Raw genomic sequence first — 70,552 nt, 5'->3', positions numbered from 1 at the left:
AACATGGTGAAAAAGAGGAAATAAAAGTGACAAGTGAGAAACAGAAAGACAGGGTTCCCGCTGAGCACTGAAGTACAGCAGCTGAGGAAAGCTGCCAAACACATGCAGGACTCTTCCATAAATCGGATTCTTGAATCTCTGTCTTCAATCAGAACTGGCAGTAAAGACATCCAGTTGCCCTGTGGGAACAGAAGGGGAGTGAGAGCTCCTTGAACGCTTGGCTAAGGGCAGGCAGTGGAGAGCAAATGTTAGATTCCTTTGCCTAAGGAGAATATGGGCAAGTCTACCAAGCAGCTTCCAAAAATACTTCACATCTTCAAAGCACTGGACAAAGATGAGCTAACAATTCCCTGCTCCATTTCCCATTATAGACAATGCTGAATTCCCTAAGATAAGCAAATCAGGCCTGAGGCTCAAGAGAGAAAAGGACAAGTTTTCAAGAGTATTGAGATAGCCACACTAATTCACAGTAACAGTTTGGTGACAATCTTGAGGACATAATCCCCATGTAGAAGTCCAAAGTGTTGCATTTTAGTACCTTCCCAACTGCCTAACTGTATTTCACTCACCTGAACTCAATCCAACTGGCTCTTAACAGAAAAACAAAACAACCAAACCAACCAAACAAACACCAAACTTTGCAGAGAGTCAGAAGACACAAAGCAGCAGCTCACTGGACAGAGCAGAGGAAATGGGTGTTTTTGTCATTCCCCAGCAGTCTGATCTTGTTTCCATCTATCTCACAAAGGAGTGCTGCATAGAGAAATACTTGTCCGAGACAAGGAAGTCTCTATCACTTCTGATAAAGGAGGACATCAGCCAGTCAAGAGCTGCCCTGTCTGCTCTGTCAGCCTCACCCTGCTGTGCAGCTATGGATAGGAAACATTCTAGAAACAGAAGCAGCAGGGACTGGTTGCCTTCTCCTCACTGCAGAGGAATAACTTTCAATCTGAATAGACTTTTTTTTCCTTAAATGAGATCATACTGAGCTTCAGTAAATCTAAGTCTCTAATATTTGCTTTGAGGGAAAAGTCGTAGCCTCTTCAGTCATTCTGCCCCTGTACTCAGCACTGGTTAGGTCACACCTTGAGTTTCTGTTCAGTTCTGGGCCCCTGAGTTTAAGAAAGATGTTGAGTTGCTTGAATGTGACCAGAGAAGGGCAACAAAGCTGGGGAGGGGTTTGGAGCACAAGCCCTGTGAGGAGAGGCTGAGGGAGCTGGGGTTGCTTAGCCTGGAGAAGAGGAGGCTCAGGGGAGACCTTATTGCCACCTACAACTACATGAGGGGAGGTTGTAGCCAGGTGGGGGTTGGTCTCTTCTCCCAGGCAACCAGCACCAGAACAAGAAGACACAGCCTCAAGCTGCACCAGGGGACATTTAGGCTGAATATTAGGAAGAAATTCTTCACAGAAAGAGTGATTGGCCATTGGAATGTGCTGCCCAGGGAAGTGGTGGAGTCACCATCACTGGAAGTGTTTAAAAAGAGACTGGATGAGTACCATGGTTTAGATGATTAGATGGTGTTAGGCAATAGGTTGGACCCAATGATCTCAAAGGTCTTTTCCAATCTGGTTAATTCTGTATGAAGGATGGGTATTCACTTGTCACAATCTCCCTTTCTCAGTGATTCTTTCTGTAGAGAAGTGTGACTGAGATTTCCAAGCCAGCCTGACCTTTTTTTTTTGCCTCTTCATTTACCACCATGAAACGTAAACACAACAGAGAAGATGCACTCTTTTTCTGTCTGTTCTTTATGAAATTTGTCTCATGATTCCTAGGAAGTGACTCTCATCTCCAACCTGCCCCTAGGAAGTGATTCTCATCTCCAACCTGCCCCTCTTCCTGAAGGCTTGCTGTTCAGGGTTGATTGATAAGTGAATGCATTTTCAAGATATGCTTTCTTGCCTTTTCCCCCCCATCGTTTCCTTCCTTATTTCTGAAAGTCAGCAGTGAGGGGGACAAATGGTCTGTAAATGGGGCACAAAAGCAGAGATCTATTGAATGATGGGAGCAGACTCAAGGGGCCTCCAGGTAAAAATAGTGTCATTAGCATAATATCATTGTGACTAAACAGCTCCTGCTCCACCACCACCATTTTTGCACCCATCCCAGAGCCAGGGGCAAGACCCTCACCAGCCAAAATACCACCCAGAGGAGCTCACCCCAGTAAGGAGGCCCAGTCAGCACCCATGGATGATACAGGAGAGAATATCAACATTGTTCCTAACTAACCGGGGGGCCACCAGGCCCCCCGGCCTTTGTTGTCACCACCACCATCACCCAGTGTGCACCAGGGGCACTCACCAGAGATGAGAGGAGGATCCTCCAGCCCAGATGGGCTCAGCTTAGGGCTTCTGCCCTTCCTGGCAGGGCTTAAATAGGGGAGTGGGTGGGGAGGACCAAGTGGCCACACCTGGGGTGGGAGAAGACTCCAACAGAGCTCAGGTGCTCTGGGGTTTGAGGGGAAAAAGGTGGGAAAATTGGGCAGGTGAGGGACATTTGGGGTGTCAGGTAATGACAGGACTGGGGGGAATGGAAAAAAATAGAGATGGGTAGATTCAGATTGGATGATAGGAAGGAATTCTTCCCCATGAAGGTGGTGAGACACTGGAACAGGTTGCCCAGGGAGGTGGTAGAAGCTTCAGCTCTGGGAGTTTTTTTAAGGCCAGGCTGGATGTAGTTGTGAGCAACCTGATCTAGTGTGAGGGGTTCCTGCCCGTGGCAGGGACTTGGAACTGGATGATCCTTGAAGTCCCCTCCAAGCCCAACAATTCTATGATTCTAAAACAATTTTGCAGTTTAGGCTGGGTGTTAGGAAGAAATTCTTCACAGAAAGAGAGATTGGCCATTGGAATGGGCTGCCCAGGGAGGTGGTGGAGTCACCATCACTAGAAGTGTTTAAAGAGACTGGATGAGTACCATGGTTTAGATGATTAGATGGTGTTAGGCAATAGGTTGGACCCAATGATCTCAAAGGTTTTTTGGTGGTGGTGGTGGAGTCACCATCCCTGGAAGTGTTTAAAATCAGACTGGATGAGGCACTTAGTGCCATGGTTTAGTTGATTAGATGGTGTTGGGTGATAGGTTGGACTTGATTATCTTGAAGGTCTTTTCCAACCTGGTTAATTCTGTGATTCATTTATAGAGGCTTTTAATTGCTTTCATACCCAAGACATTTTTCTAGAGGACCAGCATATTAACTCATGGAATTTCAGAGAACTTTGAAGCCTATTCAAAACATGAGTTTTGCTCAGGCTACAACTATGTCAAATTAGGGCATCATTTTGTATTTAAAACAACAGTATCACCATGCCCACAGAACACTACAGTGCAATGGCAGTTCCATTTCTGAGAAGACATCTCATCCTGATGAAGCTCATTCCTCCTCTCGTTTGGGAAAATTGCATTTAAGTCAAGCACAAATCATCATATTGACTACAAATGGCTAGCAAGTAGGGTTCATGTGTCTCTTCAGCAGTCTAACCAACCCAACATACATTGTTCTGGGCCCCTCAGTTCAGTTCTCGGCCCCTCAGTTTAAGAAGGACATTGAAACACTTGAGCGTGTCCAGAGAAGGGCAACGAGGCTGGGGAGAGGCCTTGAACACAGCCCTGTGAGGAGAGGCTGAGGGAGCTGGGATTGTTTAGCCTGGAGAAGAGGAGGCTCAGGGGTGACCTCATTGCCCTCTACAACTACCTGAAGGGTGGTTGTAGCCAGGAAGGGGTTGGCCTCTTCTCCCAGGCAACCAGCACCAGAACAAGGGGACACAGTCTCAAGCTGCGCCAGGGGAGGTTTAGACTCGAGGTGAGGAGGAAGTTCTTCACCGAGCGAGTCATTCGACATTGGAACGGGTTGCCCAGGGAGGTGGTTGAGTCATCGACCCTGGAGGCGTTCAAGAGGAGATTGGACATGGCACTTGGTGCCATGGTCTAGTCATGGGGTCTGTGTTGATAGGTTGGACTCGGTGATCCTCGAGGTCCTTTCCAACCTAAGTGATACTGTGATACTGTGGTACTGTAAACACAAACTCTTTTGAATACCAATGTCCAGCTCTTCTGGTCACTGAAAGCCAACTTTTAAAGACATTTTACACCTGTCTGTGGGTACTTGTATACAGGTAGCTACAGGAGGGTGGCTTTTTGAGGCACCTGAGTGCTTTTACAAATCTAACAACAAGCCTGAGCATCTTCAGCACCCTTGTCCAATGTACATAACTCATTTAGATTACTTAAAGAAAACCCAGTTACCAAGGCACTACTAGTACCAGAATATGAAAATATTTTGAGAATAATTGTTTTCTACAACATAAGTGAATCCAGTTGTGTTAGAATGGTTTTGGGGAACACTGTTTTAACAGCTGTCCATTACAAAACAAATTAGTAAGGCAACTGACGGTTCCAGTAGAGCCAAGTGCTTAATATACTTGTGATAAACAAGCATAGTACTTGTGGTTGCCAGCTGCTCTGCACTCAGGAAACACAGAGAGCAGTAGGCTTTCACAGAGTAACTAACACATAAACAAACATACTTACATGTAGTTCAGATCCTCTTGGAAGGGAACAGAGCAGTAAAATCCTTGTTGAAACATGAGGGAGGTGCACCGCCTGTTTCAGTTTAGGCAAGCTGCTGCTTTTCTGGCAGGGGCACAGGTGGTAACAGCATGGTGATTCCAGTTACAGTGATAACAGCCCAACAAATGCTAAAGCAATGCAGTGCAGCTGGGTAGTGAAGCTGAAGTCCTGTCAAAGTCATGCCACTTGACTTTATAGGTACCTTTATTGTTGCCAGACCTGTAAGGAGGTTTCAAACCAACTGTAGTGTTTGATTGCACCTATCTGTACAGCCAAAATCACAAAGCCAAAGAGTGCAACTTTATATCGAGACATCCTTGGAAATCACCTGCAAGCAGCAAAAGCCATACACTTCTCACTTTCCACATTTTTTAATTGGCTTACTCTTAATGGAACCAGTTTCAGATTTATTTTTTTTCTCTTGAATTTTAACCTATTTTCTTCACATTCTAAGGAGGGTACAGCTAAGCAACTTCTACCTTGCAATTTCCAAACACTCAACACATAATTATTCTGAACACAGACAACTTCTCACTGTTTATGCTTTGCCTGCTGTCTCTGATCCTTGCCAATTCCGTTTTAATACAGGCAGATTCTTGCTAGAGGTAGAAGCCAAGACATTTGTTCTGTAGGGAGGACTGGTGGGAAATGATTTCCTAAGTCAGTAGGTGAGTTGGCAGGAGGGCATCACACAATCAAAAGATGGCAAAAGGTGGTTGCCAGTAAGTTCAGAATAGTGCTAAAGCTATTTACTGTGCTGACCATCCTTTCAGGTTAAGTGTAAGAGCAATTAAGGGTTTCTTTAGAAAATAGTACCAGGAAGCAATAATAGGTCCCCAGAGCCCACAGAGCTCTGCTGTGGGGTTGGAGCACTTCCCAAGGGACTGTGGCATGAGTGCTAGGGAGCAGGCTGGAGGCTGCCCCAAGAGGATATGTAAGTGTAAGGCAGGAACACATGGTCACAAAACACACGGTGACAACGCACGCCATAAACCTAACTGTATTATTTTCACTGTGTCCACCAGACCGAGGCACAGCCGTCCTCGCTGAGGGTGGCACTGCTCTCCCCACCTCTGTTCGGAATAGATGCCCGAGCGTAAGAAATTACATCCTTCTAGACTGTTAAAGATGCAGATGGCAAAACAGCTAACGCGTTAGGAACGAGGTTTATCACTGTTGATAAAGCCACAACCTGGTTACCTGGGATGTGCAAGTGGGAAGGCACTGCTGGGCGAGGGTGTGCACGGGAGCCGCAGTGGAGCAGCTCAAGCAGCGGGACCAGCCCCTTTGTGACTCGGGCTTCCACTGCCACCCGGTGGACAAACGGCTTTACACCGCGGGGTGGCTCTGAATCCGACCTGCTGCCCGCGGTGCATCAGGGACGTTTGGCGCAGGTGATTGTTTGTAGGAGAAAATCCTAAATTCACAGAGGAATACGGGAATAAAGGAGCCTGTTACTTGATACACTCCCCCTGGGTCTACCCTAAAGTATCAGGAATGTGATTTATGAATAATGGGTACAAATATTCTTAAATGCTTTTTGTCTTCGGATTTCTTGGCACTTACAATGTGTCAGGATTTTCCTGCAATACCAAGGGCTGACCCCTTTTAATGGCAGGTTTTAACGAATCACATCTTCAGAGGGAAGACCTTGTAAGAACAGCAAATAGCACAGATCTTGTAATGAAGGTGCTGAATAGTGATGATGATATTCATGGTGGCTGAAACAAAACTTTCAGAAATGAAAGCTCTTTCATGATTCCACTACAGCCAGTAACAAAACCAAATGCTATATGCAGGACAACTGGAGCACTCTATGCCCATCCATGTTGCAGTCCACATGGGAGAGCACTCATCAGAAATTAATTACACAATATCATTCATCATCACAGTATCAGAGAGGTTTAGGCTGGATGTTAGGAAGAAATTCTTCACAGAAAGAGAGATTGGCCCTTGGGATGTGCTGCCCAGGGAGGTGGTGGAGTCACCATCACTGGAAGTGTTTAAGAGACTGGATGGGGAACTTGGTGCTATGGTTTAGTTGATTAGATGGTGTTGGGTGATAGGTTGGACTCGATGATCTCAAAGGTCTTTTCAAATGTGGTTAATTCTGTATTCTCTATTTTATGTCTTGGGCTTTGATTAGTATTTTCACTCTAAGGTTCTCCTAACCACTTAAAAAATACAAAGGGATGTGACATCAAAGCAACAAGAAAGAAAAGCAGAAGTTTCAGATGCAAACATAAAGCATGTGGCTCATAAATACTGTTTGTATAGCACTTGCATTAGGACTTCAGTCAAAAGCATCCATTAGGGTGCATTCCGAAGCACTTCTAGGCTTTGGAAGATCAAAACTAACTTGGTCCTAGGTATTTAAAAGCCACATTTTATTTGGAAAGAGTAAATTCTTTCCAGCTGGACACAATCAGGGTTCCTGTTTTCCCCATGCCAGTGTAATCATTTGGAACCAGAGCTGGAAAACTTGTGTTTCTGACAAATACTAGAATTACCAGAGGAGTCACTTACTAGCCAATGGGAAAAGAAACAGATATCCTGCTATTGGACTCATTACTGGATGGGGCCTTCCAGGCACACAGTGAAGATCTTGGTGCCCTAGAGCCCTAGCGGGCATCCTTCTTCCAAAGGAGAGATGAAAAAGGCAAAAAAGCTTTTAAGATCAAAACCTCTTTGATCAATATCCTTTTTCTGGTAGCTCTGAAAGTCATGATTATGAGACAAATAATTTATCAGGCTCCATGACTATGTTCTCCATTTCAGGCTGTAAAGCAACTGCTCTGAAGCAAACATGGCATAATCTAATCTCCTTTACCGCAACAAGAGCTGAACTAAGCTTTGACAGTGGTTTTTCTCTTTGTATGCTCAGTCCTTAGACTGTTTGAGTTTGAGAGGGTGCAGACTACAATGAGTGAAACCAAAGGCAACATTTGTATGAATCTTAATGAAGTGCAATTCTCAAGCTTCAGGCAACTTCAAGTCTTCTGCAAGTCAGGCAGAAGATCTGCATTACATGAGAACTTGATGTAAGATTATGATACTCTCACAAATACAAAAGGTTGCATTTTCTAGTACCTGCTTCCCCTGTGACCCAGCTTTTAAAATCACGATTTTGAAAGGTTTTGAGAAATGAAGAGAGTGTAAGGAGAAACAGTGCAAATTGTTTGCTTAACAGCATTTGCTTTTAGAGCACGTCCAGAAGCGTTAAAAATATGCTTCAGATGACAAGAGTGATTCATGACTAGACAGCTGCTGAGAGAGACATCAGTGATGGGAGAGAGAGAGAGGGAGAGAGATTCAGCATGCAAATTACTTGGATAAAAAGAAATACCTTTTCTTCTGTGCTTGAGAATGTAGGAATTATTTTAATGACTTTTGAATTGAAACAAAGTTGTACCTCCTGAAGCTGTCAGAACAGCAGTGCCCCTCAGGCCTGTTTCACAGGCTGCAGTTGTTACTCAGCTGAGGCAATGGCTGCTGTCACTTTCTGGGTAGGAAAAGGCAACATTCTCTTGTGGTGTTTTGGAATGGAATGGAATGGACTGGAATAGACTGGAATGGAACGGACCAGGTTGGAAGAGACCTTTGAGATCAAGTCCAACCTATCATCCAGCATTATCTAATCAACTAAACCATGGCACCAAGCACCCCATCCAGTCTCTTCCTAAACACCTCCAGTGATTGTGACTCCACCACCTCCCCAGGCAGCCCATTCCAATGGCCAATCACCCTTTCTATGAAGAACTTCTTCCTAACATCCAGCCTAAACCTCCCCTGGCCTGCTGAATTTCCTGGTGAGGCCTAACTTCATAAATAATGCAATTCTTACCTAGGGGTCAATCTTTAGACAAAACATTTATAAAGTAAGTTTGGAATTCCCTGCTCAACAAGAAGAAGGGACACTGTCCCCATTCTGGATCCATGGAACAAATTTGGAAAGTGATTAATTGAAATCCAGATCTGAAATTCATGACTTAACTATTTCACATTCAAGTTTGAGCTTTGATATCCTAATAATCTCTGGTCTTCCCCAAAAATATCATGGTAGAATTGCTCACCTCTGGTCTATATCTACAGTCCCACTGCTTTCTCCTGTCCATTTAACATAGAACAGTTAGCACAGCCTTCACCCTGTGGACACAAGACTTCATTGTAAACTTTAATTAGCAATCTGCACTGATTTTCTGCTTTGATGTTGTTGATCTCATAAATATTTAAAGTGGTGTGATACTCCCTAGAAGCCCAAGCTTGAATTTTGGTGATTGTCAAAACTGCTCAGCCTTCATCTTGGCCTTTTCTTGACTCCACATACACATGCCTGCTGGAGGATTTAATGCTTATGGTTGCCCTGCAGAGTTTTTCCCTGAAATACTTGTGTGCATGTGCCTGGCAAGTGAAAATACAGACTGCCTTCATTCTGAAGTGGAAGTAAAACACAGGAAAATCAGCTAGAACTAAATTTGCCAGTTTTCAGCTGCTTCTAAAATAAGCACATCATATATTCATATGCTTGCCTTGAAAAAGCTAAGCTGATTTTAGAAGACCAATATGATTAAATCATGGCAAATCTGTGTCGACCACCCCCTTTTCAGAAGGGGCTGGTTTAGCTCTCTTTGTGTCAACAGAATACAGATTATCTGTTTGAAATACACCAACTGAAAGGACTTCCCATTGAGGTTAGTGTATTCCAGCATTGTAATAAAGGTTATGAAAAGATGTCCGAGCACCAGCTGGCCTTCCTTTGATCCTCTCCATTCTTGTGATGATACATTTTCACACTTAAGATGATTCCCTTCTACCTCAAAGGCTGGGAGCTGCTTTGGTCCTTACAAATATTAACCGCAATCACAATGACCTATCTTTCTGGTTCCAGTCATCTGTTTAATATAGAGTGGAAGGTCAGAACTACACCAAAAGGGCCTGAAAGGCTTTATTCCAGTATAGTGCCCCCTGAAGAGCGGCACAAAAAGCTGGCAGACTTGTAGTTCATGCATGCACGCTCCTCAGCACCGCATTGTGCGCGTCTATTAATGGGCTTTTGTGACCTTCCAGGAAAAATTCCCTCACCAAGAGAACAAAACTGTTGTCAGATCTGAAACACACATGTGAATATCAACTACAGGGCAAAAAAAAAAAAGAAATAAAAAGTATATATATATATTTAAACAGCAGGGGCACTGTCTTTAGGAAAAAAAGAGTATCTGAGTCACTAGCTTGTGTCTTCACTAGGCAGTGCCTTAAAGGCAATTTTTATCTATTTGCTAGGATGGAGATTTAATAACAGAGATGGAAACCAACTGTTTAGAGAAGGCAAATTCGATAATAGATGTCAGTAAGGATTAATGAATAAGGCTATGGACCAGAAAGCACAAGCCTGTACAAAGAAATCTATTTGCAGCGCAGTGGAGCACAGGTCATTAGCATACTGAATTACCACAGAGCTGCACCTAAGGCCCTGCAGTTGTCACCACAACGTTTCCCAAGCCATCCTATCTTCCTCCTTCAAACCTGTCTGTAAAGCTCATGACTGCTTGCTTTCTATTAATCTTCTGTACAAATTGGACCATTCCCATCCATTGTCCTGCTTTATGTATGATTTCTAAACCAAGCTCTTTAGCAGGACAGTTAAATCTCCAAAATCCCAGCACACATCCCAAAACATAGAGAATGGAGATTTTTATAGTCTTACAACTATGTGGGACTCTCTTCACCTATATGCCTCTCACTGAGCCTGAATATGTTAACCTCTGGTCTGGATTATGAGGGGTGGGTAAGTGGCATGAAGTGAGCAGCAAGAATTGAATGCAGCTGTCCATGTATGAATGGAGCTACACACAGTGGGGAAGACAATGAAAGGGGGTGGATGGGGGGAAGGGGATTCCAGAAGCAAATGGCCTATGGGGCCAGTTCCACTTGCTTCACACTGATTTTATCTTAAATTTGCTTTGCTCTTGTATATCCCACTTGGATGGTTTGGGAAGACTTCACGTGTAGCAATTACTTCCCTATAAAATTAGCAACAGGAGCTTAAGCCTCTTTGGACTTGCTGAAGAAGCCACAGAAACAAAACCCAAGTGCTCTGTTTTAAAGCCCAGTCTCTGAATTCAAGAAACTGCAACACATCTGGTAGGCCAGGTTTAAAAAGAGTATGAGAAGATGCAGATAAAGTCTCAGACCACAGAAGCACTTTCTGTGCTGAATGGCAACAAGTGATAAACAAGTGATAAGGCCTTCCCAGTCAAACGTTATTAAAAGAATAGTGATACCAGATCTTGTCACCTGTCAGCTGTGGCAAGACACTGAAATGCTCTCAGCCTACAAAGTAAGACTCCTTATAGGAAAATAAAAGGTAGTTTAAAGAGAATTTCCAGCCTGTGAATGACCTTCATTAAAAAGGTTAGTTCAGGGATATATTCATTTCAGAAATTACTGTATCTCAAGAATGTTTTGGCATAAGGCTGGACAAGACACTGCTAAACTTGTTAATGGACTGGGGAATATTAGGTCAGTAAAACTCCTGTGACTGGAGCAAGCAGTTTGAAATACAGCATCAGATCTATAGTGAAAATGAATGAAGCATTCAGTGCAGAAGAGCCTTTAAGCAAAGTTTCTATCCTCTATCAGTCTATTCAACCCTGTTAATTAGCCAAAGCTTTAAACTAATTAATTGAAATGCAGGACAATCCACTGCTGCATTGACCATTTATGTTATAGTGCAGCTCTGCTTGCAGTGGTATCCTCATTGTAAAGATACCTGGAACAAATGGAACCGAGTTATGGAAAATCTTTCATTAAGACGAAACACATTGAGCAGCGAAGACACAATGTAAACCATCTTCCCTTTATTTGCAGTTTCTGCTCTTGGTCTTCATTGTACAAATAATCTGCTGTGCAAAATAGTTTATAAAATACTAAAACAAAAAAAGGTTTTTACTGTAAAAAAATAAAGTTTCTAGATATACAGTTACTTTGCACTATCACAAATATTGTCCAGTATTTAACCTTTACATGTAATATCACAACACTCAAGTCATGTAAACCAAAGATCCTACTGGTAACAAAGCCACTACTGAAACTTAGGTTCATTATGGATTTGTCAGGTGTTTTCCTCTTTTCATATCTACACCCCTTACCCAACTCTGACGACCTTGGAATTGCATCCCTATAATGCAAGTAGGCATTGGGCCTTCCTGTCTGCCATTATCAGGTCACAAATACCAAGCTAAATGGTAAATTTAGTAAATGGCAAATTTTGTAAATCACTGCAACAAATGAGCTACATGGTTGCCATGGACTGAGTTGAATCTGCTGCTGTTATTCATACCATGCTACAGTCACAGAACAACAAAGGTCCCTGAAACTAGACCTGAACTTTGCTGAGAAGCAGTGTAAAGGCAGCCTACACCAGGCTCTGGGCACGTGTACCTTGATTTCTACCAGTATCCAAGCTATTAGCTTAAACACTACCTCTGATCTCTCTATGCTGCAGTGCAACCACAATCACTTTAGCATGAAATGCCTCCAAGAAGTTTTGACGCAGTCACCTGAGCCCTCATTGTTCCAGTTCGCTTTCATTCTGCAAGGTCTTCATAGCTAAACCCCAGAGGGTCATGCTGGAGAAGAAGGGTCCTTCATTACTCTTGTACACAGCAGAAGATGTTCGACTGCCTAGTGGATCGCCACAGTGACTGTCCAAGCTAACCATGGAGGAGCGAATCATGGGAATGCTATCAGACTGTAAGGGCTCTTCAGCAGAAGACACATCTACATCTGCATAAGCATATGGTGGTGCTGCTGGAGTTTGCTCTGCCTGAGCTTTTGGGAGTTTAGCAGAATCCACATTCAGTTTCTGTTGGTTTGCTGAGTCGTGCTGTTGAATCATTGACCTTAGCTTACAGTAAGACTCTGCAGAACTGTCAAAGTTTGTGGCATTTGCAGCCGGACGAACGGGAAATTTAACGGATGCTGGTAACAACGGAACAGACATTTCTGGGCCAAAAGAGTCAGAACTCTGAGACTTGTCAAGGTCAGAAGTTTCAGTCCCTTGAGTAAGTTCATCTAGTGTGTTTGGCCCTTCCTCACTGGCTTTACAATGCATTTTCTTGTGCCGCCGCAGCACAGCGGAGCGCGTGAAGCACTTGTTACAAGTCTCACAGGTGTAGGGCTTTTCCCCCGTGTGAGTCCTCACGTGTCTGCGCAGGTCACCAGAGCCTGCAAAACATTTCCCTGCAAGACAGAAGCAACAGATGAAGATCTCATTCTTAACACAAGTGCATAAACATGTTTTAATTAGAGAAAACATCAAGTGATGGGGTGTGGTATGTCCCAGTCATGGCACTTTGGTTGTCTAGAAGAGGTTCAAACAAGTTCCATCTGTTTTCACAACCACGTGACTTTCCTCCTTCTTCTTGATCTGACTTTCTAACTTGTGTTTTCCAGTGCTTTAGGTTTTGTCCCCACAGATGAGAATATCCATTAGTATTTGAAAGCTGTGAGCACTCTGTTTGATCAATCCTCAGATGGAAAACCCCCAAATAAAGGAGAAAAAAACCCCCAAATAAAGGAGGAAAAAAACCCCCAAATAAAGGAGGAAAAAAAACCCAAATAAAGGAGGAAAAAAACCCCAAATAAAGGAGGAAAAAAAACCCAAATAAAGGAGGAAAAAAAACAAATAAAGGAGGAAAAAAATAAATAAAGGAAAAACAACAAATAAATTCAAATAATTAATTTAATTTGTCTGGAAAAACAATCTGCTGCTAAGCTGCTAAATAATGCAGTGAGAACTGCCTCATGCAAAGTAACGGTTTGTTCATTACCAAAGAACTATTCTTAAAGTGCTGACAATGCATTTTTTGGTTAACTTCAAGCTAACATAATGCAGCAGTTTATTTTTTGTATTCCAGCCAGAAAAGGTCTCAAAATACTCAAGTTTTCATTGCTGCAAATACTAGAATCCAATAAAATAGTCTACTATTTGCCTGTTTTCAGAACCACAGGCTCAAGTAAGCTCAATTACCATACTGCAATCTGAGGCTGAACCAGGCAAAGTGTAAAAGACCAGGGAGAATAATTTCTGCTGCATGATTCATTCTTTAAGACAGCAGAAATAAGCTGGAACACCTCTGCTATGAGGATAGGCTGAGTGAGATGGGTTTGTTGAGCCCAGAGAAGAAAAAGCCATGGGGGAACCTTATTGCTGCCTTCCAATACCTGAAGGGATCCTACAGAAAGGCTGGAGAAGGACTTTTCATAAGGGTGTCTAGTGGTAGGACAAGGGGCTATGGTTTTAAAGCTGAGGGAGAGTAGGTTTAGACTGATCTTAGGAAGAGGTTCTTCAGTATGAGGGTGGTGAGACTGCAATATGCTGCCCATGGACATTGCGGATGCATCCTCCCTGGGGGTGTTCAAGGCCAGGTTGGATCGAGGCCTTGAGCAGCTAAGTGCAGTTGAGAGGTATCCCTGCCCATGGCAGGGAGGTTGGAATAGATATCTAAAGTCTCTTCCAACTTAAGCCACTGTATTTGTGATTTTTCACACATTTTACCTCAGTTAAAGATATTTTGTGTGTGTGTGGACAGCTAGCAACCAAAATGAGCTGTACTACCTGGAAGCCCAGTAAAACTGCGGTCTCAATTTTCACCATCATACTTTTTATTCTACTGCAGCACCTTCTCCTCAGAAAAGCCATTAAACACTAAGATTGCAAACTACTGGAATAATACATGTGGATGAGGGGAATGATTTCTTAATGCTTGATCAGATCCTCTGCACAATTTTTGCCTGCTCAGCACAAGATAACCTGGCTAACATGAGAAATAATCACAAGACCACTACAAGACAAGATGAAAATAAGCCTGTTTTAATGACAGTGACACAACCATTTATACTTTCATATCCTGCATGTCTGTATTTCCTCCTCCTGATAATATTAGCTTTTCTTGTGCCTCAAGACATTAGAAATAAAACACACTGTAATTGGATGTTATCATATCCTCCAAAGCTGATTCCTCAGAACGTGGATGAAATTATACCAAAATAGCACTTAAGGGCAGAAAAGTAAGCAGTATGCAGGATGCTAAGTAACACAGGAGATAAGAGTAGACAGTGTAATTTCTGAGAACTGTGTTCTACAAGGATGAATCACTGATCCAAGAGCCATTTTCAGACCACAAGGAAGTATGACCTATGTAGCAGATTTTCAAAGTGGGTGTTCTCTGGCATGAAGCATTGATCAAGTTTTGATTTTATTCCAGAGGTTGAAGCAATGTAGCAGAAGGTTGTTATTATCACATTCTATGGTTGAATGCAGCTAAATCCAAACAGTATTCAGTTGGAAAAAGCCACAACAAACCTCCCTTGATACACATGTGATGCCAAACCTTTCCATCAGAAAAGGACTGTACTGAAAACACATCATTTGTTGAAGCAGCTAATATCAGCAGATCTAACAAAGATCTACATATACAATGCTAATATCAGCAGATCTAACCAAGAGCTACATATACAATGTTGATTAATCTTATTTCCTTTATAGAGCCTCCAACTGAAATTCACTTTTGAACTTACTTACAACAATTAAAGGAGTTTAATACTCCAAATGAAAGACTTGTGCAAGACACCTCTCCTATGAGACAGGATGAGGGAGCTGGGGTTCAGCGTGGAGAAGAGAAGGCTCCAGGGAGACCTAACAGCAAGCCTTCCAGTACCTGAAGGAGGCCTACAAGAAGGCTGCAGAGTGACTCTTTACAAAGGCCTGCAGTTATAGGATGAGGAGCAACGATTTTAGAGGAGATTTAGATTGGATGTTAGGAACAAGTCCTGCACCATGAGGGTGGTGGAACACTGCAACAGGTTGCCCAGGGAGGCAGCTGAGGCTCCATCCCTGGAGACATCTAAAGGTCAGGATGACAAGGCTGTGAACAACCTGATCTAGTGGAGACTATCACTGCTGACTCTACAGGGTGGACTAGATGACCTTTGGAGGTCTCTTCCAATGCAAGCCATTCTATCATTTCAATTTAGAATTGTTTTGTTTAGTTGTTATTCTGCTATCATTTATTCTGTTATCATTTAAAAAAGCAGAGACATGACCAAGCTATGCACAGTAAATCTCACCACATGCTGAGCAGCTGTATGGTCTCTCTCCAGTGTGCCTAATTCTGTGCTTCACTAATTTTCGTTGCATGTTGAATGACTTCCCACATTCGTCACAGGTGAATACTTTATCTGCTGTGTGAGTCTTTTTGTGCTCCTTCAAATTACTGAAGTTACTGAATCCTGGAAATATATGACAGACACGGATTACAATGACTCCTCAAGTTCCAATCAAAACAACTTCAGAGGCAGAAACTGGTTCTTACATACCTCTGCCACAGATATCACACAGATGAGGCTTTTCTCCGGAGTGAATAATAATATGACGCTGAACATCACCAGAAGCAGCAAATCTGTAACACAACAGGGAAACTCCATTACTGTCTTGGGAAGACCTTTAATCTCCCAAAGTGAGGGGCATGTGGAAATCAACTACAACGAATGCCTGATGTTCTGAGCAAAGATTAAAACCTAAAATACAGATAAATGGCTGCATAAGAAAAACATTTTGATGCTGGCCATGGCCAGTTAAATTTATGCTAGGAAAAAAAAGAAATCCCATTTCACCATTAATGTTACTGATTTATTCTGCATGCAACTTAAAGTATGACTGCAACTCCTAAGTGAATGTATTTTCTCCCACCTGGTAGCAGAAAGCAGAAATATGTAATGGTTAGATTAAATCTATCAAGTTTCCCTTATGTCATAATTCCCATGAAATGTAACACAAATTACAATGCCAAAAAAATGGAGGAAAAAAATGAAACTGAAAGCTACAAACCCACACTGCTCAAGATACACACACTAGGGTATTCTTAGCTAAAGATACCACTATACAATAAATTAAGATGACATAATATCAGTGTGGTGACATGTTTATCTTACTACTGAAGCTTTGCCACCGGCACAGATTTCTGTGTTTTAATTCCATTAGTACACATTTAAATCCAATGCATTTTAAACAGAATTGAGCAGCACACTGCCTTAGCTCTTGGCCCTTCATTTATCATGAGGATTAAAGAAACATAAGCAAGTTTGACCATGTTACCTTTACTAAGATGAACAATTCTACTCACCTTTTCCCACAGATTTCACAAATGTATGGCTTCTCACCAGAATGTCGACGTAAATGTGTCTGGAGATTACCTGCCTGAAGGGACGGCAATTTGAACATTTAAATTGACCTAGCCTGTTGTATACAGATAAAAAGACAATAGCAGCTATGAGACTGGTTCTTTATTCCTAATTCTGAGGCAGTGAGACCATAAAACATCTTATCTAGTAAAGACAGACTACCATGTACTTCCAAGATCAAATGGCTTATGTATGAAAGAGAAGAGAGAAGAGAAGAGAAGAGAAGAGAAGAGAAGAGAAGAGAAGAGAAGAGAAGAGAAGAGAAGAGAAGAGAAGAGAAGAGAAGAGAAGAGAAGAGAAGAGAAGAGAAGAGAAGAGAAGAGAAGAGAAGAGAAGAGAAGAGAAGAGAAGAGAAGAGAAGAGAAGAGAAGAGAAGAGAAGAGAAGAGAAGAGAAGAGAAGAGAAGAGAAGAGAAGAGAAGAGAAGAGAAGAGAAGAGAAGAGAAGAGAAGAGAAGAGAAAAGAGAAGAGAAAAGAGAAGAGTCAAATGCTAAGGAAAAAGAAATACCTATAGCTGAAAACAGATCCAATTATAAGTGAAAATTACAAAGGAAAATTACACTATCTAGATGTCAGTGAAGAAGAAAACTTGACAGTAACATGGTTCACATTAGTCTCATATTCCCAGTCCTACAAATAAAATATGTAAGGATTTCTGACTTCATCTACCAGGAGGCTAAAAAGAAAAGAATAGGGCAAACATTTTTCAATCATAAGATACTCAGAGCCAAACCTATAAATACTTACTCATATAAAAAGAAAGCAGAACAGACAGTACAGAAATTAACAAATGGGATTACTAATGACTGATTTTTAGTCTTTCCTTTCCCAATCCTTTTAAAAATCATGCCAGTCTAGCTGGCAAACCAAGTAATGACTACACAAAACCATCCCACTTACTCCAACGTTTTGAGGTTTGCAAATGGTTTCAAAGCCATTGGTGCTTCTGAATAGCTAACTCATGGAGAGGCCAGTTCTCAAAGCACAAGATACAGCTAGTCTGGATAGAACAGCTGCAGATGCTCCATAAACAGTGCTTCCTTCCACAGCTGTTTTTTAACCCTTCCGTTCTCCTTGTTGGCTAACTGCCTGTTTTATCTAAGTACATTAAAGGAACACTAAGTGCATTCAACCAGGAAAGAAAACTGGGGATGTAGAGATTGTCTTGCTGTGATTAAGGAGGACATGACATCAAAAATAAGACCTATCAGTCATTTCTTCTGGCTCCTTTAGATAATCAGTCACTGTGATCGGCGCTTAAAACACACCAGAACTGAGGTACTGCAGACACAAACAGATGCAGAGGACAATATTAAACGGATCACCATTTCAACTCTGGAAGCCTCCTTTAACCCCTGTAAAGTTTCAGCCAACACTGAGACTGAATCACTGTTATCTCAGGCCAAACTTACTGCTTCTGAAATCCCTTCAAAGAGGGGCACTAGGCACCTGTTTCTTAGGACAGAGAAGACTAAACTGACTTCTTCATGGAACAATTTGTGCTTTGCAAAGTTCTATGTTGAGGTACATCTGAGTGAAACACACAGAAGACAGAACCTTCCCATCTATACACCTCACAAAACAATACCATATCACAGGCATTTGAAAGGTATTCTGGATAAAGACAGAGGGTGAATCTGAAATACAACAATCACTGTAAAATAGTTCCCATACAGGTATTTTTAGCCAGAATAAGACATTTTACAGAGAGCAGGAAGCAGACCCAATTCTTTGTTACAAGCCTCCTTCTTTATCACTTCCTCCTAACAGGGGCAAAAGCTTGTTATCAGATCTGCTGAGTTAAAATAAGTGTGTAAAAACATCAGTAACTTCTATTCTTCCTAAGCTTTTGTGATGGTACACAACCTTGGCTAAGCCATAATATGCCATCCCAATGAAAAAACCCACAAGAGGACATTTGTTAACATTTCAGAGAAAGGAAAAAGAATGCTCAGAAGAATCCTTTCACTGATGCAGGTTGCATACCACTCCCCACAAATTTGGAGACTACAGAGGTTTGCTAGACTTAGTCCATTCATAACTGGCATGCTTTTAAGGTGTATGAACTGATGCCTATAGATCCCCCCCAAAAAAACTCTGCAAGAGGATGTCAGGAAGTAAAATGTGATATATTCTGGATCACCAGCCAGAGAAGAGCCACAAAGCAACAGGCTGGATGATAGCAGTAAGGGAAGGTGCAGACTTGGAGATACAAAAGGTATCTTTATCTCCAAAAATCAAAGACATTTATGGTTATTTGTTCCAGACAAGGAGTTTCTGTGTCAATTTTCCCTACTTTCCTTTCTGTTTCACATTCCAACACATCAGTTACATTTAGCAGGTGCAGACAAGACTACCAGGCACAACAACTGCTCTGTCTCAAAAGCACAGAACTTGAAGGCTTACGTCAAACAAGAGTCACTATTTCTGTGCAGGCAGACTGAGAAAATCAAGAACAGAGATGGTCTTTTAAGCAAAAAGTAGACAGCAATTACCCTTGCATCTCACTTGCTGGTAGATGGAGCCTTACTTATTTGCACAATTCAAAAGCAAGTATCTCAGATGGAGGCAAGTTTGCTTTCATGACTAGAGAAAGAACTGGAGCACAAGCTGTATAGCTCACATTCTGGATGTGTAGGTATTGTCCATCACTATGTATCTACCTTACCTTCAGCTAAGTGAGATAATGGGGAGAGGAGGGAAGCTGTTTAAGGGTGTTTTAATTAAAAGGCAGAAATTTCCAGTTTTGTTGGGGCTTTTGTTTGCTTGTTTGTTTTTAATTAAAGAGCAGTGCCCCTTGCATGAGGAGTCTGTCATGCCTGTCACACTGGGTGTATGAAGCTTTTTAACTCCCACTTCCCCCACAGTAGTGGTGCAGATTACCACTGCATTTGCCAAAGTACTTTTCATAGCACTGTAGAATCTAATTAGTGACTTATGAAAATTATGCAATTAATGAGATATCAGCTTGTCTTTTCTTTAATAACCAGAAGTTCAGCCACCCAAATAAATGAAAATGCATTTTCTTTGCCTAATAAATACATTCAGTTTTGCTCACAATGGCTTGATAAGGATGATGGGAACAGTATTGCTCACTGGACACAGCGTTATATTCCTATTATTAACAGAGTGGAGGATGCAACTGCATCAGATCCCTGGATTACACAACTGAAGCAAGAAAACCACAAGCACTGGTGGGTGGGTAGGCAAACACCATATAATTCTAATCTTTAACCAGGACCCACAAGAATGACCAAAGTTATTAAATCATTATTTCATCTTAGTGCAAAAATATGCATCTGTCTATTGTCTCCTGTACTTTGGCACACATATTCCAGCCAAGAAAACAGAAAAGAAACAGACCCTGTGGAAACCTGGGACGACTAGGCACCACATTTGTAGAAATACCAATGTACCCAAAACAGGAAGCAAGCACTGGAGGGCTAATTAAGAGGTAAATTAGGCTGTTTGTAAGCAGGGGATTTCACAAAAGGTTCTTTGTAAAGAATCATAGCTGAGTTTTGACACTTGACAGATTGTGCTGTTGTTCACAGAAGGAAACTAAGCCAAATTATATAGATTTTTTTTTTTAACTGCAAAATTTCTGCTTAATAATTTAGGCTGTTTAGGAAGATGAAACTGTATTTTGAATACTACATCACAGAGAATTCTCACTTGCATTTTTTTTTCCAGACACTTAAAAAAAAAAAGCTATTCACAACATATCCCTAAGCATGAGGAGAAAGAACAGTCTGAGCATTAATGTTCTCTGTATATGACTGTGGCTCTGCATATTTGAACACCCCTTTGAAGGCAAAATACATCAACACATCTACTGAGAGCAAAATCAAAGGTACAAAATGTATCAAAGAAATCTAAAGCATTTAACATGTTCTTTTCAAACAAGGCATTTTAAAGTTTCACCCCTAAAGTGAAGTCTGTCTTTGAACAACAAATATATATATATATATATATACTCTTAAAACCAAGTTTTCAGAATCTACACAGAGATGCATTTCAACTGTAAGTACCAGAATATAAAATATTCCCACCTGTGAGAAGTGTTTCCCACAAATGTTACATTCAAAAGGTTTCTCACCTAAAAGGAGAAGAAACAGAACTTCTAGTAGTTGCAACAGAATACAAATGGTTTTAAGTTGGTACACTTCCTTTTAAAGCATGTAATGGAAACATAAAAGTAGCCCCCAAATGACACTTACCCAGCTATTTAAGGGGAAATTCAAGAGGGAAATACAGAATTTACTGTTAAGCTGGAAAGGCAGACTTGCTCAGAAACAGACTTTACCTTTCAAAACAAGTAGAAGAGTTTTGATACAAGTGTGAGCATTCTGTAACTTCTTTTAACATACTCTTTTGTTTCTTCTTAAACAGGAAGAATAGATGACAAGGCCCAACAAGAACAGATCTATGGGAAATGCACCGGCTCTTCCACTTGCACACCCAAAGGCCCACTCTTAAAAATAATAAGGAATACAGAGAAGCCAATCTGGGAGGATTCTGTTCTCTGTTCAATGTGCACCATACATATCTACCTGATCAGCACACAGCCCTTCACTTCCAGCCAATACCTGCCATCCTGTATGAGTACTGATAATTAACCAAAGTGTTTTGCCCCCAAATTCTGAATGTACACATATAAAGCTAGCATTCTTGAATCTCCAAAAACATATGAGCAGCTCTACTAAAAAGTGCAGCCCCCATAAGCCTTTCAAAATAACTCCCAATCTAGAATGTGACTGCACTATACTTCAATTCCCCAGCTGCCAACTTGAGACAGTTATTTTTTTGTAATTACTTCTCCTCAACAGTATTTCATAAGGTGATTTTTTTCCCCTAGTTCTTGGTTTCCTAGTTACTACAACATTGATTAAAAAAATCCCTCTGTACATCTTCCATCATTTTTAGAACAATAATGCTCAAATTTCACTTAATGCAGTGTTCGTCAGGCTTGTATTGTTCATGAGTCTGACATTAAAGAACATACAACCTGGCCCACAGGTACAGGGAAACAAATGAATACAAATCCTTGTGATTTTGAATGCAGGTACTTTCAGAAGGAAAAAGGGATCTTACATTGTGTTTCATCTTGGTGCTGATTCAAAAGCCTGTCTAAAGAATTCTACAGATTTGGGTTTGTTTTGTTGTTGTTTTGTTAAGTTTTTGGGGTAGCCTTCTCCTCCAGCAAGGATTCTCTACATTAATATTCTTCTTCCATCCCTGGAAGCGTTACAAGCAACATCCACAATGTCCAGATGTTGAGGTTCCATTTTCCTTCCCTGCTGCCAACTGCAGGTGATGTTCTTTCAGCGTATTTCAGGATTCAAGGCTAAATGCAACCCTCAAAGATTTTAAAGCATAGAGTATACATAGACAGCTTTGTGGCTTCACAGACAGCAATCTTGCAGTTAGTTTGACAACCTGAAGCTTTATCTGCTGCTTCTACTTAATGAAGAATGGAAATCTCACAGTAATGTCAAGAAAACTTTTATTCAGTGAAAGAAACCAATAACTAGAGCACTAAGGTTTGATTTCATTATGGCTTTGTATTTGCAAAACACTAAAACTTCTGGTACTGACAACATAAATATAAATGAACCCGACAGGGAGACAGATCTGTGGCAGCTGACAACTGTAAAAGCATCAAGGTAAGCTGAAATGGAGGGTGAAAACCACTAGCAGCAATTTCTACCTACACAAAAAAGAAAAGCTAGTGTTGACAGAACAGTTATTTTGGGGTGAATTCCTGTTCAGGTAAGTTGAGAGGGAGGGAGGGAATTGGGAGGCTGAAATTCCTCAAAGCCATTGCTGTAGGCTGCATGCAGCCTCGCTGTGACTGTACTGATATACAAAGAATTGAAGAGGTTTTTGCCCCCATGGTAAAGAAAAAGCAAGAGAGTTTTGTCTGAAAAGAAACACCAAAGTGATTTTCTGGAGAACAATTCTGCACTTGCATAAAATTCCAGACCAGCAGGCATATTGAGCAGACTATTCTAAGAACAAATTCTAGCAGAGCTACTAAAATTACTCAGTGTTGTAGCATCCCTCAGGTGAAGCGAAGCTAGCTGTTTCCTGTAGCTCATCAAGAGCACAGCTAGTAAGCTGAAGATGATTCTTTTCTACCAATCACTGGTGAGGCCTTAGGAAGAGAAGGCAAACAGGAATCCTTACTTCTGTCTACACACAATGGGAAGACAGACACTATCAGGTCATCCGTGGAGGTATACGGTGATAGGGTAAGAGGCGACAGACAATTTATATAATGAAAAATTCCAATTAGGTATAGAAAATGAACTTTTTAATCCATGAGGCTGGTCAAACATTGGAACTGGTTGCTTGAAGGAGTTGTGGGATCTCTGTCCTTGAAGACAACCATAACCTGACTATCCAAGTTCATGAGCAAAACCACCCAATCTAATTGGATCTAATTTGGCCTGCCTTAAGCAGAGGGTTGGACTAGATGACCCACAGAGGTCCATTCTTACCTAGTTTTTTTTCTATGATAATAGAATAATTATCATATGACTTTTGTCATTGAAGTCCAAACCCAAAACCCTTATTTGAGAATAGTGATCTTCTCAAAGACCATGGCTGGATCAATAGCAATAGAGAAAATTTGGAAAACAGCAGTAACTAAGTTACAATTAAGACAATGCTTAAACAAACATCCAGGGACTTCACTTTTAAACTCTTGGACTGCCTTGTGTTTTCTGTCTTCTGCTACATCCTTCTTGTTCAACACTATGCAAGAAGAGATGAAGATGAAGTGTATATTAGTAGGATCAAAGCAGTGGTGTGCCTGCTCCAGAAGCAAAAGGCATGAAGGCAGAAAGCAGCAGTGACCTTGAAGACATCATCCACTAAATCATGAAACGCTGGTAGCTTGGTCAGGCAATGCTCAGAACAAAAAAGCTGATCAACAACGTATTACACAACAGTGTAGCTCTGCTCCTGTTGTATTCCATCCTGCCAAGAGTTCTTCTTCCACAGGGTTAAGGATTTTGAGATGTTTGCTGAATATGTATAAACCAACACACAGATGTTCCTGAGCAGGTAAGACCTGCCTAAGGCAAATATTCTTACTTCTTTTCCCCCTACCCCCCCAGACAGGTCAATGTAATAAAAACCAAATTGTAACATTTGGTCAAGTCAAAACTCCAAAGGTCAGTGCAATAAAGCTACTTAGGGATTCTTTCATCTCCTAGCACTACAAGTGAAACAGCTGGACATCCCAGGACAATGTCTTGGGCTGAACACTGTATGCCTGTCCTTCACAGAGAGAACTCATTAAAGCAGCTATGTCAACCTGTAAACCACATTAAACATGTTCAGGGACAGAGACTTTCACTTGTGGGGTTTTTGTTTGTTTGTTGCTTTTCTTTTTTTTGACAACCAGCCTGCCACAGCACTTGTGTTGAAGGAGCTGTCATTTCTGGGTTAAAAATGATCTTGCTAGTGTGAAAATTCCCTTTCAGTAACTTGTTTCCTTCATCTCTTCAGTAAAGCCAGACTTGGAGGACTTTCAGTGAGCACTGTAGTGCTTACATGCCTGCTGACCCTTTTGCTCAGTTCTAGAAAATTAATCTTTTTGAATAAAATTCATTAGCAAGCTCTTTGCTTTGCTTTCTGAAGTGGCAGACGAATGGAAATGGCTTTTAGCATACACATTACTTAACTACCAGTATACCTGATATTAATGGTACAGATATGTAGCAGCTACAGATCCTACCCACTTGTACACTGCAATTTTCCACTAGTTGGTGATTTAAAAATAAATTAACATGACCCAAAGAGGCTTATCTAGTCACACTCTGTCTCAGTTTTCCCATCCTTCTTTGAGGTGATTATTAATTGTTAAACTCATGCTCCTGAACTGTCAGTTTAGCACCTCTATAGAACAAGGTTCATGCCACATTAAGTATCATCCAAGACTGGACTTTTTTGAGAGCTGTTGGTAGAAGATAGTATAAGAAAAGCAGGATGGAATTCTTGAGTCCAATATGTATTTGTTCCAGTAGAGAAGGACAGCAGCCACAACAAAACCAAGTCTAGGACAGCTTTTCTTACACAATGCATCAGGTTAGCTCATCAAAAGCAGTGTTATGGAATGTGAAACAACATCTACCAGAGTTTAAGTGGAGTAGAAACATGTTTTAAGTACACAGACCTCAAATGAAAACAAACATGAATTGCAACACACAAATAACCCTGCAAAGCTACTGGAACCCTTTTCCTCTTTTTCCATTTCCAACACTTGTAAGCATTTGCTGGCCATGCTGCAGCTAAAGAAAAAAACTCATCTGTAAAACACCTGTATAGAGGCTATAGCCTCTTGCTTCTACAAAGCACAGTACCCAGCCCACTTCCCTGACTTTTAAGTCACAATACCTTAGGAAAAGCAAACTAAACTTTGAAGCTCATGTGTTAAATGAGTAGAATCAGAAATCTATGATAATTAGGCCTAGCACTCAGGGCAACACACTCTTGAAAAAAACAAGTAGTTAATGGGCACCTAAACTTACAAAATCCAGACTTCTTCCAATGACTGAGATGCCTAAGGGAGGGTGTGGTGGGTTGATTTCTCATAGTTAGGGTCTCTCTCTTGCACAGATTCTCTAGCACAAACTCACATACTACTGACTTCATTCTCTCTTCGGCTGGGACTTCTTAGAAACTCAAACTCTTTTCTTAAAAGCTCTTTGAAAAAAGTTGCCTAAAGTTGTAGAAGTAATAAAACATACTGGTTAAACGGAACAAAGTAGTTGACTCAAAGTTAGGCTAGGTCTTGTTTATCACTATCAAAATACTTAGAAACAAATCTATGGTTTAAAAATAGTATCAGCTGTGAGTTTTTAAAACAAATGGAATCAAAATTCACTCTGCAGACTACTTGCCTGTAAGGGCATTACTCTCTAGGTAAATGCAAAGAAAAATTGTTTAGACTAGGAAGAAAGTATAGAGCATATTTCTACAGGTCAAAGAGAAAGAACCACCAAGCCCTCATCACTTGTATCTTGGAATAAATAGATGATAAGAGAAGTGAGGTCATCTAGAACACTTACAGTATTGTCTTTTACTCATTTGCACTTTTCACTGTTACCAGAGTGGCTTCTGGGCCATCTGATAAGCTGACCAGAAATGCCTCTTCTAAGTGCAAGACAAAAATAGAATTTTCATTGAAGTGTCACACAAGGTTCAGTGAAAAAGAACCCTGAACAAATATGAAAGAGAAATCTTTACTAGAACTCTCAGCTAGACTCAATGCAGTCTTTATTCTTGTACAATTATTCCTTTTTACAAAAAAACAAGGCTGTCTTTTGAAAGCAGACCCTCAACCAGCATCTCTGAACCAAGAGGTACTACAAGATGTCCTCTTTAGCCTTTCAGCCTGCAGAACAAGTTACTGAGAACTGTACCTGTATGAGACCTTTTATGGAGCTCCAAATTGCTTGGATGTTTGAAAGCCTTCCCACATAATTCACAAGTATACTGCCTCTGCAACTGGAGAGTCTGTGATTGCCCTTCTTGTTCCAAAGGGCCTTGTGACCTTTCCATTTCAACAGTTTGTTCAAAATTCTCAGAATTCACTAGATCTTCAGCTTCTTTTTCCTCATTACCTGTAACATTGGTCATGTCCATGGTACTTTCATTTGCAGATTCAATTACTCCTGTTACTCTACTGTCATCTTTTTTAGGCTCAGGTGGCTGTTCTGCAGATTTCTGAGATCTCAGAAAGTTTAACTTTTTGAGGTGTATTGCCTTTTTCAGCCGCATCTGTTTGCTGGGCTGCAGAGGAGTGCCCTCTGCATCTTGCTCTGGTGCACCTTCATTCACAGACTGAACCAGAAAGTTTGATGGCAAATGATCAGAGGTTTCCAGAATACACTCAGAGTGATTGACAGTACAAGAGTTACTCTCTACTGCATTTATTTCTGTAGCTGTGCTGTAAGGAAAGGGTTGTTCTGCTCCCCTCTCATGATTAGAGCAAGCATTCTGCTTAAAGAAGTGTTTACTGTAGAAGTTGCGTAGTTTGTAATAGTAATTTGGTTGTTTATATGGAAGTTCTGTGCAGTTGCCATCTAAGGAGTCTTGTGGTTGTTTCTGCATGTCACCTGAGGGTGCATGAAGATTAACAGAGTGGGATGCATGAGAATGGCGGTCGTCCAAGGCTTTATTAGCCTGCGTGTCAGAGGAGCACTCATGCAACAGGCTCGTTCCATAGCTGTCACTGGCACAGCTGGTATCTGCAGTCAGAGTATTCTGCAGTGAAAACACGCTGTTACAAGGCATGCTGGATGGCTGCTCTATAGCTGTGGAAGATTTTAAAAAGGTGTGGCAGATGTTCAGCACATTTTGCACTTGGAGACACTGCGCAATATCCAACATAGCTTGCACATTGTCCTGGCTAAGATCCAGGTGAGAGGTGTACATGAAGTCCAAGATCTGGCCTATGCCACCTACATTTTTAATGTCCAAATGAAAGACATCATTCTTCTGGCCTGAAGAATTCTGGAAGAGGGTCCTGGTAAAATGAAACAAATGTTCAAACACAATTAATTCACAAGCACTTTTATAATAAATAAATAAAAAGGACACAAACATATTAATCAGACTGGTATGAAACAACAACTTATGCTGGACAAGTTTATCTAGGTTACTGTGTTTGTGCAGATGAGCAACTCAAAACTTCTCAATTATGTGTCATACATTAGCCTTACAGTACTACACTTAAAAGTGTATATACCAAAGCAAATCATCCTTTACACTGTCTGTTTTTCATAGTATCATAGTATCATTCAGGGTTGGAAGGGACCACAAGGATCATCTAGTTCCAACCCCCCTGCCATGGGCAGGGACACCCCACACTAGATCAGGCTGGCCAGAGCCTCATCCAGCCTGCTCTTAAACACCCCAAGGGACGGGGCCTTGACCACCTTCCTGGACAACCCCTTCCAGGGTTTCACCACTCTAATGGTGAAGAACCTCCTCCTCACATCTAGCCTGAATCTCTCCACCTCCAGCTTCATCCCATTCCCCCTAGTCCTATCACTACCTGAGATCCTGAGAAGTCCTTCCCCAGCCTTCCTGTAGGCCCCCTTCAGATACTGGAAGGCCACAATTAGGTCACCTCGGAGCCTTCTCTTCTCCAGACTGAACAGCCCCAACTCCTTCAGTCTGTCCTCATAGGAGAGGTGCTCCAGCCCTCTGATCATCCTTGTGGCCCTTCTCTGGACACGCTCCAGCACCTCCACATCCCTCTTGTAATAGGGGCTCCAGAACTGGACACAGTACTCCAGGTGGGGTCTCACCAGGGCTGAGTAGAGGGGGAGGATCACCTCCCTCGACCTGCTAGCCACACTTCTCCTGATGCAGCCCAGGATCTGATTGGCTTTGCGGGCTGCAAGTGCACACTGAGAGCTCATGCTGAGCTTTTTGTCCACCAGCACCCCCAAGTCTCTCTCCGCAGGGCTACTTTCCAGCCAGTCACTGCCCAGCCTGTATTTATGCCTGGGATTGCCTCGACCCAGATGCAGGACCCTGCACTTGCTCTTATTGAACTTCATGAGGTTGGCTTGTGCCCACCTCTCCAGCCTGTCAAGGTCCCTCTGGATGGCCTCCCTTCCCTCCAGCATCACCCCCTCTGCCCGTGGCTTCCTATCCAACATGCAGTGGTGCATTTATCGACTACGTGCAAAAGTTGGTTGACTCAGAATACTTAGTCTACAGCCACCACAATAAAAACAAAACTGCTCTTGGAGAAACCTAAACCAACAGCATTTAGCTCATTTTTTAAAACAGAAAAAATTTCTGTCACATACCTGAAATACTGACTGAAAGCAGCTAATACATTTTTGTGTGCTTTGAAGCAGACACCTTTAACCACCAGCATGCAGTCACAGAGAAGACCCTGAATGCGCTGTTCATGGAGCTGCTGGAGAAGATGACAACTATGGCTAGCAACAGTGTCCATGCTAGAAAATCGCTTAAGTTACCTACAATGAAACAAAATGCTGAGATGAATTGTAGATATTAAATGGCAAAATTACCTTAGAAAACAAAGCACATTTATACAATTTGTTTCAGCACTCAAAGTTTACGCCTGCAGTGTGAGCTCCAATGCCACTTCTCTGGTTAAAGGCGAGTCACAGCACTGCTCACCAATAGATACACAACATGCACAGGAAATAATTATTTGCATGAGGTTTTGTGTACACAAAAATGTGTTAATGGCATTGCCAATAAACTGAACTCCAGAACCACACAGAGCTCCAAACAATTTATACAAGAATTAGATCTTAAGGCAAAACCATCACATACCTACCCAATCAATAGTATTGGTAGAGGAAAACCTCTAAAACCTTCACCCCCTAAAGCAAAAAGAGGAAATGTTGCAGTAGCATTAGTTATGTCATATTTGCTGCTGTTGTAGGTAAGCACATTTCCTGTGTAGAACCAATTAATTAGACATGACAGTTTGGTTATTTGGTTTTCTAATACAACATAAACATCACTTAACAGGTTGAAGGGAAGACAGTCCCACACAACATTTTTACATTCAAGCCTATACTTTCTTTGAAGGCAAAACTCTTCCCCTGCACACTTGTAATTTGAAAGGAAAATTACAGCTATTAGGACAATTAGAGCTTCCATTCTTCTAACTAAGGAATGAGGCACTAAAACTACCTTGGGTTAAACACCACAAGAAAGTAATTGTCCCCATTCTCCACTCTCATAATCACTAAAGGTTTTTAACTTGTTATCCTGTGATACACAGTGTGATTCACTGTTGTACTAAGGTGAGCTATCATACTTTTTTCCTGTTTATTCTTACGCCTTTTACAAGGCCTAACAATAAGAGAAACCACATCTGCTCGCCAGATAATTGCTCTCTCCATGTATGTCTCCCACCACAGCATCCTGACAGTACGCTAACAACTTGTGAATTCAGACTTTCAAACACCCGGTGCCCATCTCCCGCCATTTATGCTCTTTATGCTTAAACTGTAATTTCAAGCTCCCCTCAGCCCGGTCTAGCTAAAGCTCAGGCTCGAGGTGCACCACAAACAAGGGGAATAGAGAAAGGATTTGTCTCAGACGACAAGAACGGGCGCCGAAGGAAACACAGGCTTTGACCCGTGAGCAGGCAACAAGGCGGCACCGCGAAGAAGGCGCGGAGACGCCGCGGGCCGGAGCGGAGCGAGCGGTAGCGGAGTCCGAGAAGCTGCCCGGGAAACGGCGCTGAGGGCAGGCCGAGCGCCATCCGCCGCGGTGGAAGGACGCGACCGCAACCCACACACAGCCCGCGGCGGGAGCGCGCCGGCCGGGCAGAGGCGGGGAGAGCGGACGAGGAGGAGGAAACGGCCCGGCTCAACCCAGTGCTTACCAGCTCCGGCCACCTCCCAGCTCCATCTCCGCGCGGCCACCCGGCCGCTCTCCCGCCCCCACCATCAGCCTCAGCCGGACACTTCCGCCCCCTCTGCTTCTGTTTCCGCTTCCGCTTCCTCGGGGGGGCCGCGCAGGCGCAGAGCGGCGGAGCCGGGGCGGGAGGAAGGGGGCTGGGCGGCGGCGGCTGCATGTGCTGCGTTGGGCAGCCGTTGGAAGTGGCGGCTGAGGTGCGGAGAGAGAGGGCAGGCAGTCCGCGGCGGTGGGAAGCTAGATCATGCGGCGCGGTAGCAGCTCTGCCGCCGCCGAGGAGCGGGGGAGGCTAGGGGTAGCGGCCGGGCTGGTTTTCCATCCCTGTCGCCCCGGCGGAGAGGGGTCTTCTGCGGCGATCGCAACGGATGGGCCGGGAAACGGAGGATAACCGCGAATCACTGCCTTCGAAGCCTATCGGCATGGGGTGGGGCTAATGGAGGGGTCCTAGTTTCAGGGTTACAGGTTTCCCTGTGCCTAAGATACTGGGCGAAATGAGTTTTCCTTGCTGAACTTTTCCACGTGCAACATCTTAACTGCTTACAGTTTCTCTTAGAGGACGCACGGTTGCATTTCTTTCGGCCATTCAAGTGGTTCTTTAAAGATCTGAAAATAAGATGCCCTCCTTGTATTTCTAGGACTGTGTCTCTGTGGGGAGGAGAAAGATTGTACCCATTTGACAGAAGCTTCTGACCACTCACCAGCATGGTAGTGTTCACTTGCAACGCGTGTGGAGAATCTGTGAAGAAAGCACAAGTTGAAAAACATGTGAATATCTGCAGAAACTGTCAGTGCCTTTCTTGCATGGATTGTGGGAAGGATTTCTGGTAGGTAAAGGGTGGGAAATAGTCTTACTGTGCAGTGAATGTCATAAACACAAGATTTGCCTAAGGTCTATCATTGACAGTTTCTAAGTAATTATATTTGTAGTTAAGAATTCTACATGGAGTTTTTTACTAGATTTTTAAGCTTAATCCTTCAAGTTCAAACTGCAAAGACAACCAAACTATGCAGTAAACAGTTGCACTTTCATCTTTTGAAGTTATTACTAAGGGGCAATGCTTTCAAACTTCTGATCAACAGCTGTTACATGTTCAGCTGCTGCAGTAGCGTCAAAAATTCAGAATGTGGTTGTCACATTCAGAATTCAGAAGTGCTGTCTGCTTTCAAAATATAACTACATGAATTCATGTGAGAAAATAAGATTGCCTTCAAATTACTGCATTTCTCAGTGCTTCACTGACAATGGATTGAGATCTTCATTCATTCACAGAATCAACCAGGTTGGAAAAGACCTCAGAGATCATCAAGTCCAACCTACTACCTAATACCTTACACATTACCTAATGCCTTACACAGCAGTCAGAACTACACTACCACATGAATATATCCATATCCAGGAACTGAATTTTTGCAAGCATTTCTCATTTACTTTTCTACATTTAAAGTATATTGATGCAAGTAATAAACCAGAGATGTGTTAGGAGCTGTGCATACATCATATATACAAATGTGTATGTTACAGAGTCACGAAGGAAAGCAGCAGTGTCCTGAAGAAGCAAGTCTGATTTTGCCAGTCAGAAATCTTCTCTGAAGGCTGCAGCATGACAGAAATGTCAGCAGCCTTCTAAGCATGTGCTTTAAGCATGTCAGACTTAACTCACAAGTGTTGACAGTATTATGGTTCAGATGATTTGTTACTTCAGTTTGTTGATTAGATAAATGTTGCATAGTTTGAAGCACTTGGTGAACTACAGTTAAAAGTCTCCTCTGTGTTCAGGGGTGATGATTATAAGGAACATGTGAGGTGTGTAAGTGAAGACCAGAAATATGGTGGAAAAGATTTTGAAGCCAAAACTAACAAGGGAGATGCTAAACAACAGGAGTGGATTCAGGTAAGGTTTGTATTATGTGCAGATGTGATAAATAAGTGGTGGGTTTGGTTGGGTTTTTTGACTGCTTCTGATTATCATGCTGGCATTTTCGTCTCTTGTGCTGGCATCTGAAGCACAGGAATATGTCTGAGCTGTCTTCCAGGGATTGGTGGTTGCTGAAGCTGGTGCCAAAAGAAATGTGTCAAACTGTGGCCTCAAAGTTAGCCTGATTTTTCACATTTAACTCCAGAAAGTTGCAAAAACCAATCAGCTGACAACTGCTTTTCTCAATGCAGGTCTTTTTCATGCTGCAAGAATCCTGCATGTAATATAGTTACTTTAAAATGTTTTTGTTACAGATTGTAACTTGTACATCAGCAAGCATTGGTGAGCAGTCCTGCTTGCCTCTGCTTACTATTGAGGGACACATATTTATAGTGATAAATGATGCATCTTATGATCTGTCATAAGATGACAGGCTCCGAGGTGACCTAATTGTGGCCTTCCAGTATCTGAGGGTGGCCTACAGGAAGGCTGGGGAAGGACTTCTCAGGATCTCAGGTAGTGATAGGACTAGGGGGAATGGAATGAAGCTGGAGGTGGGGAGATTCAGGCTGGATGTGAGGAGGAAGTTCTTCACCATGAGAGTGGTGAAACCCTGGAATAGGTTGTCCAGGAAGGTGGTCGAGGCCCCGTCCCTGGAGGTGTTTAAGCCCAGGCTGGATGAGGCTCTGTCCAGCCTGATGTAGTGTGGGGTGTCCCTGCCCATGGCAGGGGGGTTGGAACTAGATGATCCTTGTGGTCCCTTCCAACCCTGAATGATACTATCATACTATGATAAACCCCAAGGTTAATTTTCAGTATACAAGGGAAAACAATTCTGAGCAGGTTATGCTGTTGGGGAGGAGGGGCTGTCTGATGTGTTTCCAGCCTGTGTACCTTGCATGTGTGATTTACTCCTTCACTGATGTGATTCTGGTTTTCTTCATTCAGAAGATTCATGAAGTAATGAAGAAGCCAAACATAAACCCTAAAGTGCGGAACATCCTGGAGCAAATGCGGACCTTTGATAACATTCCAAGAAAAAAAGCAAAATTTCAGGTACATTTGAAGAGAGATTTGTACTAATCTATTCAGTGAGCTTAAAAATATACTTTCTTGGGGAGTTTTAACAAAGGTGGGACAAATTCCTTGTTTGGGCACTGGTAAATCGGTGGTGTCATAGCTGAGTTTCATTTAAGCAATGTTTTTAAGGACTCTTTGTGTGGCATTTTAATTAGGTATTAAGCCAGGGACTCAGCATTCAGGTTTAATCTTCATTTGTAGGCTTGTTCTTTTTCTAATACCTTTTTTTCCCTGTTTGAAATTTGTTTAATGTCCAAATTCATAGTCGTCGTTGTAAAAGATTCTTATTTCTGTGGATTTGTTTTTTCCTGTTGCTCAGTATTATGACAGCATCTCCCACACTACATGCTTCACTAAACATCACATCACAGCTAAAGCAAATTCCAGGGGTTTCATGTGGTATCAGTGAAGAATCACTGACAAGCTGGCCTTTAAAAAAAATATTATTTGCCCTCTGTTCTGTGCCTCAAGTTGTGAGGCTGAGAGAAGATCATGATTGCTTCCAATGCACTCAGATAGAACTTAATAGAGCTTCAGTGAAATTGCTCTTATTGAGCTGAAGGTTAGAATACTTTTTTTACTTCAACTCATGGGAACAGTCATAAGAATTGGTAGGGCATAAACATAACCAGCTGTATTCAAATGCTTGAAGGTTCATTTTCTCTACCTCTTCTGGTTTACTGCTGGTGAAGCAATCAAGAGGCCTTATAACAGTATCACAGTATCACAAAGGTTGGAAGAGACCTCAAAGATCATAGAGTTCACCACAGACCTCATGACTGGGCCATGGTACCAAGTGCCACGGCTAATCCCCTCTTGAACACCTCTAGGGATGGTGACTCCACCACCTCCCTGGGCAGCACATTCCAATGACAAATGACTCTCTTGGTGAAGAACTTTCTCCTCACCTCGAGCCTAAACTTCCCCTGGCGCAGCTTGAGACTGTGTCCCCTTGTTCTGGTGCTGGTTGCTAGAGAGAAGACACCAACCCCTTCCTGGCTACAACCACCTTTCAGGTGTATGCAGGTGTATGCAGGCATTACATGGAACAATATAGCATAGAGCTTGAAGAGATTCACAGAAAGTAAATGTCTAACCAGATCTTAATCAGAAGAAGTGATTAAATTCTTAAAACCAAAACCCAGATATGTAGTAATCAAGAGAAAAATCAGAGATTCACTTTTTCAGTTATTGTTGGTTTTTGCCTGCACAGAACTGGATGAAGAACAGTTTGAGAATTGCTGACAGCACTTTGCACGACCAGGTGTGGGATATTTTCTCAGAAGCAACCAGAAATGTAAGTTAAGTTAGAAAAGCAGTCAAAAATGCTGGAAAGAAAACCTGTCAGACTCTCTGTGTATAAGTATTGTCTCCCATTGTTAAAATGGGTTATGTTATAATGTACTATTCCAAGGCTGAGTTGGCAGTTGATGGAACATACTGTTGGTGAAGTAGTTGTGCATGCTGGGCAGATTGTGATTAAAAACGTGGACACCATTGTCGCATGATAATCAGAAGGTCAATTTAACTTTAGTCTGTGCTATTAGTACATAAGGAAAGTGAAAAAGGGAAAATAAAGTGGTAGTATTATCTTTGGCTCCAGTCTTTTACCATACTACAAAGGAATAATACAATATATTTTCAGGACTTTATTGGCCTCAAATTTATGTGTATGAGAGTGGGAAATTGACAGCACCTAGTTTGCCTATTAGTGGAGAGAGATGAGATCTTCCAGGCTGTGGTGCAAATTCCTTCCACTTCTGTGTCCAAATCATGGACTGACAATTACCTTTTTCCTCAGTGCCTAATTATTATTTCAGTACTATCTTAGGGTTTTTTTGATTGTTTACATCTATTACTGCTACTAGAAAGCTGTTACAGAAGCTTTCTTTGTTGATGTGAACATGCTGTCCTGCTCCATAGCTCCCTTTGAGGAGGAGAGCAGGCATAGCTTTGATATGAATCCCTTCTTGATCATGCTTCACGTTCCTGATCTAACAATCCCAACTAAACCTATGTAAAAAAAATGTTAAAAAGCATAGTTGTTTCAAATGGCAATTATATATGGTATAAGGTAACATTTCTGTGGTGTTATGGCAATTAGCATTTAGGCTGTGCAGTTGCAAAAAGAATCAGTCACCCTGTTTAGTGTTACTTCTCAGGTAGTTGGTGTCACCACATGTAAGCAATTTAATTGAATTCAGGATATTGGTGTTCATGAGTGATGTAGTAGAAAAAAAAGTTGCAGTTAAAATTGTAATATTTTGTCTTTCAACAAAAGACTTCAACTGAAAAAGAGCAAGGCAAGCCACAACAGAAGCAAGGAGGGCAGTCAGCAGAAACTGAGGAAAAAACAGTGGCAGGAGAAAATGGAATTGCAGGTGATGAAATTGAAAGGAAAAAGAGTAAGAGAGAGCGAAAAGAAGAGAGACAAAAGAACAAAAAGAAGGAGAAAAAAGACCTGAAATTAGAAAACCTGTCAGAAGCAAAGAAGGCCAAAAAGTCCAAAAAACAGAAGGAGAGCTTGGAGAATGAATTTGAAATAAATGGAAATGGCCAACAGAGTGACGCAGAAGAGGAAACAAATGTAAAGAAACGCAAACATAAGCATGCAGAAGGTACCCATCCTACACCCTCTATTCTTGTTTGTTCTCAAGATGCCTTAAAGCTCAATAATCTGCTGAAGTAGAATTTTTTTAAGGTAGTAGATTGCATACGAAAATCAGATTATTTTTTAACACTGTGGTTGCGCAGTCCTGATTTACCTCCGGGTAAATACCAGGTCACGTTACAAGAACAGAAACTTCAAGTCACATCAGAACTTTTCTTCTAGCTTTATGATTTTTATGTATGTTTATCCAATTGTGTCTCTAGAGGAAGCTCATATGCCACCAAAGAGAAAGAAAACTGACAATGTTTCAGAAGACGTGGAAGTAGAAAACACCGATGGCAATGAAGAAAATGTGGGGACAGAAAAAGGTATTCTTGAAGGATCAGATTACCTAGCTGCAGAACTCTTCTGCAAAAGATCTAAGGCAGAATATAAACCTGGGGCTTTTGCAGGAAGCCATGAAGTAGATTGTGCCTCAGTAGGTATGTTTGTGTGCTTATACTGTGTACAGATCTGTTCCAGAGCAAGCAGCCTGTGGTACACTCTTGCCATCTGTTTTTTGAACCACTTCTCTCATTTGTTGCCTCTGCTGTAGTGACAGCCTTTGGCTACACTTACTTTCACCATTTTGTCACCATAGCAGGTCTCTTTCCTGCTGCTGTGCACCTTAGCCAACCTAGAGGAAAAAGGGTAACAGTTCTCTTAAATGTCTTTGTATCTCTTACATCCTCTTGTTTAGTGAATCATAAATTTGGCTTCAGCCATGTTGGGCCTTAGTTTATACTTAGATAAACCTACTCATGCCTGTCATCCAGCACCCTTACTGCTGGGGAATGTTTATATTCAAACATACAGCTTATTTGGAAACTGCCAATTAATGACCTCTGAAGTGGGTACTCTGTGACATTGCCTGTCAGTGCTCTCAGGGTGAGGAGGCAGGATCTTCCCAACTATTTCTGTATTATTTGAGAGTTGTTGCTTAACAGCTGAAGCACAGAAGTTTAAGGGAAAGCAATCCTGAGCCTAGCTCCAGCAGTATGTTGGTTCTTCCTGTCTATCCTAGTATAACAGAAACAGCCTACCTGACCTGGTGCTTATCATAGTATCATTCAGGGTTGGAAGGGACCACAAGGATAATCTAGTTCCAACCCCCCTGCCATGGGCAGGGAAACCCCACACTAGATCAGGCTTAAGACACCTTGGCACTGCAGTGTCAGTAAGGTAACAACTGTTCTGGTAGCTAAGCTGGTTCCAAAACGAGGGGATTGAAGGCTGGTTCCTATTGGGGAAGAAGATCTGAAATACCTATTTCTACTAACATTGTTGGACACCTCATTATTTTCTAGGTAAATTCAACTGGAAGGGGACCATCAAAGCTGTTCTGAAACAGGCTCCAGACAATGAAATTTCAATTAAAAAACTAAGAAAAAAGGTACTGTACAACATGGGGAGTTTAATTTCTTTTTGGAGTTTCTTTCTGTAATGTTTTGTAAAATCCTGCTGCATATCAGCAAAAAAAGTGTGACATTATTTAACAGAGTATCAGTTGACAGTAAACTGAAAGACATGTTCTTCATTGTACTGCAGTGGAAATGCAGTGCTAATTCTGCCAAGGAGTAATAGCACAATAGCTTCCATGCTGCTTTTCCTACAGTAACATGGATGTATTATTGCTTAAAGTGGAATCATCTTTACTAACTGAAACCCTTCTTCTGTCTTTGTGCAGGTTATAGCTCAGTACTACGCAGTAGCTGGTGAACAACACAAATCAGAAGAGGACATTCTAGTCATATTTAATAAGAAAGTGAATAACAATCCCAAATTTAAAGTTTTAAAGGACAAAGTTAAGCTCTTGAAATAACAGCTTGCACACTTTGCACAATGTTTGCATTTTAATCTTGCAGACTGAGTCCACTTCTGTCAGCTGTGCATTGGTTTCAATTTGTGTATGTGAAAGCCAAATTTAACTTTTAGGACTTGATTCCTCTTTTTCTAGATTTATCACAGAACATTTTTCAGATGTTTTTATTTTTTGATTTAATGGCAAATGTCTATTTTTGGGTACCATTTTATGAGGCATTGAAAACAATTGATGCTTACTGTTTGAAACCTCTTTCAGTAAAGGATGTAACTTATAGGCATGAATGGTTATCAGGACCTGGGTTATGTGGATTTCTGCAGAAACTGCTGTAAGAGCAAATAGATTTTTCATATCCAAAGCCCCACCATGGACTCACAGGATCCTTTAGGTTGGAAAAGGCCCTTTAAGATCATTGAGGCAAACCATAAACCTAGCACTGCCAAGTCTACCATGTGGAATAAAATGCTTTATTCTGATAAAATTCAAAATGGTATGACTAATACCTCCTTCACACAATGCAGCTGGGTTAATTCTGTGTTGTAACATGCATAATGAAGGTATCTGTCAAGTTTGTGTGTGTAATATTGCACATTCAGTGAAAATCTAAAGACCAAATCACCAGTATCTTCATAGCTGCTGAGTGACTTCATTAGTACTGCAACTGACTTCAGTACAAGTGGTCACTAAAAATTGACAGATGCAATAAATGACTTTAAAACACAACCCTAAATACAATAAATCTTACCACTTTATGATTGTATATTTGAGGAGGCCATTCTATTGCAATCACTGAAACAATGTAGGCAGGCCAAAAATCTTAAATGTATGTAAGAGACAGGTGACTGAGGAAAACTACTTGAAGTTGACAGTGTTGTAATCCAATGCAAAATAGTTCCAGAGAGGGAGTTTCCTACCATGAAGTCATTTGTTTAAAATGGTGGTAGAAGGCAGTGTCTTGCAGTACAGTTGCAGAAAACACTGTAGTGATTTCAAGCAGATCTATTTTTATACAACTCCATAAAGAAAAGACCTGAATTGATAGAAATACTGCATATAGTCAAAGTGTAAATATATAAAAAAGCCAACCAACCGTCTGATACACTGGGTCCAGTTTTCCTGAGTGCATATTTGTTTTTTTATTATGAAAGTTGCAATAAAAGTACTTAATAAATTCAAGATCTCTTCTCTTTGGTGTTAACTCATGAAAATGACAATGGAGATAAATAGAAAACAACTTATTTACAGACATGAAGAAGCCTTAAGACACTTTGTGAACACATTTGAAGAGCTTAGGGTTCTTTTTGTTGCTTTTAATTTAGGAAAGGACATATAAAAGAACAAGTTCTTGTCAGTGAAAGTGCAATTAATTCAGTGCTGTTTGGACAGTGTGTTTATTTTACAATAAAAACTTACATTGAAACCCTAAAGAGTTTTGATGCAGCAATTGTTACAAGCTTGTCCTTTAGAACCTGCATTACTAAGGTTCTTAAATAAATGCCTGTTTTCTTCACATGCTCATGAACTCATCAGCTGCACCTTTCTTTTTCCTTTTTCAAAGTGGTAAGGGCAGTTTGGATTTAGTTTGCCATGCATTTAATAAGTAGTCACACTAAATCCTTTGGAATGTTGCAAGTTATCTTCTACAGCTCAGGAGAGTAACAGTTTCTGCTCATGAAAAGCATCATCACTTTCCTTGGACAGAGACAAGTCTGAAAGAACCTCTGAAGTTCTTTAGATGTGTTCTGACAGAACCAGATGCTGGGTTCTGTCACTGCAGAGTTCTGGTGTCTGATGCTCAAGGCTTCAGTGATCAGAACAGCAGACTAAATGTTCAGAAACACCATACATCAGTTTAAAGCTGAAAATAAGGACTATAAAAGCAACAGCATGCAGTTACACTGAGCAGGATTTGATGCTGGCACTAACTGTTGTGACTTGTTTAAATGCCTGACATCCCCTATGCATTGCCATGGTTGTGCTAGCAGTGCCTAAAGGGGTAGTAAAAGTGACTTTGGAATCTTCCCCTCTGTGTAAAGGGTGAAGCACCACCAGCTGCTATCCAGGTTTTTTCCTAATGATTTGGCAGACATGGATCACTTTGGTGCCTCTTTAATGATGGCCACTAGTGGGAGTCTATTGCAAGTCCTTTTGTAATTCCAGCAGTATTATCTTCTAGTCTGCCGGCAGGGGTAAGAGGAGCAATATGCTTCATAGCTATATTTTTCCTTCCTGTTTGGTATATTGCCCTCTGAACATCATAATATATCTCCGTAATCAAATAGGCTTACTGTTAGAATTCTCCTTTCTAAAACAGTGTCTTGGAAATTCAGTGTCTTTGTGGTAGGGTGGGGAAGGAAGTATTGTAAACTAGAAAACTGTTTAAAGCTAGTGGCTTTCTTTACAAGTATAGCATAAGCATTTAAGCAGGGAGTTAGTGAAAGAATAAAACTTCAAAGGACAGCTACTTTGTTGTGCTCAACCCTCCACTGTACAGGTGCATTGAAGTAGTTCATTCTTCTTCCTCCCACAGGGAAAACTGATCCTCCCACCTGGTGCAATCATCTGATTGCATCAGTACAATGCAGCCAGACCCCAACATGAGTAGTGGCTTATAGGTGATGACCACAGGATACAGAGACCCAGTACATGATTTCATGTGGAAACTTTTAAAGCTGTAACACTCACCCTCATTAAGGAAATAAGCAAATATTAAACTTTTTGTGTGAGATAAGCAAAAAGAAGGCATATTGTTCTATACATTGAGATGTATTCACAGGTTACAAGATACCTTAGTCAACATGTTCAACATTTACTTCTTTCTTCTCCCAATTTTGCCTTTAAGAAAAAACAAGAAAAAGTCCTCAGAGTTTCTTTCTCTGCTCTGTCAGCCAAGAAAAGCAGCATATTATGTTTCCCATTAGTACTTTTAGAGGAAGTGTTATTTTATGTTGAATTCTGAATTTCAGCTGGACTAGAGAAAGTTTTAGTAGTAACTTTTCATTGCACTTGAAAAGATAGAATTCCTTTTGCACTTGTAACTTCCTGCTTTACTTAGTGGTTGTTGGGATATAATTCCTTTTGCACCTGTATCCTCGTGTTCTTACACTTTGACTTCACATCTAAGATACAGTAGAAGTAAAATAACTGACTATAGCAGTTTTACAGTTCCTGAAGTGACTTGAAAGTAACAGAAAGAAGTTGTGACTCTGCATGCCTACCTACTAAACTACTATTCTCAAACTTCTAGGTGGAATTAGTACTAAATTAGTGTCAAAATCTTAATTCAGGCCTCAACTCTCACATACTTGTTTTAATAGGAAAAAAAAGTGCTTTTAAATATACAGAGATTTTCTTATTCAAGCCACTACACCTCATTTTGGTCACAAACACTGGAAGGTAACACTGGACTATGCATTGCAGATGCAGAATGGGAGTTTTACTCCTTCATTCTGTTCTTTGCAGTAGCCCTGTAATGAGCTCTGACAATGCAGCCATCAATGTATAAACACAAAGTGCACTTTTATACAGTTGATTCTCTGACCTTCTGCTGGCCTTTGACTCTCGATGATCAGGAAGAATTCAAGGAGGAATACATAGCTATTGACACTGTATATCCACACACAAAGAAGGCTAATGCTTTTCATGGGTGAGACAGGACCAGAATTTCCTCCTAGACTTTTCTTTCTTACCATTAAAGCAATTGCCAATGCTTTGTTCCTGCATTTCTGCCTTGAACTTCTAAATCAATTGCTAGTATAAAAAGCTCTTACTGAATTTATAGACATCTCTTATGCTTAGAGCTTTTTATTGATTCCCCCCCAATCTATTCATTCTACCATTTAGTCTAAAACATTTTATGGACTGTTTGCTCCTACAATTTCCTTGTCTTACACTATGAAATATAACCTTTAAAAGCTGAGCTTCTTTTGGTGAATTTTCAGAACTTAAGTAGTTTCAGAGGTTAGGATTGGGTAAGTTTTCTATGAGAAGAAACAAATAGGACCCCAGTCTATGATCTTAAAGAACTGTCCACATTAAGCAGATTAGTCACAACAGTAACAGCAGTTGTACAAGTATTTTCCAGCTAAAACTTCAAATTGAGATACTGTTGAATTCTGTATTTACATCAACAAATATCTTGCTCCCTTTCTGAGAGTACAGCTGTATGTTAATATGCTATCACAGCCTAAAAAAGCCAGTCTCTAGAAATACAGAAATAAAGTGTGGTGCCTAAAGAGAGCAATACTTGTGTAAAGCAAACGTGCAATGAACAGTAAACTTGAATCCTCATTCCCACAATTGATAGACCTTTCCTGTGTAAATTAGTTCAGTGATCATTTGTTTGTTTGTTTTGGAAAATAAAACTTTAGGATGTTCCTAGATGCTCTAAGTATGAAATTCTTGTCCATATTACTATGGATGAATGGTTGCACAGACTCTTATTTTCAGTGAGGAAATCAGTTTCAGTAATTCCCAAGCACTCCCTTTCCCACCCTCCCACATCTGGCCATTTGTCTTTGCCTCTCCACCACCCCCTGCATTTTTGCAGGCTTTTAAAACCAGATCAAATGCTCAAACTGAGCAGTATTATATACACCACTATTGGGGATTGAGTAGTCAAGAACAATTATAGCTGGAGTATTGCTGCCAAATGCTTTGTATCATTAAACTGTAGTCTTAGGGAAACATTTTGAGAGCCTTTGTACACCCTAAGAAAGCACACATAGTTAAGTGAAACTCAACTCAAGAAATTATTTAGGAGAGAGTGCAGGAAGATTTACTCAGCAAACTTTAGAAGAATAGTTTATCCAGATTTATTTCACAGGTTTTGTTTACATGTTTTAAGAGTCAAGCTTTTATATTCTTAATGCTGATCATAGCAAAAGGCAACACTTAAAACACTGAAGCTACTGAGTATTTTGAAAGAGGACAGCTGAGGGTGGTGAAATGGCCTTCCATCAAATAGGTACTTCTTACTGCTCTGGACCAGCTTTCAAAGTGAAGAATAACACACCCAGATAAATCAGATGACATTAGGTGGTGTGTTTTCTGTTTTCTTAGATGTCCTCTTCACCTTTTCAAGTGCTTTTCTTTTTTTCTGTTTTCTTTCATGCAGTCCAAATGCTTGCATGCTTATTTATAGTGCACTCTTGGTATCAAACATGCTAATGTATGTATTGTTTCCTTCCTACAGGGTCAGTTCAGGGCTGCACTGTAATTTAATACTCACATGAGAATTCAGCTTGAGTTCAATCGTTTGTATATGTACCACATTCAGAGTTGACTGAATTTTAACCTTTAGTTCTATATCTGATCTGTATTAAGCTGCTCACACCAAGTGTTTTGGTATGAATTTAAAAGAATAAAAAGAATTCACAGAATCACCAAGGTTGGAAGAGACCTCAATTCCAGACAAAAGCAAGAGAACTGTAGCACTGTTTGCAAGTTTTTTTCTTACCTACTTGAGTTAGACAATGTATTTACTTTTTTGCTCATTGTAAGAAAGGATAATGCAGTCCTTTCCTCCAAGAATGACATTCAGAAAGGATTAAGAATCTCTACCCATCTAATCCTTTTACTCCTGACAGTGAAAAATAAGCAGCAGATTACCCTTCACTTTACTATTACTTTGTCATGAATAGAAAGCACAGAGTATATTCCACAATCATTCCTTGAAATGGAGAATAAATGTGCATTAGCCAACTTCCTTCAGCTAAAAAATAACATGTGGTGAGATAAGCCAGCCCCACTCAGATAAGAAATTAAGAAAATTCCAAGCAGATCATTTGTGAACAGATAATATTTGGGTCAATTTAGCTGTTGACTTCTCTGATGGAGAAAGAGTTACAAACATTTGCTAGAGTAGTAGAACACTAAGTTGACCTTCTAAAAGTGATGATTCAACTTGGAAGCCTAATTTTAAAATTCATATGTACTCAGTCAAGGCACATAAAAAGCTACCACATGTGTATGTCATCCAGAGTTAGCTGTAAATCAGCTTAAAACAACCAATCACTAAATAGCGAATGGAATGGAATGGAATGGAATGGAATGGAATGGAATGGAATGGAATGGAATGGAATGGAATGGAATGGAATGGAATGGAATGGAATGGAGTGGAGTGGAATGGAATGGAATAGAATAGAATGGAATAGAATAGAATGGAATAGAATAGAATAGAATAGAATAGAATAGAATAGACCAGACCAAGTTGGAAGAGACCTTCAATATCATGTCCAACCAATCAAGCAACACTATCTAATCAACTAAATCATGGCACCAAGCACCTCATCAAGTCTCCTCCTAAACACCTCCGAGCGACAAGCAAATGAATTTCAACATATTCAACTAGATTGCAAAGCTCAGCTTTTACTTATAACTGCAAATCCTGGGTATTTAAAAATATTCAGCTAGCTGACAAAGCATTCTGTTTAAAAGAAAAGAATGCAAAGGTGCTCAAATCAGTGGGAAGAATCCACATTATGCAAGAGACCAGGAATACAGTAAAGAAAAAGAAGCCACAAACTCCACTCTTTATACATTTTCTTCACAGAATCTTCAAATTCACCAATTCCTCTCACAGGCTGTTAACTAAAGATATCAAATTAAGCTCTATGTTTTAAAATACCTGCTAACATTTCTGCAGGGATTCTTAAACTTTTACTTGTGAGAATTCTTTATCTATAACAGGCCTCTTGTTGAGATGCTTTGTTCATTACGTGGTTCATTTTGCAAGAGTCTGAGTTCAGCTCCTGATTGTTATCTACCCTCTAACAGATTAATAATTTCTGAATCAGAGAAGCTCTGTGAAAAGATCACAGAAAACATCTCAGCTCTACAAATAGTGAACATGAGCGGTCTCAGTTAAGGTCAATAGTGAGTCAGGGAAGGGAAGCTCTTATTTCAGCTCTCGGCACAATACCTACTCTGTAGGTAAACAAGAGTCTTCAGTTTAACAACACAGACATATCTTAACCTTTCCAAGCATACATATTTATTTGTTACATTTAAATCACAGATATTTCTTATGAATAGCTCTTGCAAAGAAACGATGAGATTTCCTTTGTTTGTTTGAATCACTGTCACGAAAGTGACGGCTGAGGTAATCATTTCACTCCAAGCAAAACAAAACAAAGAAACCTCTCTTTCATTGCTAAGAAAGCAGAGCTCAGAGGCTCCCACAAGCTGTTAATTTCAAAACATCCAACCAAACTAAATAAAAAATAATCCCTGTAGTTACTAAGGACTGTGACGTGGTTGACCCTTACGTGAGACATGCTCTAAGGCTAGGAAAACAATTTCTATGCACTATGACATGGCTCACGTGAAATTCAGACATAAATGAAAGCCTGCCTTTCTGCAGAGGAGGAAAAAACAATAGTTAAATTATTCCATTCTTGTATCTTTTAGGATGAATTCACCCCAAACTCAATGCATAGTAATAAAGAATAGCCGAAACTCTTGCTTCTCTTGTCCCTACAATGTCACTCATCTGTAAGACAGGCAATAGGATATTTAGGAAAACACAGCCATTTTTTTTCCTCCCACTAAATTACTGTTAACAACCTCTTTGCTGAAAATATGATATCCCAAGGTAGATTATACAGCACAGGGTATCTACCTATGTGACTGTTTGAGGTCACAAACCTATCAGGTTATATGACATACCTGTAGAATGTGCCAAGGAAGTCAAATTCACCATTACTTCAGCACACACAGTTCAAATCAAACATAAATTGTGATAACTGAGTTGGAAAAAATCAGTCCTATGTACTTTTAGAGTTACACTAGCCAGTGATGTAAGTCTACTGAGTGAAACCTGCTCTAACACCATATGAATTAGGTTATATATGCACAACATCTATTATTAATACTAATCCCATTTTTTTTCCCCACTCATTGCAAAGGGCATTGGATAAGGTTATCAAACAGATTTAGAACTGCTTAAAAACCAGTGCAGGTCAGAGAAAACCTAACTTGTACAAAATTAGCTTCTGCAGTAAAGTAGAACGCACCTCAAAAGATTCTGGATAGTGTTGATACCGTCCCTGGAGGCGTTCAAGAGGGGCCTGGACGTGGCACTTGGTGCCATGGTTTAGTAGTCCTGAGGTCCTGGGTGACAGGTTGGACTTGATGATCTTTGAGGTCTTTTCCAACCTTATTGATTCTATGATATACTCCTGGGGCATCACTTGCCATAGCTGAGCTCTGGAGAAGCCCAGTGTCCTCCAGCCTGTTCCTGCCCTGGCACTATGCAACCTTTTATCTAGGTTGTCTTGCAGATACGGTTGAGTGTTCAGTATTGTAGGATTCCTCTGGTGCTTGCAAACTCTCGGAGCTTTCTACGAGTCCTGTTCTGTCTAAACCACTGCTCTATGTCACGAAAAATCGAGATTTTCCCAACGTGTCCCCTCAGGAACATCTGGTCGGCCGATCGCGACAGGCGAAGTATTTATACGCCATCAATTCTCCCCTTTTTCTTAACTATTCGGGCAGAACACAGCTCACTGCTGCGCTCGGATTCACGTCACCCTGATCAGAGTTTTCAGTGGGGATTTGTGGGATTCTATTAATTTAAAAATCCATTACTTGGACACTAACGTGCTGATCACTTGCTACAGCCGTGCACACCCACAGCCGTGCACACCCACAGCCGTGCACAACCACAGCCGTGCACACCCACAGCCGTGCACACCCACAGCCGTGCACAACCACAGCCGTGCACAACCACAGCCGTGCACAACCACAGCCGTGCACAACCACAGCCGTGCACAACCACAGCCGCGCTCCCGGGCACCGCCACGGGGACCAGGTTTGCTCCCGACGACCACGGGCGCGACAAGGCCACGAGCATCGGCAAGCGCCCCGAAGGCTGCTGAAGCCACCGCCGGCCGCGTCGCCGCCTTCCCACACGCACCGCCCGTCGCCCCTCACGCCCAGCGGCCGCCGCGCTTCCCGCCCCGCCCTGGCGTCACTGCCGGAGCGGTCCAAGATGGCGGCCGGCGTCTGCGGCGGGGACCCTGTGCCGAGGCACAGGCGCCCTTTGCGGCGAGGGGCAGAGTCCCGCGATTCCCTGCTGCCGCAGCCGCCGCTCGGGGGCGTCGGGACGGCCGGTGGGTGGTGCCGGGATCGTGGGCCTGGGGTGGTGAGACGCTGCCGGGAGGGGAGCGAAGCCAAGCTGTGCGAGGCGGGCGGTGTGACACGGGTACCCGGGCAGGGAGCGGTGACCGGCAGCGCCGGCCGAGGAGAGGATGGGCCCTGCCCACAGTGCGAGTGTGGGCTCACCGGTAAACGGGCGCATCGCCCAGCCGGTGGCATAGTGCTTCCTGACAGCCAGCAACGTATTGCTCCGGCTGGCCGTGACAGCGAGTTGGATGTGAAAAGGGAGACCGCGGGTTTCCTGATGGGCATGAAGGACTTAACTGCTCCGGGCCCATTCTTTTCTGTGTAATGGCAGTGCTTTTACCTGCTGAAGGAATGTGGCATGAATCACATGAGCTCCTGAAAACAAAGCTGACAATCACTTCTGAAGTAACTGCAGTAGAGTACAAGAAAATTATTTATACCTAAAATGAGCTTGCAAATAATAACAGAAAAGAATGCAAATAAATGAGTAATTCGAAATACCAACCCGACTTTTGGTATGCTTTAGTAACAACTGGAGATTTTTAATTCGTTGAATAACTCATACAAGATCTACCCACCTATTCATTTCCTAAAAGGGTACCCAGACACAGAATGTGCTTATAATGCTTGCTTTATTTTGTTTGATTAAAGTTACCTTGCTTGGTCTGTTCTATTGCAGGAAATGTGCAGAGCTTTTTAGAATACTTCCTCTGTAATACAAAGTGGTACATTAAGAATCTCCAAAGATAAATTAATTTAAAGGATAAAGTATCTTCTATAATCATGCTCCATATAATGGGCTGACTTTATGCTCTTATTTCCAGAAGAGTCTGCAGGTGTAGAAAACAGGAATAAGCCTCTTAACAGACTGAATATTCATTCTGCATTCTGGATTTTGGCATCAATTGCTGGGACATACTACTTTGATTTTTTTAACACTGTTAAACAAACTATTGAAGCAGATAGGTAAGATATGTTTTCTTCTGAAGAAAAGTGGTATATTCATCTTACATATTCAGTTTGTTACATCTGAATACTGTGTTTTAAAACCTGGATAAACAAGATCTACAATAAGAATAGCTGGGAGTGTTTAGCCTGGAGAAGAGAAGGCTCAGGGGGTTCATGTCAGTACCTGAAAGGAGGAGCAAAGTAGGTAGATTCAGGCACTTTTCAGTGGTTGCCAGTGACAGGACCAGAGGCAATAGGTAAAAGCTGAAACACAGGAGGTTCACTCTGAACATCAAGAAACACTTTTTCACTGTGAGAGAGTCTCCATCCATCGATATACTGAAAAGCCATCTGAATGCAGTCCTGGCCAGCCAGGTCTAGGTGACCCTGCTTGAGCATGAAGGTTGGAGGAGATGACCACCTGATTTGTTGTTATTAAACTATTTTTAAAGTAAATAAATGCTTGAAATCTTGCTTTCTCACCTTACTCTTGAGGTATGTCCCCAAAGAGGCTCAAAAGGGCTTTGTTCTGAATCACATGCGCTCCGTTTTCCTGATTCTGAGTTTGAAATCCTGGATTTCTCTGTGGTTTTCTTTAGCTGCTATTAAGAAAACTCTCATTCTGCTTGTCTGTTAAATTTGAGAGTTCATAAACTTGAACCCTTGCTAAAGCTTTCTGCAACACTTACGTGGCATGTCTATCAGTAATCCGTAGTGAGAAGCGCAGCTGCAGCGGAGCCTATTTTATCTCATGATTGTCAAAGTATTTTTGGTGTGGAATTATAGTAGATCACTGACAAGGTCAGTTGCCCTGCACTTCCAAACTATTTGAGGGGAAAATAAATTGACAGGAATGTGGCATTGAAAAGTTAAACTCAATTTGTTAGGTATATTGAACAGCTTTAGAACGGCTAAAAGCATTTTGCAAAATGCTTCAAAAACCCGCTACAGGAGCTCTAGGCCAAGCTGCATCATTAACAGTTACTGCTTGTTTCTAGACTAGAATGAAGGTTAATGTGTGAACTGCATTATGACTGTGCTTAACATGCTTTTACATGCTTTCCCCCTACAGCTGGTGGTTTGCCTCTGGCAGCTGTTTGCTGGCTGCATGTTTATCTCTTGCCTTGTACTGCATACTATATCTTGAGTGGTATCATGGAATTGAGGACTATGACACAAAGTACCCAGCCCTGATACCAATCACTACAGCTACCTTTATTGCAGCAGCAGTTTGGTAAGTGCAAACACTGTGTACAAATTCTGCTAAGTCTGTGCAAGTCCAGCTCTGTTAATGGGCTTGTTTTCTGAAAACTGTAACTTCCCCAATTCTGCTGAGTGCATCGTTGGCAATACCAGTTCTGTGTAGCATCATTTCTTCCACTATCACTTCCATTATCAGACAATCTATAAACAGCAAATATTTACTGAAACTCACACTTCTGACTATCATTGTTTTGGTTGGAAAAGACCTCTGAGATCAAGTCCAAATGTCAACCTAACACCACCATGGCTACTAAAACATGTCCCAGAGTGCCTGAGCTTTAAAGGGCTTAGATCTTGCCAGAGGATTCCACTTTGAGTAAGAGTTACTTAATTTGTGAGATTATCTGAGTTAGAATTGAGCAAATGTGGATGTGAATGAAAAAAAAAGTGTGTATGCAACTGTAGTTATTTGTTCTGCATGAAAATTGGTTCTCTCTATAAGTATCTGAGTAATGTCAGGAAAAAAAGGAAGACTGAAGATGATAAAGATTTCCTATAGTTTAAAATCAGTCAGTTCTATAAGCCTTGTAATTCACTTGCAAAATAATATCAGTTTTCCCCTTTGTTTTCAGTTAACTCAAATCTGCTTGTCTGCAAGCACAAATGGAAGCTTTTCTCAGTTGTCATGTATGCTCATGATAAAACCAAGAACAGTTAATTCTTAAATGCTTCATGTATAGAGACTCTAAAAGCAAAAGGTATCTTACCCTTGATGGGACTGAGTGGACTTGCTCAGTGTAAAAATCTTCAGTAGCTACTGAAGTTCTAGGATGAGTTGTCAGTCAATAGTAAACTAAAGTACCAATTTATTAAGTAGGTGCTGGGCTTTTCTTGTTTTGTTTTCATAAAGAATCAGCTATTTTTCCAGGTTGAGGAATGTAAATTCAGTTTCCTCTTGTGCCATGTTTTCTTTGTTTAGCTGTAGCAACTTTAAACTTACCAAAAATTTCCTGCTTTTATTCCCAGTTTCAACGTTGCCTTGTGGCCTGTCTGGTCGTTTATGACGCCTGTGTTGCTCTTCATTCAGTTCATGGGTGTTGTGATGTTTGTGTCACTCCTGGGCTAAGTCATTCAGGTAAATAATGGAATTGTTTGAGCACATAAAAATACTTCTCTTGTTGCATGAACTGCTTTGTTAGACATTGAAGGATTATAAGATCATTTAAAGGTACCTTCTGTGTGGTTTGTGTACACTTTCAGAATGCTGACATTTTCTGGCCTATAGAGTAATTGGAGGAGTATTCTTAGGAGAACCCTAAGGAGAACAGTACTTTTTTTTCTCTTCTGAGTTCTAGTCTTTGTTCCTCCTAAAAAGAACAACCTTTCAAAGGCCAAACCAGATATTTTGTTGACTTGAAAAATAAATTCTCAATAGGTGCTGTATTGAAAAGGGGTTTTGTTATACTATTCAAATGAATCCTGTGAAACTTAAAAAGCTTGAAGAGGATATCAAAGACCTCTCAGTAAATAGGTTGAGGGATGTGCCTGGTATTACAGGTGTCTACGTCATCCACTGAAGTGACTCTTCCAGCAGGTCTTGTTTGCTGTACTTCTCATCTGTGGAAGCCTGTGTGGTTTTGCTTGCCATCACAAATCCCTTCCAGTGAGGATATCCTCCAGCATTTTTATGAGTGCAGTAAGAAGAAGGAGACAGTGCTGGACTCTGAGTGTAGACTCATGTAGTGCCAGAGTTGTAGGCAAAACATATTGACTGTCTGGGACAGTGAAGCACAGCTTTTGTTGGCATAAACAAACTGAAACTAGCATTGCATTTCCCCCCTCTGTTTTCTAGATACCAAGAAAACTGATTTTTTTTAAAGGAGGTAATTAACTTAAGTCATACTCTGACAACACCTATAGACTTCTGAAAAGTGCATTACTTATATCCTGGGAGCTTCAAGTTACGTTTGTTTGCATTAACACTGCTTGATGCAAACTGCTTCATGTTTGTTCTGTTTGTTCTATAGGAACAGCCAACTAAATTCTGCTAGATGTAATTTATTAATTCTATATTAGGCAAAATAATTATTGGCCTAATGATTAGAGCCAAATTATTACTTGGTAATTCAAACCAATATCAGATTAATACATGTTACACCTTGAACATCTATACAGCTTTACAGCATGTTGCTAAGTTGAATTAGATTTTTCCTTTCTTTCAGCTTGATGTGAAGGATTCAAGTAACTGTTGTCCTGCAAAGTGGATGTCACACTTGCTACATTCCAGTACTTTTGTTATTTCTAATACTGCTTGTTTACTCCAGTACCATAGCGCTTAAACTACCTGGTTTATAAGTCAAATGGACATACTCATAGGTCAAACAGTGGCTAGAAAAAAAATCCCCAACTGAGTGAATAACTGAAAGATAGATAGGTTTTACCTGTCTTGGTAACATAAAGCATTTCATCACTGCTTTGTAAAGCCTTTATTTGTATTTCAGTATTAAGCAGATGGGTAATAAGTCTGTTATATAGTCCAAAATCCTATTTGAGGTCTCCAGAGGTCACCTAGTCCACCTTCCTGCTCAAAGCAGGTCGGTTGGTTTGCAAGTAATTGGTACTTAATTCAAGTGTTGTGCATTTTTAATGCTATATTATTGCCATTCAAATTGAAATCTAAACTATCGTTACTTGGAATCTCATAGATGACACAGGAGGCCTTTCTTGATCTATTAAATTACTAATGTCATGTGTGTGTTAACCTGTAGGAAATATTTTGTTATCTAATCACTTGACTTTACATCTGCTAGTGTCTGAAAAAAGTCACAAATTGGGGTAAGGACCTAGAAAGCTGGCCGATGTTTGTCATCGATAATTTGGCAATGCCACCAGTTCTGTTGACGTTGTTTGTCCACAGCCAGAGATCAAGCTGTGAGTAACCAGCAATATAATGAATAATATTAACACTAACCAAGAAATTAAAAGCACAAAGTAAAAGCTTTTGATGTATGCACTATTTTTCAGTATTTGGGATGTTTTTCTTCTGTAGATTAACTTTCCATTCTTAGCAGTGCCTGTTTATAAAGTTGCCATTTTTCTTCCTCAGCAATAAAGAGGCTGATGCTAACTGAAATGCTATGAGTCACGCACAGGTGGGGAGATAAAATCACATTCTCTGTCTGTTCATCTTGGCTAAACTACTAATGCATCTGGAAACCTGGGCACTATCTAGTTGCTAGACCATTTTGTATAGATCCTGATGTTAAACACTTTCACACTTACACCTTTTGGAAGATGGGAGAATATAGAAGCTGGGTGTTAAAACTTAGTAAGATTTACTTCTCACGACTGTTGCTTGAAGTCTGGACTGTTGGAGGAGACTGTTCTTCAATCTGATGCTCAAATCCACACCATTGCTGAATGCACAATACATAGAAAGTTTAGTAATGAAAAAGACAAGACACTGTCTTTCAGCTGCTACTGTTTCATTAAGGGAAAAGTTACTGCCAGTGTACGACACAAAGGATCCAACCAAAATAAAAGCATTTAGCACTACTGTTAAGTAGCTTGTAGAGTAAGTTAACAGCTTGATTTGTTTAAATGTGATATTTAACAAAGCCAGTTGTACTTCACATTGTCAAAGGGCAAATTGCTTATCTTCAGGTCTTCCTCTTTTAACAAATGGTAACGATTTCCTATCTGCATGCACAGGTACATTTGAGTAACTTTATTACAATCTATAAAATGCAGCATTGCTCAGGGATGGTCATTACCACTGTATTTTTATTTGTCAACTACATAAGTACTCAATGTTTTAAGTTGCCTTGTACTTTTGAATTACTATTTGCTACATGTTTTCTTCAGATTTATTCTTCTGGACATCTTAATAAACTTTGTATAAAAGTGATCAATTGTTGTTCAGTATCTTAATTGGGTAACTTGGAGTCCACTGCCCCTGTAGGTGTTAAATACTGGAGTATGCTTGTCTTTCATGACCACTCAGCTGGGTTTACTGAAAGTGTAATACCATTCTGTTCACATTTGGAGACACCACTATTCTGATGTCTTCTCCTGCAAATCCCAGGTAGATGGGCTCATTGTACAAAAGTCCTGAAGTTTTACAGTAACAGTTATGAGCATCCAGTGCAATGCTCATTCACCTATGTGCTCAAAGGGAAGTAGTGGCAAATCTGCTACAAATTTAAAACAATATTTGCTGTAATTGGCAACCTGATGAAACACTGCTGCCAATTACAGTTCTATGAACTCTTTGGTTATTTTCCTGACCACCAAATAAAGAACTTGGGCAAGAAAGTATAAAGAGGTATCTTAATAGATCTCTGAATTGGACTAAATCCTTTGCTACTTTTAGCTCAGAAGTTGCTACGCCAGCTAGCAATCACTGTAATGCTATTGTCAGAATGGACTCGGGAAGAAAAGAAGGTAAAGTGCTACTTTTGAAAGGTCTAGAAAAGTCCTGATAACCAAGGTTGTTTACTATCAATGGAAGTGCCAATTGCCAAAAGGTGGACTGTGGGGCCCAGAGCACGCAAGCGGGGTGGGTGATCGCATTGCCACCCCCCATTGCTGGCTCTAGGCTCCATCGCCCATCCTTGCTTTCTCTGAACATCTCCCACACGCTGGTCACTCCTCAGCTTCCCAGCCAGCCACCAGCTGTCAGGGCGTTATGTTCACCGCTCGCTGTCCTGTTTCCTTATCTGGGAAGTGTGTTACGCCGCGTGTCTCTGTCAACATGGACACAAGCACCACATCCCCGACCACAACCAGCTGCGCAGAGCCCACCCTCGCCCAGGGACACGGCCACCTCCTGACCAACTTCCCGCCGCATCATTCCTCTCTGACCCTAACCCAAACCTTCACCTTAGCTGCTGGACGCGGCTAAGGCAAAACCCCTCCTGCTCCGCAAAGCCCCAGCAGCCTTTCCCCTCGTCCTCTCTGGAGCACCCCGGGGCTATCCCCCGGCAGCGACGGACCCCCTCCCGGCGCGCAGCGGCTGCGGGGAGGCTCGGTAAGGGCCGGCTGCCCTGCTCCGCCCCCGGCTGCCGGTGGGGGCAGGGCCAGCCAGCGGCCTCGGGGCTCCCCGGGGTAAGCGGGGCCGCCCGCCTGCAGCACCCGGTCAGGAGATGGAGAAAGGTGCCGGTGCACCCGCCGCGGGCGGCAGCTACCCGCAGAAAAACGCCGAGATCCTCAGCAGCCAGTACGGCATCAACCTATTCCTGGCCGGGCTGCTGCTCACCTTCGCTTGGGCTGTGCATGCTGTGGGCATCAGCAAGAGCCACCTGCTCTCCTACCTGATCACGCTGATGCTGATCCAGCTGCTGTGGATGCTGTGGTACCTCTGCAGGAGCTGCACGCAGAGAAGGCTGATCCGGGACAAGGACACGCACGCCGGGGCTCGCTGGCTGAAGTGTAAGTACCGGCCGGTGGCACACAGTGTGGCACTGCACAGGAGATATCTGTGCCATCACCCATCTCTGATATCACTCTGTTACTCCCTCCATCCCTACCAGGAGGCATCCTGGTATTCATGAACTTAACACATACATACAGTGCTCTCTAAAAGTAAATATATGCGTAAGCTGAACACACGAAGAAATTGTATGGGAACTGTTTGCTAACCAGCCTCAATTCCCAACCTACCTTCTATGGTGCTGAAAGCTCTGGAGCCCTTCTTCCCTCACCAGGCTGTTTGGTGACCCTTGAAAAAATAAAATACAGTTAACGGAAGAGACAATTTTGTTGGCATCATGCAGCTTTTTTTGGAAGGAATTGTCCTCATTTTCAGAAAATGCAACTTACTTTAGGCTAATACCAGTCAGAAAGGTCCTCAGGTGTTCCCCATACCAACCTGTATCAGAGATTCCCATTTATATGTGTACAGTGATGTCTTAGAAATATCTGGAGTTAGACAGAAGAGGACAAAATCTCTGACCAGGTAAGTCTGTACATAAAACATCTAAACAAGGAATATAAAGTCACCAGCAGCTTGCAGGAAAAGTACACAAGTTTGCCCAGGTAGTGGTGGGATGTGATGGTCCCTCACGTGCATAGTCAAGGGCATGTATAGCAGTATCAGAATAAAGGTGTATGGAGAGAAGACCACAGTCACAGGGACAGGAATGCTGTGTTTCTGTGTTCTAAGAAAGAAAACAAACCCACATCAGCACTCTGTAGGGTAATAGGCAAGCCCAGTCTTACCAATCCCTTCTCCAGTCTCGGTACGGTAAATGATAGGTTGGCAAGTGAGAATGTTGCGTGGAGTGCTGTAAGACAGCTCTTCCATAGGGTATTTCTGTCCTGCTAGCAATGAGACAACAGTTAATTAGCAACAGCTAAAAATATCTAAATGAAAATGCCAAGAAGTTCTAAACCCTGATTGTTTTGAAAAGTAAGGTTGTGTTGGGAAACTTTAGTTTGTTCTCAGTTCTCAGTGCTTGTGCGTCTTTTATTTTTCTTTGCAGCTGTTAGGAGTTATGCTGTATGAATTGCTCAGAGAAAATCTCTTTCTAATGTCTAACATCTTACAACTATGCTTTGTAAAGAGACCCTTGCCTGAAATGTATGGAGCTCACCTACCAGCTGTTCAATTGTTCTTGATTATTCACTGTTTCCTGAAACAATATTCATCTCCTAGGCATTTTTTTATTTATTAGCTTATGTGGCTTACAATCTCATGAAATTCATTAATGCAAAGCTTCACTTGATCCTATTGTGGCCCAAGCTATGCTTTTGTTCCTCAGAGGGTAGTTTTCTCCTCCTAAGTATGGAATAAATACTGCTTAACATGGGTAAGTACAGCAAGACCCCCTGCCCTTTTTCTTTTGGCACAGCGTTCACAGCACTTCATTTGTCCTACAGGATATAAGGAGTTACAGAAACTTAGAAATAAGATACTGGAATGAACTACTGGGTTACCATATCCATTTCTTTTACCAGCACAGGATGGCTCTTTGTACTGGCTTCTCAAGTGGTGCGGCTTCCACGGCTTCTCTTGGATGTCTAGGCTGCAATTCAACAAAATTGCCCTTAGGGAAAGTCCTACACTTTCCTATTCTTAGGAGTTTCTTGTAGTTACAACAAGCCTGTACAAGTCTTTTATCCTCTGTTGGTAAAAGAAAACTTACTTGAGCTAAGAAAAAACTCAGGTGGCAGTTTCTCTGCCAAGATCCCCTTTGACCTCTTCTGCATCAATGGTCACAGACATCTTCTACCTGAAAGACTGAAAGTCCAAAAGGGAGAAGTGGAGAAATACAAATGTCATCAAGCTCTTCCCAATTTTCAACTAGCTCCATCAGCTGCTTTTGAAGACTATCTCCTTGCTCTCATGGTGAGAGCAAATGTTCATCTGTTAAGCAGTATAGGAGAAGTGTATTTTCATGATTCCCCTCAAACTGTGAATGTTCTTTTAGGAAAAGCAGTGGCAGCTGGCTACTTAGAGTATTCTGCTATGCCAAATGCTGAAAAAGAATGCCTTTACAAACACCTCCTGTAAGTGGGTCCTTGCACACAACAGCACTAGAAGGATGCATAGTTCTCCAAAATTTCTCACAGAAAAGTTTCCTGGAGCATTTTTGCAACTGTGTGAACCCCATCTGTCTTCCCACTCCTGAGGTAGACCAAGAACCTCTCTTGTAGTCTCAATGTGGGAAAAGTTTCAGGGAGGGCTTTGTCTTTAATAAGGTACAGTTATCCTGACCCAGATAATCAGAAGGAAGCTTAGGAAGTCCTTTCCTTGACTCATTCCAGATGATATTCCTTCGAGTACACTCTCTTTTTAGGAAAAGCTCTCTGACCATTACTTGGAAGTTCAGCCAAGTGAGCCAGAGCCTCAAAATGAAAATCAATTGGCTTCACAAATGGAATTCATTTACCACATTCTCCAGCAGCACAGCTTCTGTACAAAGCACGGACAGCTAGGCAACTTACAAAGCTCTTGGCACAACTGCAATTTGTATCTTTTTACTGTTTGTGTTAAATTTTCCGTTATTTGAACAATCTTTTAAGTTCAGAGTGATGCTTTTGCAGTTCTCTTTGTGGCCTTTTCCCCCTTGATGGTTAACAGAAAGAATTAAGCCACCACTTAGCAGCATTGAAAATCCTGCTCATTTGAAAAAACTAGATTAAACTTTTCCCATTTTCTTGTAATAATACACTGCTCTATAGCAATCATTTAATTTGTACTCATTTTTTTATCAATGCAAGTTCAGTAATACACCCATCATTAAATAAATTATTAAATCAGTGCTATATTGAATTAACATATCGAATTAACACATCAAGGGGAACACGCTGATGAGGAAGTTAGGTTGTGGTCCCTTAGAAAATCAAAGTCAGCACTAGTGATGTTACCTACTCTGTGAGGAATTACAAAGAAAGATTAAGATGCTAATGCTGATCTATGTCTTAAGGTCCAGTCTGTGGAGAGATTTTTACCTAGCCTTAATTCAAATAAGCCCAAATTAAATCCAGTGGAAGTTTGTTTGGATAAAAGCCTAGAGAGAGAAAAAAATAAACCAAGCAAATTAGGTCTTTAGAATTTGTTTCAGGCAATTTTATTGCCAGTTGGGTGAGGTCTTAAATGGATGAACCCAATAATTAATACTATACATTGGGTTACCACATTGCTTTCCAGAATGAGTTTGTAAAAAATGTTTGCATTCCTGAAAGAAAAAAACCCAACAAAACACAAGGGGAAACCTGTATTTTGAAAGTTCTGTAGGGTATGAAAGACATATTTAGAGGAACATATTAGGGGGTTTATGTGGTAAATAAAAGGTACAGAAGTGAAATCTTTGATTCTGTTCTAGGAGAACCAGCCTTACAGCTCATTGTAGCTTTGGTCTCTGAGTTAAAGCAGAACCTCCTTAGCCAAGGCATACCAAGTGATTGTGTTACTTCCCACTGTCAAGCTCTTGGGCCAGGAGACTGTAACGTGATTGTTCAGGTCCCTGGAATTGTATAGTTTGCTGTGTGGCTATATAGAGCATTAATTCATGCACTGTATGGCTGCTTCAGTGCTGCTGTTACTCGAGAGGCTGACCTTGAAGGAGCTGGGAGCCATCTGCAAGGTGTTGAGTGTCTCTGGGTCCTGGCTCCCCTACACTGACCATGTAAGATGTGTATGTATGACAATATGCTTTTGGAATGTATTGGGCAGAGGCTTTCATAGATTAGAGGGATTTATTACTTTGAGTCAATTATCTTCATGAGTATTGATCTGCTTTCATTTCCCTGAACAGGAACACAGGTATCAACTGACTTTTATTTCCCTAAGCAGATCTGAGCATGTTGGTACAGCTTGTCTGTACACACTGTAGGTCTACATTGCTATCTTCTAATAGGTGTATTTATTTCTTTTCCATTTGTAGGTGGGATTACATTATTTGCAGTGATTACTTTAATTCTGGACTCTTTTAAAATTGGATATTATATTGATTTTTCAAACTGTTTATCACCAACTGAAGGCATTTTTCCCGTTACGCATGCCGTGCACACCATTTTACAGGTAAAAGTCCCCAGCTGCAGTTAGTATTATTTCTCTATTTCTTACCAAAAATATCTTTTCTCATCATCAGTGAATTTTACACCAATTTAATTTCTAAGCATGTCACAGAGAGGTAAATTCTCGAAAGCACTTTTGAGAGGTAAATTCTTGAGCATCTATATCCATTTTATGTGTAAATTCAGGCTTTGCAACCTGAAATTGCTCTGCTGCAAAACTCAGAATGGTTCAGAAAAGAAATAATCAAGAATTCCCTCTTACAGTTTAAGTTACATGCTTGGGTTTTGTTTTGTTTGCGTGTTTGGTTGTCTTTGTTTTCATTTGGGGGTGTGTGTGCTTGTTTGTTTGTCTTTCTTTTTGTTTGGTTGGTTTGTTTATAGTTCAAGTAACATCTATAACTGTCAGAACTTTCAGGCTGAAATGAGCAGCTTTGCTGAAGACAACTCACTTATTTCTCTGTGTAGGATTTGCTACACCAGTTCAATTCCATCTGTCTACCCTGATGTCCTGTTGTGGTTAGGGATGGAAGCCTGACACCTCAAAGGGACAAAACCCTTCCCATGTATTTAGCCTGTTATAAAGTACTTGCACATCTTTCCCATACCAAATGAACATAGATTTCCCTTCCAGAAACTTTTGGTTATGCTTATCAGTGGCTGCACAGCAGCAAACATAATCAGTGACTCCAGTAAAATATTCCAGCTCCTTGTTTATTTTAAGGCTTTGCATCTATAATAGATGCTGATACTCCATAGATGATTGTTTATCACATGAATTCCTCTGAGCCCCCCGTCAGCAGATTTGTAGGAAGAAAGGAAAGAAAAAGCTGCTCAGCTAAGTTACAGCCAGGTTACCTAACGCATTTTTCAAGGTTATTAAGACATTCAGAAAGAAAACAAAATTTTCCTAGCAGTTGCATGTAAATAAGCATTTGAACAACCTACATTTTACTGCTTTCTATAACAAGAGAAAGAAAAAAAAAACCAACACTGAAATTTAAGCAGTACCTCTGACCTCTTCTCTCTTTTTCTCTGAGGGTGAATTTTTGATTTGGTTGAAGTCATCTTATTTTTACATTCTTGTAACATCTACTCTCCATGCCTTGCAGCTTCTTTGCTTTACCTCTGAAAAACAAACCAAAGAAATAAAGCCTTTTCCCCCTGCTGATCTGCATGCAGCATTCTTCATTGCAACCACTGACCCTGAGCTGACAAGTTTTCCAGCTACCATGAACTGGAATGTGGAAGAAATGTTCTACAACAATGCTGAACAAAGGGACAAGAATTCTAACTTAAATTTTACATCACCTAGTGTTGCTGCATTTATCATCTACTTAGCTTAAAATAATGCAGTCTGGAATGCTAGCCTGAGCAATCAGTGGAAGTAAAACAGGAGTTTACCACATAGCTAAGACAAATCTCATGTTCTTGCAGCACAGGGTGAAAAAACAGCAGAGAACATCCCTAATTACATGTCATCTAAAAAGCAAAGGATTTGTTTTCTGCAGAGTATGTGTCAGATTCTGTCGTATTTCCCTCTAATGAGCTTCCTGATATGTGCCATTAGATTAATGACTATATACATACTACTCCTGTGCCAGCAATAAACTAACATGTACCTGCCCTTCTGAGCCAGGCTCTGCATCATGCAAGCAGAAGCCCCTTTGAGGCAATGAGCATTCTGTGAGCAAAACTTCGGTTTTATACTATTTCTTTGTCTTACTGACTTTTCTGGTCCTATTTCCCCCTACTTTCTTGACTAGAATATCTGAACAGATCTTCAAAACTTCTAGTCTTTAAGTTAAAGCTTCTGGGGTTTAAGTTTTAAAGAATGCTTTCACATCTGCTTTAGATTTTAGCTGCATCTGTCCCAGCATGGGAACTCAACCATGGCATTAGATGGCACTAAGGTGCTAAATTAATTTATTTGATTTGATTTCAGCTGAAACCTCTATGGTAGCTGTTAGTCTCTACACCTGGGGTTTGAGAGTGGTCACATCTCCTTCAAAGGAATGAAGGAACATATCATTGTTGGCTGGTGTAGGCAACCCACAGAGAGCTACATTTTCCTAGCTGTTTCAAAAAGCAGATACTGAATGTCTTGGACAACACCAGCTGTGGTGTGGGGTGCCTACATTGATGGGCACAGTGGTAAAACAGACTTCCAATTACTCTAAGTGGAAAGTTCTTTGCACTTTTCAGACCATTTCTGGAACACCAAACCAGGCATGTTTCTGAGAAAAGCCTTTTGGGCCATTTCTCTCCTAATCACTTATTGTCAAGTCCATTATTCTAGGAGCTATTCTGAGTAAACAGGACTCCCACTTTCACCCTGACATCCCTGAGGAATATTGGTATCATTCTCCTTGCACTTATCAGCACTTGGACCTATTTTTGTATCAACAACAATCTGTACCCTGGGGTATCCATTATCCTCTCACAAACAGAGGATCCCACTTTTAATACTTCGTTCCCCTTTACTTGCTAATTCAATACTGTTATCTATCTCTTTTTATTCTCCAGCTTGAGCTTTCTGCACCACGCCTGAGTACAGATGTGTTCCTAATGCAATTGTCTCTTGGACTGAGAGTACAACTTTTTCTCTTGCTTCCTGAGTGTCTGCAGTTTATTTTATTAATCAGGCCTGGCATCCTTTCACTTATGTCTCTTCCTTCATAGAATTTAATATCTTTAATTCATTATTCAAACTTAGCATCACCATGCCCTGCAGGGAACATACTGCTGTCCACAGCTGGTAACTTTATTTCCTCTGCCATTGAAAAAAAAGCTTCTCCAGATACAGAACCAAGGTCTGTTTTGGTGAGTCATACCAAGACTTTCTGCTGTTGAGCCACCAGCTCTGCATATAAGAGACCTTAGGTTCACTATGCCAGAAAGGTTCTGGGTGAACATCAGTGGCAATCATGACCATCATCACATGTGTGGAAATGGAGCTACCTCAGTTTAAGTCATCACAGGATACAATAATCATCAGTGTTTCCACCTAGACATGCACTTTCCTTTTTGAGTGTCATACATGCTCATTAGTGTAATGATATTTCTCTGTATTCCTTTCATTTAGGTGTACTTTCTTTGGTGTCATGCAAAGGATATTATCCAGTCTTTCAAAACACTTGAAAGGTAAAGTGGATCTGATCCTCACCTGGAATGCTAATAGGTGTAGGCCTGCACAGTTTTACTGCATGAGGGACATTGAAAAGTGTCACAGAGTTTGATTCTCTTCTTAATAAATAAAAAAGTAACTCCATTTACTCAAGTGGGAAGGTAATAATTAGTATGGGTGGTTTTTTCTTATTTAAATTGTGCTTATGTTTTATTATATGCAATGGCTGTAGATTTTTTCTCGAGAGAAAGGGAGCTGGACAAGGCAAGATACCATGGTATCACCTGCTTTTTTTGAAGGAAGGAAGCACCATGTTTGAGGCCTAGGACTAAGCATTATATTATGTTTTCTTTCTCTAGCTATTCAAAGGGAATGTGCCTCAGCAACCTGCAGTCACTGCAACATATCTGGGATACTTTATATTGACTTTTATGGCAAGCACGTTCTGGAACTAGATGCAGAGCTGGGAACCATGAGTTCCACAGTGATATCCCATACACTCAAATCAGTAAGGGGTGTGCACTTTTCTGACACCAGAACCTGGTTCTTGCAGTGTAACTGATGTGTCCTCTGAACAGCTGTAGACATACATTCGTTATAGAAGTGAGGACTAGTCTTTGAAGCAGAAGAGCCAGCTCCAGTGCATTTTCAGTTTTGTGAGGAGCTGGTCATCTCCACATAGAATGCAAACAAACATGCATGGCAATCAAATAAATGCTCATCTGAAATTATAAGTGGGCTGCTAAGTTTCCACAGGAAGTAAAGGAAATTTAATCAGAAATCTCATGTACGGAGAAGGCTCTCCTTTTGTTTTGCTCTTGGATAAGTGTTCAAGCCTCATAGCAAGGAGGAGAGAGGTGGTAGAAGGCTTGCAATGTCAGCTGGTGAAATCACCTCTGTGTACAAGTAGAATTTAAAAAATCCATAACTGCAAGTCTGACACTGAGGACAGGGCAGTAATAAAGAACTGTTCTTGGAGAAGGAACATTACCAGCCTCCAGTGCAAGAGCAATGCACCTGGCTTGTCAGAAACCAGAAGGCTCAAAAATGTGTAGAAATCTACCCTCACTGTACCAGTAGGCTGAATGGGATAAAGCCCTCTGTTGGCTTCACCTCTGTCCAGGAGACACAAATGCATGGAGTAGAAGTTAGAGAATGGCTGAATGGGATAAAGCCCTCTGTTGGCTTCACCTCTCTCCAGGAGACACAAATGCATGGAGTAGAAGTTAGAGAACATGGTAGTACCTGTGAAGAAAGACCAGCCACAGAGAGTATGAAAGAGCATTGCAGAAGGCTATGAAATAGGACTCACAGAACAATTAACCTTGTTCAGCTGTTCATTTAGTTCATTAATGTTGACCTTTCCGTGCTGGGTCGAAGGCTGGACTGGATGATCCTTGAGGTCTCTTCCAACTGGATGATTTCTGTGATTCTGTGATTAACATAAAGCTCATTCAGCCCAAAGAATAACAACCATCACATAAGAGAGCAAAACAAATAACATCAGCATGCTAGTGATAGTTTAGTACATTAAGCTATAACATTTTGGAAGTCTAACACTGGCTGTGCTCCACTGTGGTGCATCTTCAGAGATCGGTTATGACTTTATTTTCCAGCACTGACAGCTAAATAGTGCCACCTAGCATGTCTACAGAAGGTTCATCCATTTCATGTAGCATATATGGGGTTGCACTCTGTGAAGATGCCTTCAATCATTGCTTTCTTTTGTAGGTTTGGGGTTATCCATTCCGTGTTCACAAACTTACTGCTGTGGACGAATGGGGTCCTAACAGAGTCAAAACATCAACTGAATGAACATAAAGAAAGATTAATCACACTTGGGTTTGGGAACATAACAATAGGTAAGTGGAAGAGTTGGTACATCTTGGGATTCCTGCTGTCATACAAAATCCTGTCACTGTAGGAGAAGATGATTTTAATTTTTATGTTTTTTTTCTTGGCTAAACCATAAAACTATACTGGGACATTGAGTGAAAGGATCAGTGGTTTACTTCACCTCTTTCCTGGCTGTGAACAACTTTACTCAGAAGTGGGTTTGGTATCAGAAACCCACTGATAAAAATGAGAGTAGAATGGATCCCTTTCCTTATTGAACTTGTTCTTGGTCTGATCCACAGGTCCCCAGGCTTCTGTGGAAGCCTTCTAAGCTGAAAGGCTGAGGACTCAAAGCCCTTGGGACCTGGATTTTCATGCTATGAAAAACTATTTTTTACCAAGACTTTGCTGAAGTTTGCTGCACTTTGGTGCAGCACTCATTCTGATGTGATTATAGCTCAGTGTTTGAGCAGTGAAGTCAGAGATCAAACTTCAGTGCACACGCAAAAAGCTTTTTAGGTTAATGACATCAGTGATGAGACCTTTCCTTAGGTGGTTACCTGGGTGGAGGGAGGTGTTGTTTGCCTGAAATGGTGTTATTTTATTTATGTTTTACTGATTCAGTTGAAATGATAAATCCTTACAGTGCACATAACTAATCTCTCCTTCTCCTTTAGTTTTAGACGATCACGCCCCTCAATGCAATTGCACAACGACAACTCTCTGTTCGATCTTTTCTCAAGGAATCTATTACCTGTACCCCTTTAACATAGAGTACCATATCCTAGCATCCACAATGCTCTATGTCCTGTGGAAGAACATTGGCCGCAAAGTCGAGCATCACCAGCAACACAAAACTCCGTTCAAGTTGCATGGCATAACTGTTGGAATGATTTTCGGTCTGATTGTGTTAATTAGCACAATAGCCATAGTTGTTGTGTATTTGATTCAGATTGGAGGCTCCAAAATCAAAAGCGAGTTAGCACTCACTATGTTTTACTTGCATGCTATCTTTGTGTTGGCTCTCATGTGTACAGCTGGAATTGTTGCCCTTCTCATCTACAGACTGGAAGACAGATCATTGGATAATTCAAAGAATCCTGCTAGGAAACTCGATGCAGAGCTGCTGGTGGGCACAGCTGCAGGGTCCTGGCTCCTCTCCTGGGGTTCCATCCTTGCCATTATCTGTGCCCAAGCCCATCCAAAATACACATGGTACAACCTGCCCTACTCTGTCCTGGTTATTATTGAGAAATACATTCAGAACCTCTTTATTATTGAATCCATACATCGTGAGCAGGAAAAGGTGAACGATAATATTAAAACCCTCCGAATAGTGACCATATCTCGGGGGAGCACTTTGTCACTTACCCCCAAAGAGATTTACAATGGCAGAGCTGCCCGTGACAGCGGGGAGCTTCCCTGCCTGTTTAAGGGCAGTATCTGTGGGAGAGAAAATGATGGTGGTGATGGTGCCAAAGAAGAAACAAGTCAGGAAAATAGTTTGGTCATGCATCCAGTCTCAGATTTCTCCTTTTACAGTAGAAACTCAGTTACTAACAACAAGAGGAGAATTCTGAAGAACATCGCTGCATTTTTATTCCTCTGCAACCTTTCGGTAAGATATTTTGAACATTAGTCATAAGTTATTACCCCCAAACTTCCCAACCTTTCAAACCTAGTAAGTGTATTAAAATTACATAGTTCTGCAGTTTGTATCAAGTACATTTTGTGACCGTTTGACGCTGTCCCCTTAAGAAAGGGAATATGGTGGATGGAAGTTGATAAACAAAAAGAAGGATCTAAACTAATTTCATTGGTAGAGTGGGAGGAAGCACCTTCTGAACTGGGAGTGCAGGAGGGTATCCTGGGCATTCCAGCACTTTTCTATCAGTCTTTCTTCCGCTTCTCCGTCGGGCAGCAGCTTGCAGCTCCTGGGCTTTCGGCCAAGGCTTTGGCCTTGAAACTGATAAGGCCTGTATTAACTGCTTTCCAATTAACACAACTGCTTCTAACTTTTTTTCTCTTTCTCTCTCTTTCTAACCCGCTCTGGGGAAAAGGGGGAGAGAGGGGGAGAGCGGAGGTGGGGAACCCCCTCAGCAGAGGGGGGAACTCTCATTTCTGCGCTACTCTGTTGTATATCTTTGTATATATTGTAAATATTGTAAATTTGTATATATTTCCCTGCATATCCTATATTGCTTTGTAAATATACAGCTCCCATTGCTTTGCTAATTCAGCTGTGAGGTTTTTTTTTTCTTTCCCTTCAATTTTTTTTCCTTCCCTTTACTTTACAGGGGGGAGGGAGGAGGCTTTTTGGCCTTACCCTTCCAACCCTACGACACATTTTAATTCTTCTGGAAGAATAAGTGAAGATGCTTTTGGGGAGCAAAGTTTGTTTAAAGGTGGAATCTGGGAGCCGAGGTTCATTTTTGTCACAGCACAAAAACTGTGGCGGCAGCAAAAGCTGAAACCCTCTTCCACCAGTGTGCCCCACAGGGCAGGGTTTTAGGGATTTCTGGAACCAGTTTGCAGTTTGTTGGGGCCACAGTCATTAAGAGCTCATGACTTGTATCGCTGGTAATTAACATTGGCCTTGTGTTCTCTCCTTGCAGCTGTGGATACCACCAGCATTCGGGTGCCGCCCAGAGTATGACAATGGACTAGAGGAAATAGTTTTTGGCTTTGAACCCTGGATAATTGTTGTGAACCTTGCAATGCCTTTTTCCATTTTCTATCGGATGCATTCAGCTGCCTCACTCTTTGAGGTCAATTGTAAAACGTAGATCATCTATGGTCCCTCAGTGAACAATTGATTGAATAGTTAATTAAATAAGTAGCAGTTGAATGAGTGGATGAATGAACGAGTGAACATAGCAACAGCTGCTCAGTAAATAGAAGACATAGTTACATGAAGGGACCATAGGCAATAGAATGTTTGTTTTGTTGCTGTTTTTAACTTTTTCCTCCCTCTGTTTTGTTATATATGTGCTCTTAGAGGTAGTAGAGGTACACTTTTTAGAATCATACCAGTGTTAATATGATTAAGGTGTTAATATGATTAAGATATTAATATGATTAACACTACATAGTAAAGTGAATTTGATCTTCTTAATCTTTGCTTTAGTCCCCTGTGATTTAATAATTTGTATTGCTTTGTTTTCCCTCACTGGGGCTTGTGAAATTGGTGTCATAGAAAAATGTGTCTGATTTGGGAGGGAATATCCTAGGAACAGCTAAACTGAGTGATGGTCCTGAATCAAAGATCCAAATCTTCATTCCTGGCCATGTTTTCATAGTAAAACCTGAAAACAGTTGCTATTTAGTTGGGATGTGGGTATTATTTTAAATGTACTAAATAATGATAGACTTCTTTTTTTAAACTATAGAGCAAGAAATTCAGGTAACTAACAGTATGATTAGGTACCATGCTGTATATAATTTCTTCTGATAAAATGTATTTCTATTACTGCATCCCCTTTTTCTTGTATTTACTTGTATGACCTATAAGAGAAATAAAGTTAATCCTTTTACTTAATTCTTTATTCACAGGTTCTTGAAATGGTTTAAGAGAGAAAACTAGTCTTACAGCTTATGCTTAGGTATATATGTTCTGTTGCCAGAATGATATAAATTCCCTGTATAATTTCTTTATGAGCTGCTAATTTCTCTGCAGTTCAGTCTCCTGGTCATATGTCTTCATACACAGATGCAGCAAAGCATAACTGATGCTGCTAGAAATCTTGAAGACCCTTGGCTGAGAGTTTTACAAGCGTAGTTTGCATGCTGCTAGAACATCATCTCAAATCCCTAGGGTATTTAGTTGCCTGAATTACCACGGAAAGCAATGAAAAGTTGGGTGCTTGAATATTCTTAGAATGTGCACCTGTAATGTTGAAAGACTGGAGCAATGACCAGAATACTAATAAAAGGGAGCGACTGATCAATTATTAGGTAACCCTTGCTAAGCCATTAATGATCTAGTCCGAAGTCTGGTGAGTCAAGGGCTGAAAAAAATCTGCCCCTAGTTGCTAAAAGGACAGTAATACAATTGTCACCACCATCTACCTGAAAGTAGTCATATTTCTGCGTGGGAGAGTTCTGCTGCTGAGACAGATTGCAGCTGTCTCGTCCGCTCGTGTGCCTCAGGAAAATGTTGGCTCTGTACCACTAGATGGCAAACACAGACCATTCCATCAATTACCGGATTGCTTCTAGGGCTTGCTTCACACCGTCATTAATCTTCAGCTCTCTTTTGTGCTACACACAGCCATAACCTGCCTAGAAATTTTCCCTACCTCTTCAGGCTGGTGCAAAACCCAGATCAAGTGAAGCAACCTTCACCCGAAGTTGCAGTAGATGAACCATCAGTGATGCTGAGCATGAGAACTCCTATGTTCTTGCAAAGCAATTTCAGTTGTCCAGTTTTAAGGGTCACCATCTGATCAGATTGCTGTAATCTCTGCCTTTCTCTAGGGCTGCTTGTCATGCTACTTCATCATATCTCTAATAGTTCTCACATTCATTTTGGACAGTCTGTCTCCCCATGAACACAATAGCCTGATCTCATCTACTTCTATTCAGATACCAGCTCTAAACACTTCACTTGATTGTGTCTCAGACTGGTTCCACTTTAAGGCAGGTGAGTAAGGCCATACAGTTAATCAAATAAAGGTTTAATCTTCCTTCCAAATCAACTCTTGGACCAACTGTCCAGCTAATCCTAGTATCAGAAAAAAATCATTTCACTGGGTAGATCTGGAAATTCCACTTCATCTTTAAAGAGCTCACAAAGATGGCTAGAGGAGGCCTGCTGCTTCTTCCTTTTGCTTCTGTGGGATGGTTCCCATGTCATTCTCCAGCTAGACCTGGTGCTCTTTAGTTTGTGCTCAACCAAAACAGAGCTGGCTAATCCCTAGGGCCAAGAAGGGGCCCTCTCCTCAATTAGAGCCAGGCAGTGCACATCTGGAAGTTTCAAAAAGAAGTAAAGAAGCTGCATTTCATCTGCAATTACCAAACCCTTTCTGTTTCTTAACATTACTATTAAAATAACTTCATTTGTCCACAAGATTAAATTGATTTGGAGGTTTGAAACTGAAGTGTATTCATAAAAGTAATTTAAGGCAGCAGGTTGGCAGTAAGCAAATGCTAATGGGGGAGTTCTGCTCTGAGCTGCACTGATGAAACCCTGCTGACTTCAATGGTTCTGCTTGAGGAGCAGAGACTTGATGGAGGCCTGAGAAGCTTGAGAGGTTTTCACAACAGGACTTCTCTCAAAAAATATTGTTTCATGAAAATACAGAATATTTTATGGAAGCATTTCTTAGTTTAAGGAATCCTGAAACAACGGTGAGTCATGAAGTTCTGAACACTTCGGAAACATAGATTTTTAAGAGACATAGATTTTTGGACCAGGAACAATAATTAAGTTGTTTATTGTAGCGTGAACTGCAGCTCTCTGATCAATGCTAAACCTGGACTTTCTCAAGCAACCGTTTGGAAACCTCTCTCTCCCTCTTTTTTTTGGTAGCGTATCATGACAACACTAATTTATCACAGGCTTTAAAATATAAGAAATGTCACACAGTTGGGCTATTTCTGCCTATCTGCTCAAACATGTGACAGAAGGCAGGAGAGCTGGCTTACCCACGAGAGAGTTGTGACAGCTGCTCATTGTTACGCTCTTGAGGTACCTCTGGGGGACAGTTTGTCTACTTCGGGGTCTCTAGGGAAGAGTCATGATCAAATATCTCTATAAGAACTGAATTCCTTTTACAAGTATCTCTCAATACTTTGAATCCCTTCTTTTAACCATTGATTAAATATTCCCAATTACTATTTTGATAATTTTGGAAATATTCCTGTATTGTATGGCCCACTTCTGGTCTGTAGACTTTTGAGTGCAGAAAAGGAGATGGTTCCAGGAAACAGCAGAGTGGGGAATTATTCAAGTAATTTAAGTTCATGCTTATTTCCACTGACTGGGGAATCTAAGGTCCTTAGGAGGATGATTAGTTCATTTAAGAACAAAGCTCACTGTCTCTTCCATTGAGCAGCATGTAATAAATCCTTCAAGCTCTAATCTGCTCTTTCCTAAGTAGAGACATATAGTATATCCTGCTTGTGTTATTCTCCCTTTTCCTGGAAAAGCTCTGAATGAAGCAGGATTGGGTTAAAAAGCAGATTGAAGATACAGTAGTTTTTTCTTAAGTTATAGGCTTTGTGGTTTGCTGGAGTTGTTTCTAACTGAAAAGGAAGTGCAAATTTCAGTGATCAGTGTTATAGAATAGAATAGAATAGAATAGAATAGAATAGAATAGAATAGAATAGAATAGAATAGAATAGACCAGGTTGGAAGAGACCTTCAAGATCATCGCGTCCAACCTATCATCCAACACCACCTAATCAACTAACCCATGTAACCAAGCACCCTGTCAAGTCTCCTCCTGAACACCTCCAGGGTAATTTACTTGTAAACTCGATAACAATGCTTTGTGCAGACAATATGGGTTTTAATTTATTACTTAATAAGATGAAGAAATTCTTAGAAATCATATTTGCAAGAATAAAGAGGGAAAGGCTTTTTAAAAGGGTAGCTCTTCAGAATTTTCTCTAAGGTAAGATTTCTGAACAGCCCTAGGTTGTGGTTTTACAAATGATGCTTTCATTTTAGAATAAACCTTTAGAATAAACCAAACCAGGTTGGAAGAGACCTTCAAGATCATCATATCCAACCCATCAACCAATCCAACCCACCCAAACAGCTAACCCATGGTGCCAAGCACCCCATCAAGTCTCCTTCTGAACACCTTCAATGACGGCGACTCCACCACCTCCCCGGGCAACCCATTCCATAGCGCAATCACTCTTTCTGTATAGAACTTCTTCCTAACATCCAACCTGAACCTCCCCGGGCGCAGCCTGAGACTGTGTCCTCTTGTTCTGGTACTGGGTGCCTGGGAGAAGAGACCATCCTCAGCCTGTCTACAACCTCCCTTCAGGTAGTTGTAGAGAGTGATTTTAGCAGTTAACACCACTTCACTACTTTTATCTGAGTAGGCCTGTGATGGCCCTGTGG

General features: G+C 41.2%; 4 protein-coding genes across 6 annotated transcripts; 3 read left to right on the top strand and 1 right to left on the bottom strand.

The window, feature by feature from the left end:
• Window positions 1–11,411: 11,411 nt before the first annotated feature.
• On the bottom strand, window positions 11,412–30,303 carry ZBTB49 (zinc finger and BTB domain containing 49). 2 transcript variants are annotated; one of them, XM_068149485.1, is made up of 8 exons: window positions 30,216–30,303; window positions 28,651–28,824; window positions 26,248–27,353; window positions 20,866–20,912; window positions 16,757–16,830; window positions 15,951–16,033; window positions 15,702–15,863; window positions 11,412–12,812 (listed from the first exon to the last, which is right to left on the bottom strand). In XM_068149485.1, exons 2-8 carry the CDS (start codon window positions 28,800–28,802, stop codon window positions 12,139–12,141), a joined length of 2,298 nt encoding a protein of 765 aa, XP_068005586.1. In that variant the 5' UTR covers window positions 28,803–28,824; window positions 30,216–30,303; the 3' UTR covers window positions 11,412–12,138. The 2 variants fall into 2 exon arrangements, with proteins under 2 accessions (XP_068005586.1, XP_068005587.1); XM_068149486.1 differs by lacking the exon at window positions 30,216–30,303 and adding an exon at window positions 29,154–29,546.
• Window positions 30,304–30,349: 46 nt separating this feature from the next.
• LYAR (Ly1 antibody reactive) lies at window positions 30,350–39,142 on the top strand. The gene is made up of 9 exons (XM_068149488.1): window positions 30,350–30,444; window positions 30,883–31,071; window positions 32,025–32,139; window positions 33,112–33,219; window positions 34,457–34,540; window positions 35,525–35,861; window positions 36,118–36,222; window positions 37,201–37,286; window positions 37,581–39,142. The coding sequence occupies exons 2-9, from the start codon at window positions 30,950–30,952 to the stop codon at window positions 37,713–37,715; spliced, it is 1,092 nt and encodes a 363-aa protein (XP_068005589.1). The 5' UTR covers window positions 30,350–30,444; window positions 30,883–30,949; the 3' UTR covers window positions 37,716–39,142.
• A 7,554-nt stretch (window positions 39,143–46,696) lies between these two features.
• Window positions 46,697–52,893, top strand: TMEM128 (transmembrane protein 128). 2 transcript variants are annotated; one of them, XM_068149484.1, is made up of 5 exons: window positions 46,697–46,828; window positions 47,669–47,807; window positions 48,862–49,023; window positions 50,019–50,127; window positions 51,215–52,893. In XM_068149484.1, exons 1-4 carry the CDS (start codon window positions 46,708–46,710, stop codon window positions 50,116–50,118), a joined length of 522 nt encoding a protein of 173 aa, XP_068005585.1. In that variant the 5' UTR covers window positions 46,697–46,707; the 3' UTR covers window positions 50,119–50,127; window positions 51,215–52,893. The 2 variants fall into 2 exon arrangements, with proteins under 2 accessions (XP_068005585.1, XP_068005584.1); XM_068149483.1 differs by having other exon boundaries at window positions 47,666–47,807.
• A 1,243-nt stretch (window positions 52,894–54,136) lies between these two features.
• OTOP1 (otopetrin 1) lies at window positions 54,137–66,386 on the top strand. The gene is made up of 6 exons (XM_068149714.1): window positions 54,137–54,422; window positions 58,382–58,518; window positions 61,597–61,655; window positions 63,370–63,500; window positions 64,152–65,092; window positions 66,090–66,386. The coding sequence occupies exons 1-6, from the start codon at window positions 54,137–54,139 to the stop codon at window positions 66,258–66,260; spliced, it is 1,725 nt and encodes a 574-aa protein (XP_068005815.1). The 3' UTR covers window positions 66,261–66,386.
• Window positions 66,387–70,552: the final 4,166 nt, after the last annotated feature.

The sequence above is a fragment of the Melanerpes formicivorus genome, unplaced genomic scaffold (genome assembly GCF_026170545.1).
Source record: "Melanerpes formicivorus ecotype bairdi unplaced genomic scaffold, bMelFor1.0.p_v2 SCAF_18, whole genome shotgun sequence".
NCBI classification, from domain to species: domain Eukaryota; kingdom Metazoa; phylum Chordata; class Aves; order Piciformes; family Picidae; genus Melanerpes; species Melanerpes formicivorus.
Note: the sequence above shows the minus strand (reverse complement) of the source record. Positions and strands in the feature narration are given on the sequence as shown.

Excerpts from the sequence above, each read along its gene's own strand:
- OTOP1 (XM_068149714.1), top strand. The coding sequence starts at position 54,137 with ATGGAGAAAGGTGCCGGTGCACCCGCCGCGGGCGGCAGCTACCCGCAG. Across the intron at positions 61,656-63,369 it reads TCTTTCAAAACACTTGAAAG|GTTTGGGGTTATCCATTCCG; the intron begins GTAAAGTGGATC and ends TTTCTTTTGTAG. Across the intron at positions 65,093-66,089 it reads TATTCCTCTGCAACCTTTCG|CTGTGGATACCACCAGCATT; the intron begins GTAAGATATTTT and ends CTCTCCTTGCAG.
- LYAR (XM_068149488.1), top strand. The coding sequence starts at position 30,950 with ATGGTAGTGTTCACTTGCAACGCGTGTGGAGAATCTGTGAAGAAAGCA. Across the intron at positions 35,862-36,117 it reads CAAACATAAGCATGCAGAAG|AGGAAGCTCATATGCCACCA; the intron begins GTACCCATCCTA and ends TTGTGTCTCTAG. Across the intron at positions 36,223-37,200 it reads AAATGTGGGGACAGAAAAAG|GTAAATTCAACTGGAAGGGG; the intron begins GTATTCTTGAAG and ends ATTATTTTCTAG.
- ZBTB49 (XM_068149485.1), bottom strand. The coding sequence starts at position 28,802 with ATGGACACTGTTGCTAGCCATAGTTGTCATCTTCTCCAGCAGCTCCAT. Across the intron at positions 27,354-28,650 it reads GCTTTCAGTCAGTATTTCAG|GACCCTCTTCCAGAATTCTT; the intron begins GTATGTGACAGA and ends TCATTTTACCAG. Across the intron at positions 16,831-20,865 it reads GTGGGAAACACTTCTCACAG|GCAGGTAATCTCCAGACACA; the intron begins GTGGGAATATTT and ends CCGTCCCTTCAG.
- TMEM128 (XM_068149483.1), top strand. The coding sequence starts at position 46,708 with ATGGCGGCCGGCGTCTGCGGCGGGGACCCTGTGCCGAGGCACAGGCGC. Across the intron at positions 47,808-48,861 it reads CAAACTATTGAAGCAGATAG|CTGGTGGTTTGCCTCTGGCA; the intron begins GTAAGATATGTT and ends TTCCCCCTACAG. Across the intron at positions 49,024-50,018 it reads TTTATTGCAGCAGCAGTTTG|TTTCAACGTTGCCTTGTGGC; the intron begins GTAAGTGCAAAC and ends TTTTATTCCCAG.